Source organism: Amia ocellicauda, chromosome 3 (genome assembly GCF_036373705.1).
Source record: "Amia ocellicauda isolate fAmiCal2 chromosome 3, fAmiCal2.hap1, whole genome shotgun sequence".
NCBI lineage: Eukaryota > Metazoa > Chordata > Actinopteri > Amiiformes > Amiidae > Amia > Amia ocellicauda.
The window spans coordinates 47,941,723-48,012,838 of NC_089852.1; the positions used below are offsets into that span (position 1 = coordinate 47,941,723).

The 71,116-nt window shown below is 40.3% G+C and overlaps 4 protein-coding genes and 1 long non-coding RNA gene across 10 annotated transcripts; 1 reads left to right on the forward strand and 4 right to left on the reverse strand.

Moving 5' to 3' along the window:
• Positions 1-1,230: 1,230 nt before the first annotated feature.
• Positions 1,231-8,682, reverse strand: LOC136746913 (uncharacterized). The gene is made up of 3 exons (XR_010816442.1): positions 2,192-8,682; positions 1,501-1,633; positions 1,231-1,312 (listed from the first exon to the last, which is right to left on the reverse strand). It is a non-coding gene; the product is annotated as an uncharacterized LOC136746913 (long non-coding RNA).
• A 623-nt stretch (positions 8,683-9,305) lies between these two features.
• LOC136747233 (protein diaphanous homolog 1) lies at positions 9,306-24,568 on the reverse strand. The gene is made up of 14 exons (XM_066700183.1): positions 24,423-24,568; positions 23,259-23,310; positions 22,266-22,445; positions 21,015-21,875; positions 20,682-20,796; positions 19,260-19,352; positions 18,959-19,053; positions 16,524-16,625; positions 15,737-15,976; positions 14,919-15,048; positions 14,334-14,460; positions 13,299-13,461; positions 10,937-11,047; positions 9,306-9,960 (listed from the first exon to the last, which is right to left on the reverse strand). Exons 1-14 carry the CDS (start codon positions 24,524-24,526, stop codon positions 9,898-9,900), a joined length of 2,436 nt encoding a protein of 811 aa, XP_066556280.1. The 5' UTR covers positions 24,527-24,568; the 3' UTR covers positions 9,306-9,897.
• A 3,084-nt stretch (positions 24,569-27,652) lies between these two features.
• alg5 (ALG5 dolichyl-phosphate beta-glucosyltransferase) lies at positions 27,653-36,403 on the reverse strand. Its single transcript, XM_066699787.1, has 10 exons — positions 36,148-36,403; positions 35,236-35,407; positions 34,873-34,919; positions 34,214-34,282; positions 33,723-33,815; positions 31,661-31,774; positions 31,197-31,256; positions 30,527-30,678; positions 28,482-28,567; positions 27,653-28,086 (listed from the first exon to the last, which is right to left on the reverse strand). The coding sequence occupies exons 1-10, from the start codon at positions 36,211-36,213 to the stop codon at positions 27,971-27,973; spliced, it is 975 nt and encodes a 324-aa protein (XP_066555884.1). The 5' UTR covers positions 36,214-36,403; the 3' UTR covers positions 27,653-27,970.
• A 95-nt stretch (positions 36,404-36,498) lies between these two features.
• exosc8 (exosome component 8) lies at positions 36,499-40,595 on the forward strand. 2 transcript variants are annotated; one of them, XM_066699789.1, is made up of 11 exons: positions 36,499-36,711; positions 37,054-37,090; positions 37,340-37,403; positions 37,587-37,645; positions 37,897-37,942; positions 38,252-38,357; positions 38,580-38,625; positions 38,825-38,921; positions 39,164-39,284; positions 40,086-40,192; positions 40,361-40,595. In XM_066699789.1, the coding sequence occupies exons 1-11, from the start codon at positions 36,695-36,697 to the stop codon at positions 40,474-40,476; spliced, it is 816 nt and encodes a 271-aa protein (XP_066555886.1). In that variant the 5' UTR covers positions 36,499-36,694; the 3' UTR covers positions 40,477-40,595. The 2 variants fall into 2 exon arrangements, with proteins under 2 accessions (XP_066555886.1, XP_066555885.1); XM_066699788.1 differs by having other exon boundaries at positions 36,500-36,711; positions 37,572-37,645.
• Positions 40,596-41,077: 482 nt separating this feature from the next.
• supt20 (SPT20 homolog, SAGA complex component) lies at positions 41,078-58,621 on the reverse strand. 5 transcript variants are annotated; one of them, XM_066699783.1, is made up of 25 exons: positions 58,488-58,621; positions 57,171-57,263; positions 56,762-56,797; positions 56,181-56,239; positions 56,032-56,098; positions 55,624-55,750; positions 54,916-55,019; positions 54,594-54,710; positions 54,125-54,178; positions 53,456-53,595; positions 52,326-52,482; positions 52,158-52,214; positions 49,387-49,458; positions 48,867-49,036; positions 48,568-48,600; positions 48,320-48,431; positions 48,014-48,119; positions 47,686-47,841; positions 47,095-47,410; positions 46,810-46,964; positions 46,212-46,237; positions 45,631-45,747; positions 44,539-44,644; positions 43,639-43,766; positions 41,078-41,285 (listed from the first exon to the last, which is right to left on the reverse strand). In XM_066699783.1, the coding sequence occupies exons 2-25, from the start codon at positions 57,171-57,173 to the stop codon at positions 41,145-41,147; spliced, it is 2,559 nt and encodes an 852-aa protein (XP_066555880.1). In that variant the 5' UTR covers positions 57,174-57,263; positions 58,488-58,621; the 3' UTR covers positions 41,078-41,144. The 5 variants fall into 5 exon arrangements, with proteins under 5 accessions (XP_066555880.1, XP_066555879.1, XP_066555883.1 ...); XM_066699782.1 differs by having other exon boundaries at positions 48,014-48,122; XM_066699786.1 differs by lacking the exon at positions 43,639-43,766.
• Between the last annotated feature and the right edge of the window lie 12,495 nt (positions 58,622-71,116).

Here is a 71,116-nt window from a genome sequence, read left to right on the forward strand (position 1 = left end):
TATTGTGGTGCAGAACCGGAGCAAGCAGTGTGTGGTTTAATATTCGGCTCATTCACTCGCCTACCTCAGGGATCTTTTCATCTCTGAACACACAGCTTCTTCCTATGCATACTACGGACACTGAAAATAGATGCCTCTCGTCCTCGGTACGACAGATACAATGTTTTAATGAACAGTCTGTGCCGTGGACACGAGCGGTCATTATAGTTAAACTTATGTCAGGAAATGCCATTTCTGAGTGAAGCAAAGTAAGTCTTCTACTCAGGCGGTGCCAAGCACAGCATCCTATATCCTACTGCTTTCGATATACTTAACATTCAAATCCTTGAACTAAGATGAAATGTGAACAATCAGTGGCCAGGATATTGATAAGGAATGATATGTTTCAATATCTGAACTTTGTTTATGAAGAGGAGACCTTTATTCTCACTAGCTCTCTGTTTCAAACGTGATCTATTGTGTATATATATGTTAAAACCTGTTGGTTAATTGAGCTTTACATTGGAACATCTATAGCAGTCATGTCAGTCTAATTCAATTCTAGCATGGAAAAAATACCATTCTTTTGGTCAGTTGGTTTGAAGTTGATTTTGAACATTTTTAATCAAGCCGTTGTCGCAAACTCAGTTTAATTGCACCATATCTTTGTATGCGTTATATATATGTATTTTGTGCACTTGTATGTATGACTATTTGCTGTGGAGTTGGTTATTAGGTTTACTTATTAATAGCACTGTGGTTGTTTTTAAGTTTACTGTTCACAAATTAAATAATCCTTTGCATCTGGATTTCATAGATTTTTGTCCTGAATTTACCACCCGAGACAGACCGTGCTCTGGATTGGTAACCTCTCAACGCAGCCCAGTTATCTACACCTGCTCCCGCTTCTATGTGGACATTTAAGCCCGGCATAGTGGATGTCTCAACCTAGAGCTCCACAGCTACATCAGGCATAACACCTTCTACCTCGGGCAAGTCGGCAGCTCAGTGTTTGTCAGCCGGAGGAGGAGGATCTGCAAGAGACTAATTTGTCCTTGACGCAGCATGGCTCTGTCTAAGCCAAGCCACCAGATGAGCAGCCGCTCCACGAATCCCAGACCTGTTGAAGGCGGATCAGTGCGGCGGTATAGGACGGGGAGTTCCAACCGCAGAGTCCCGGCAGAGATCCAAAGAAAGCATGAGATAAGTGAACCACAGCATTGAACTGTTAACAATAACAGAGTCGCAGGGTACTTGAAAGACTTTATTTATTACTTTGATGAAACATACGAGTGACCCTCGTTCCTTCACCCCAGGCTGAAGCGCTGCTCCCCTGAAAGACATTATTACAGTTATTACTTGATGGTGTTTGTATGGATTTTAGCAATTAATCAGTTGCACTTTTTATTCATATTTGCATTTCCTTTGTGTTGACTGTCTACAGATTATATGCTCTGTTGCTTTGCCTGTGCTTTACTCGGTGCTTACACTGTATAAACAATAAGTCTGTATTCAACTTACCTGGTGTCTTGTTGGTGTCCCAAGATCCAAACGTCCTGTGGGCGAAGGGTGAGGGGAGTTCCCATAGTCTGCCATCCATCCTGAATTATTTCACCCCTTATTTCACATTCCAATTGTTACCATTTTGGTAATACTTGAGTCATCAATAGATATTGAATTAATGTGTTAATTAAATCAATAGATGTTTAATTAACATACTGCACACAGTACAGTATGTTACTACACTTCACAGGTGTTGTACAATTGTCTGTATATTACTGTGCTCTTTACAGTAAAATACCACGTGACCTTTTTAGACTTTAAGTTCAATTGCTCCAGATTTCACTAAATGTTCTATTAAGATAGAGAAAATAAATAAGTGATACATTGAGCTTCCAGTGGGGGACGTGTGTGATTCAAGAAGCACCCAAACTGGTGTGTGTATCTGTACAACACTAATAATTCAGTATCTCTAACCAGATTGTACAACAGTGTGCTGAAATAACACTAAACACATTTTTACTGTAACATCTATGTAACACCCACGTACTTCAATGCTCTATGAACCTTCTATTAACAGGTACATTTAACCACGTACAGATAACACATCAACATTGGAGCAAATGAGAGCGTATTCCACACATGTTTAATGAAAATTGGCCACTTTCAAACAAAACTACACAGATTAGATTTTTATTATTAGATTTCTTACCAACAGGGTGTTCACTTTCAGGCCTCGGCAGTCAAGCCAGGTGTGATCGGCGCGTCTAAGAAGTGGGGTCTTCTTTCTCTGGCACCCTGGGCTGAGACGGACATAAGTGGCGCCTGGCAGCAACCACCGCTGCAATGGCAGTTAGGCCAGCCTTCTCAGCACCCTGAGACCAACTGCTATTACCTTGGGTAGTCGTTGAATCTATACAATCAAATTGCAAGGAAGAGTCAGCTTTCAACCAATCATGCTTTAACAGCCTGCGAGGATCCGCTCCAAATGCCTTGCAGGTTTCAAAGAGTAAAGGAGGGAATTGGGTTTGAAGGAAGCCAGAAGGAAATAACTGTATTAATAGTTATTAGAAAAAAAATGTATGACACAAACTGCATGCATACATAGATCACGTCGTACATGAAAGCACTTCTGGGCATACAATCCACACTTCATGCCTGAACGAGGGTTTTCATTTCATCCCCGAAAGGCAAAGTACAGCTTACTTCTCGTCCACAAAATTGCACGAAAAGCACAGAATAGGTACTCCATGGGCTGAAATGCAAATTGTGTGCAGCACAGAACTGTCACTCTGTGGGACAAAATGTCAATTGTGTGCAGCACAGAACTGTCATTCCGTGGGATAAAATGTCAACTGTGTGAAGCACAGAACTGTCATTCCGTGGGACAAAATGTCAATTGTGTGCAGCACAGAACTGTCATTCCGTGGGATAAAATGTCAACTGTGTGAAGCACAGAACTGTCATTCTGTGGGACAAAATGTCAACTGTGTGCAGCACAGAACTGTCATTCCGTGGGACAAAATGTCAATTGTGTGCAGCACAGAACTGTCATTCTGTGGGACAAAATGTCAACTGTGTGCAGCACAGAACTGTCACTCTGTGGGACAAAATGTCAATTGTGTGAAGCACAGAACTGTCATTCTGTGGGACAAAATGTCAACTGTGTGCAGCACAGAACTGTCACTCTGTGGGACAAAATGTCAATTGTGTGCAGCACAGAACTGTCATTCCGTGGGATAAAATGTCAACTGTGTGAAGCACAGAACTGTCATTCTGTAGGACAAAATGTCAATTGTGTGCAGCAACCAGAACTGTCATTCTGTGGGACAAAATGTCAACTGTGTGCAGCACAGAACTGTCATTCCGTGAGACAAAATGTCAACTGTGTGCAGCACAGAACTGTCATTCCGTGGGACAAAATGTCAATTGTGTGCAGCACAGAACTGTCATTCTGTGGGACAAAATGTCAATTGTGTGCAGAACAGAACTGTCATTCTGTGGGACAAAATGTCAACTGTGTGCAGCACAGAACTGTCATTCCGTGGGATAAAATGTCAACTGTGTGAAGCACAGAACTGTCATTCTGTAGGACAAAATGTCAATTGTGTGCAGCAACCAGAACTGTCATTCTGTGGGACAAAATGTCAACTGTGTGCAGCAAACAGAACTGTCATTCCGTGGGACAAAATGTCAACTGTGTGCAGCACAGAACTATCATTCTGTGGGACAAAATGTCAATTGTGTGCAGCACAGAACTGTCATTCTGTGGGACAAAATGTCAACTGTGTGAAGCACAGAACTGTCACTCTGTGGGACAAAATGTCAATTGTGTGCAGCACAGAACTGTCATTCCGTGGGACAAAATGTCAATTGTGTGCAGCAACCAGAACTGTCATTCTGTGGGACAAAATGTCAACTGTGTGAAGCACAGAACTGTCATTCTGTAGGACAAAATGTCAATTGTGTGCAGCAACCAGAACTGTCATTCTGTGGGACAAAATGTCAACTGTGTGCAGCAAACAGAACTGTCATTCCGTGGGACAAAATGTCAACTGTGTGCAGCACAGAACTATCATTCTGTGGGACAAAATGTCAATTGTGTGCAGCACAGAACTATCATTCTGTGGGACAAAATGTCAACTGTGTGCAGCACAGAACTGTCATTCTGTGGGACAAAATGTCAATTGTGTGCAGCACAGAACTGTCATTCCGTGAGACAAAATGTCAACTGTGTGCAGCACAGAACTGTCATTCCGTGGGACAAAATGTCAACTGTGTGCAGCACAGAACTGTCATTCCGTGGGATAAAATGTCAACTGTGTGCAGCACAGAACTGTCATTCTGTGGGACAAAATGTCAATTGTGTGCAGCACAGAACTGTCATTTCGTGGGACAAAATGTCAATTGTGTGCAGCACAGAACTGTCATTCCGTGGGACAAAATGTCAATTGTGTGCAGCACAGAACTGTCATTCTGTGGGACAAAATGTCAATTGTGTGCAGCACAGAACTGTCATTCTGTGGGACAAAATGTCAATTGTGTGCAGCACAGAACTGTCATTCCGTGGGATAAAATGTCAACTGTGTGAAGCACAGAACTGTCATTCTGTAGGACAAAATGTCAACTGTGTGCAGCAACCAGAACTGTCATTCTGTGGGACAAAATGTCAACTGTGTGCAGCACAGAACTATCATTCTGTGGGACAAAATGTCAACTGTGTGCAGCACAGAACTATCATTCTGTGGGACAAAATGTCAATTGTGTGCAGCACAGAACTGTCATTCTGTGGGACAAAATGTCAATTGTGTGCAGAACAGAACTGTCATTCTGTGGGACAAAATGTCAACTGTGTGCAGCACAGAACTGTCATTCCGTGGGATAAAATGTCAACTGTGTGAAGCACAGAACTGTCATTCTGTAGGACAAAATGTCAATTGTGTGCAGCAACCAGAACTGTCATTCTGTGGGACAAAATGTCAACTGTGTGCAGCAACCAGAACTGTCATTCCGTGGGACAAAATGTCAACTGTGTGCAGCACAGAACTATCATTCTGTGGGACAAAATGTCAATTGTGTGCAGCACAGAACTGTCATTCCGTGGGACAAAATGTCAAATTTGTGTGCAGCACAGAACTGTCATTCTGTGGGACAAAATGTCAATTGTGTGCAGCAGAGAACTGTCATTCCGTGGGACAAAATGTCAATTGTGTGCAGCACAGAACTGTCATTCCGTGGGACAAAATGTCAACTGTGTGCAGCACAGAACTGTCATTCTGTGGGACAAAATGTCAACTGTGTGAAGCACAGAACTGTCATTCCGTGGGACAAAATGTCAATTGTGTGCAGCACAGAACTGTCATTCTGTGGGACAAAATGTCAACTGTATGCAGCACAGAACTGTCATTCCGTGAGACAAAATGTCAATTGTGTGCAGCACAGAACTGTCATTCTGTGGGACAAAATGTCAATTGTGTGCAGCACAGAACTGTCATTCCGTGGGACAAAATGTCAATTGTGTGCAGCACAGAACTGTCATTCCGTGGGACAAAATGTCAACTGTGTGCAGCAAACAGAAATGTCATTCTGTGGGACAAAATGTCAACTGTGTGCAGCACAGAACTGTCATTCCGTGGGACAAAATGTCAACTGTGTGCAGCACAGAACTATCATTCCGTGGGACAAAATGTCAACTGTGTGCAGCACAGAACTATCATTCTGTGGGACAAAATGTCAATTGTGTGCAGCACAGAACTGTCATTCCGTGGGACAAAATGTCAATTGTGTGCAGCACAGAACTGTCATTCCGTAGGACAAAATGTCAATTGTGTGCAGCAACCAGAACTGTCATTCTGTGGGACAAAATGTCAACTGTGTGCAGCACAGAACTATCATTCTGTGGGACAAAATGTCAATTGTGTGCAGCACAGAACTGTCATTCTGTGGGACAAAATGTCAATTGTGTGCAGCACAGAACTGTCATTCTGTGGGACAAAATGTCAACTGTGTGCAGCACAGAACTGTCATTCCGTGGGACAAAATGTCAACTGTGTGCAGCACAGAACTGTCATTCTGTAGGACAAAATGTCAATTGTGTGCAGCAACCAGAACTGTCATTCCGTGGGACAAAATGTCAACTGTGTGCAGCACAGAACTGTCATTCCGTGGGACAAAATGTCAACTGTGTGCAGCACAGAACTGTCATTCCGTGGGACAAAATGTCAACTGTGTGCAGCACAGAACTGTCATTCCGTGGGACAAAATGTCAACTGTGTGCAGCAAACAGAACTGTCATTCCGTGGGACAAAATGTCAACTGTGTGCAGCACAGAACTGTCATTCTGTGGGACAAAATGTCAACTGTGTGCAGCACAGAACTGTCATTCTGTGGGACAAAATGTCAACTGTGTGCAGCACAGAACTGTCATTCTGTGGGACAAAATGTCAATTGTGTGCAGCACAGAACTGTCATTCCGTGGGACAAAATGTCAATTGTGTGCAGCACAGAACTGTCATTCCGTGGGACAAAATGTCAACTGTGTGCAGCACAGAACTGTCATTCCGTGGGACAAAATGTCAATTGTGTGCAGCACAGAACTGTCATTCCGTGGGACAAAATGTCAACTGTGTGCAGCACAGAACTGTCATTCCGTGGGACAAAATGTCAATTGTGTGCAGAACAGAACTGTCATTCCGTGGGACAAAATGTCAACTGTGTGCAGCACAGAACTGTCATTCCGTGGGATAAAATGTCAACTGTGTGAAGCACAGAACTGTCATTCTGTAGGACAAAATGTCAACTGTGTGAAGCACAGAACTGTCATTCTGTAGGACAAAATGTCAATTGTGTGCAGCAACCAGAACTGTCATTCCGTGGGACAAAATGTCAACTGTGTGCAGCACAGAACTATCATTCTGTGGGACAAAATGTCAATTGTGTGCAGCACAGAACTGTCATTCCGTGGGACAAAATGTCAATTGTGTGCAGCACAGAACTGTCATTCCGTGGGTCAAAATGTCAACTGTGTGCAGCACAGAACTGTCATTCTGTGGGACAAAATGTCAATTGTGTGCAGCACAGAACTGTCATTCCGTGGGATAAAATGTCAACTGTGTGAAGCACAGAACTGTCATTCTGTAGGACAAAATGTCAATTGTGTGCAGCACAGAACTGTCATTCCGTGGGATAAAATGTCAACTGTGTGAAGCACAGAACTGTCATTCTGTAGGACAAAATGTCAATTGTGTGCAGCAACCAGAACTGTCATTCTGTGGGACAAAATGTCAACAGTGTGCAGCAAACAGAACTGTCATTCTGTGGGACAAAATGTCAATTGTGTGCAGCACAGAACTGTCATTCCGTGGGACAAAATGTCAATTGTGTGCAGCACAGAACTGTCATTCCGTGGGACAAAATGTCAATTGTGTGCAGCACAGAACTGTCATTCCGTGGGATAAAATGTCAACTGTATGAAGCACAGAATTGTCATTCTGTAGGACAAAATGTCAATTGTGTGCAGCAACCAGAACTGTCATTCTGTGGGACAAAATGTCAACTGTGTGCAGCACAGAACTGTCATTCCGTGGGACAAAATGTCAACTGTGTGCAGCACAGAACTGTCATTCCGTGGGATAAAATGTCAACTGTATGAAGCACAGAACTGTCATTCTGTAGGACAAAATGTCAATTGTGTGCAGCAACCAGAACTGTCATTCTGTGGGACAAAATGTCAACTGTGTGCAGCAAACAGAACTGTCATTCCGTGGGACAAAATGTCAACTGTGTGCAGCACAGAACTATGATTCTGTGGGACAAAATGTCAACTGTGTGCAGCACAGAACTGTCATTCCGTGGGACAAAATGTCAATTGTGTGCAGAACAGAACTGTCATTCTGTGGGACAAAATGTCAACTGTGTGCAGCACAGAACTGTCATTCCGTGGGACAAAATGTCAACTGTGTGCAGCACAGAACTGTCATTCCGTGGGACAAAATGTCAATTGTGTGCAGCACAGAACTGTCATTCCGTGGGACAAAATGTCAATTGTGTGCAGCACAGAACTGTCATTCTGTGGGACAAAATGTCAACTGTGTGCAGCACAGAACTGTCATTCTGTGGGACAAAATGTCAACTGTGTGCAGCACAGAACTGTCATTCTGTGGGACAAAATGTCAATTGTGTGCAGAACAGAACTGTCATTCTGTGGGACAAAATGTCAACTGTGTGCAGCACAGAACTGTCATTCCGTGGGACAAAATGTCAACTGTGTGCAGCACAGAACTGTCATTCCGTGGGACAAAATGTCAATTGTGTGCAGCAACCAGAACTGTCATTCCGTGGGACAAAATGTCAACTGTGTGCAGCACAGAACTGTCATTCCGTGGGACAAAATGTCAACTGTGTGCAGCACAGAACTGTCATTCCGTGGGACAAAATGTCAACTGTGTGCAGCACAGAACTGTCATTCCGTGGGACAAAATGTCAACTGTGTGCAGCAAACAGAACTGTCATTCCGTGGGACAAAATGTCAATTGTGTGCAACAAACAGAACTGTCATTCCGTGGGACAAAATGTCAACAGTGTGCAGCACAGAACTGTCATTCCGTGGGACAAAATGTCAACTGTGTGCAGCACAGAACTGTCATTCCGTGGGACAAAATGTCAACTGTGTGCAGCACAGAACTGTCATTCCGTGGGACAAAATGTCAACTGTGTGCAGCACAGAACTGTCATTCCGTGGGACAAAATGTCAACTGTGTGCAGCACAGAACTGTCATTCCGTGGGACAAAATGTCAACTGTGTGCAGCACAGAACTGTCATTCCGTGGGACAAAATGTCAATTGTGTGCAGCACAGAACTGTCATTCCGTGGGACAAAATGTCAACTGTGTGCAGCACAGAACTGTCATTCCGTGGGACAAAATGTCAACTGTGTGCAGCACAGAACTGTCATTCCGTGGGACAAAATGTCAACTGTGTGCAGCACAGAACTGTCATTCCGTGGGACAAAATGTCAGTTGTGTGCAGCACAGAACTGTCATTCCGTGGGACAAAATGTCAATTGTGTGCAGCAAACAGAACTGTCATTCCGTGGGACAAAATGACAACTGTGTGCAGCACAGAACTGTCATTCCGTGGGACAAAATGTCAACTGTGTGCAGCACAGAACTGTCATTCCGTGGGACAAAATGTCAACTGTGTGCAGCACAGAACTGTCATTCCGTGGGACAAAATGTCAACTGTGTGCAGCACAGAACTGTCATTCCGTGGGACAAAATGTCAACTGTGTGCAGCACAGAACTGTCATTCCGTGGGACAAAATGTCAACTGTGTGCAGCACAGAACTGTCATTCCGTGGGACAAAATGTCAACTGTGTGCAGCACAGAACTGTCATTCCGTGGGACAAAATGTCAACTGTGTGCAGCACAGAACTGTCATTCCGTGGGACAAAATGTCAATTGTGTGCAGCACAGAACTGTCATTCCGTGGGACAAAATGCCAATTGTGTGCTTTCGTCCAAGAAATTATGTATGACACAAACGGTGCCCCATACGTGTCAAACATGGACACTATGATCAGTATTTAAGAAATAATTCAGAAATGTGGTGCTTGAGGTCAAAGCTCATATGGCTCCGCCCACTTGAGTCACGTGAACAACCGATATGGTACACACAAAGTGTTACAGTATTGAAGCAAACCAATATAGTATTTTTTAAATATGAATTATATATCCATTCAATATCTATTGATGACACTATAAGTGTTACCGCTATTTTTAGTCTGAAACTGAGCGTAAGTTTGACTCAAGGGAAATCTGAACAGGGCGTAGGAGAATATGCGACTGAAGGAAGCAACACTGCTTTTGCATGCTGCCTGTTAAGGTACTTATAGGATGTTAGAGGATCCTGTCCCACGCCTCAAGCAAGCACGTGACTGCAAGGCTTTGGACTGGACATCCTTCGGTTTTGTCTCATCACCCTCTGTGGAAAACAAAGTGAATGGAAATACTTTTAGGAAACAAGTCTGAAAACAAAACCGGCACAAAAAAATTAAAAGTATAGAACTATGATGTTTTTCAAAGTGGTTTTCAATACAGTGTTCTCTTCGACGTGTATATTACAGTTTCCAGGACAACTGAGAGAATGTCTCCCTGACTTGTTCTGAACAGCTTTCAGTTTAGTCTCCGTACTGCAGCATCCAAATATCTGACGTGTGCCGCCTGCAGGATGTTTCAAATGGAATTTCAAGTGGTCCTTGCAACTTCTACACTGGATAGAGTTTATAAATTAGTGACCACTCACAATGATTATAAAGAGCTGATTCAGTGCTTTTAGATTAGAGGAAAAATATTTTTAAATCCTGTTGAAACAATACTGACATTGTTGGTTAAGTCTAGGGGACTAGAGATGAATGAATACATTTGAAAATAAGGACAAACATTAAATAAACAGTGCTGAGCTAAGAGCATGCTTGTCTGTGTGTGCATGTGTGTGTATAAAATCCACAGAAAACTTTGCTGCCAAATACAGATCCCAACAAGCCATGATTGTTATGCTGAGAGAGACAGCAGCCCTTTTATCCTGTCAAAATTAAGTGAACACCACAAAACCTTCTAAAGCAATACACTTTCATTTAAACAACCCTGGTGCAAATGATTTCCCTCAGGGGGAAAACTTAAATCTGGGCCATCATTAACTCTGTGAACATTAAGTCTGTGTTTAGTCCTACTGAAGCAGGAAATCATTAAAACAATAACCAGTAGATGCTTAAAAAAACAACAACAAAAAAACAGGAGAAAGCAAGCACTTTCCAAGAATACTCCTTTGCCCACAACATGGGCCTTTACTATCAATAAGAATACATATTATAAACAACTGATTAGGTGGGACAATGTTTTACATGATTCATTCACTGTCCGTCTCCCTCCTCCTTACTTGCACAGACGAGCGGCTTCACCTTTTGCTTTTTCTTGTTCTCCTTCTCCATTTTAGCCTTCTCCTTCACCAGCTGAGCTTTGAGGAGTTTCTCCGCTGCCTCCTTCTTCTTGTGGTTCTCCTCCAGGGCACCCTGTACAACACAAAACAAGACATAAAAAACGGCCCAGCAGTATCTGAGATCTGTAGTATGCCTGGAGAAACTTGTTTTGCGTTGACGGCAGAAAATGAAGAAAATGAGTCGTTCATGTCATAATAGGTTGGCATGTGAGGTTTTGATGATTGAGCTGAGACAAGGGTGTGTGTATTATGAGAAAGTAATCTTTCTGTAGTACATGAATGTAGTTCAAGTATTCAGTCTCCTTTTCTCTCATTTGCTATCATGGGAGGACTGAAACAGTTCTGCTTACTAATTAACTTTCATGTTGAAAGTATTTTATGTTACCAGAGTCAAGGCCATTATTGTTATTTTCATTATAAATGTTGGTGTTTGTGTGGTTATGGCTGAAAACGGCTCAAAGCTGTTCATGAATATGAAATCCATCTAGATTTGGCTGTGAGGAATGATGCTGAACAGAATATTTGAATCTGGAATGCAGCCTTCTGAATGCATTTCCATCATACATTTACAGGTACAGATGTGGACAGAAGCCACATAATTTGGAACTTTCCTGGGAGTGCTCATTTTGTTTTGAAAAATAAATAGCTATTTATCTGTCCATGCTTCTATACACACAGAACAGCCATAACATTATGACCACCTGTCTAATATTGTGCAGGTCCCCCTTTTGCCACCAAAAGAGCCCTGACCCGTCGAGGCATGGACTCTACTAGACCTCTGAAGGTGTGCTGTGGTATCTGGCACCAAGACGTTAGCAGCAGATCCTTTAAGTCCTGTAAGTTGCAAGGTGGGGCCTCCATGGATCGGACTTGTTTGTCCAGCACATCCCACAGATGCTTGATTGGATTGAGATCTGGGGAATTTGGAGGCCAAGTGATTCATCAGACCAGGCCACCTTCTTCCATTGCTCCGTGGTCCAGTTCTGATGCTCACGTGCCCATTGTAGGCGCGTTCGGTAGTGGACAGGGGTCAGCATGGGCACCCTGACTGGTTTGCGGCTACGCAGCCCCATACGCAACAAACTGCAATGCACTGTGTGCTCTGACACCTTTCTATCAGAACCAGCATTCACTTTTTCAGCAATTTGAGCTACAGTAGCTTGTCTGTTGGATCGGACCACATGGGCCAGCCTTCGCTCCCCACGTGGATCAGTGAGCCTTGGACGCCCATGACCCTGTCGCCGGTTCACTGCTTTTCCTTCCTTGGACCACTTTTGATAGGTACTGACCACTGCAGACCGGGAACACCCCACAAGAGCTGCAGTTTTGAAGATGCTCTGACCCAGTCGTCTAGCCTTCACAATTTGGCCCTTGTCAAAGTCGCTCAGATCCTTAAGCTTGCCCATTTTTCCTGCTTCTAACACATCAAGTTTGAGGACCAAATGTTCACTTGCTGCCTAATATATCCCACCCACTGACAGGTGCCATGATACCGAGATTATATCAGTGTTATTCACTTCACCCGTCAGTGGTCATAATGCTATTAAAAGTATAGCAATTCAATAGACTAAGATTGGACTTAAATGATTACAATCTGCCTTGACATTAATTGTTATGCATATTGTAAAAGGTAAATATTTCTAGTAAATCCATTTATACTGCATTCTACAAAAGGCTTCTTGGGTTCTACTAAGAAAAAAAAAAACACAAGCTGACTACATCTCTGATAAAGAGAGTGAGGAATGACTCATGGTGATGCTAATGGGGCTCTCATGCCTTCAGTGAAGTAGGAAACAAAGTGAATGTTAGTGTGCCTAGAACTTTTTTCAGCACAGACCTGCTCACAGCTTTCTGACCTTGTTTTGTTTTTGTTTTTCTTTAACAGTGTCAAAATCTGGTAAATGTAGTGTGAGTAATGAATGTTTGAGGATGACTGGACCTACCCTGAACAAATCTTGTTTGACATATAACTGGCTCTATAGAAGGATGAAGGGACTGGTCAGTTAACATGATTACATTAACAATCATCACAAAAAAAGATTGTTCCCTTCCATTACAGGGAGTACAATGTACTAGTCAATGGACTCCTCTGTGTCTGATGGCTTTATACGGACAGGACGGCTCACAGTGACTGATTTGCAATGCCCTTATCCGTTTTAAACTTTGTGACGACTTATTGTTGAGGGTGCCGTGTCAAATACAAATGGAATTGAATCGACTCCAATAATCTTTGCCAGGTGTGTTGAAGGCTGTAACATTCAGACTGTGTTTGTGAGGTCCAGACACTGACCGGTGAGCTTTAAGGGCTGACGCTGAGCACTCACCCGGAACATGTTCCGGAACTTGTTGAGGTCCCCAAAGTATTCGTCAATGGAGACAGTCTCAGTGCTGAAGATCAAGTGGTCCCCCAGGTCCTTGTACTGCCTCTCCATGTTCTCGTACCTGAGGGCCAGTTTGTCGTACTCCTCTCGCGCAGATGTCACAAAGATGTGCATCCCAAATGTTAAGGAAACTAAGTGGAGGGAAAGGATCAAGAGAAGGGCCTATACAAAGCATATACAAATACTTCCAAATCTATTTATGCTTGATTTCTGCACAAACTTGACAACAGAATAACATGCCTACAGTAATGGTTGCATCCTAACCATGGCTTACACTGAGTAGTCTCTTAAGCTTTTAGAAGAATGCACCCATGTATAATGATAAATGCTGACTCTTCCAGTCACGTCCTGCATTTAACACTTGATGCATGGAATTGGATTTTAATGACATTTCAGTGCGGACACAACATGGCTGAGCTCTGGCGTACACCTCTCTCAGGTGGCAGACCAGTCATGCAGTGTTCAATTCACAAGACCATCTGTTGTGGTTGTGCTCTTGCCAATTGGAAGAAACCAATCCATTCAAGATGGAATTCATTCATGAATTTAAAGGTCTTCATATTAGGTTTTGCCTACAGATTTAGCTGAAATTATGCTGGGTCTGATTCAGTTGTGGATGTTAAAGACTAGGGATCAATTCATCCATATTAAGATAAGGGTTCACTTATGGCAGAATGGAAGCAAATCCCCCTATGTAGAAGTCAGCTGAGCTTTAACTAATGTTTATTACTGCTAGGCAATGGGAATGTGATTTTGTCTTCTAGATTTTCTTCAGTTACTCATTCCTAGTCTAAACTTGCCCTTTCTATATTTCACTTCAAATATGCACCATCATGGCCTTTCAGAAGGTGCCAAGGCAACAGTTGGTGGTAGAATCATTATATTCAGCCACGTCCAACTAGATTTCATCTGCAAAGATGCCTTAAAAATGCTATAAATATGAGCTACAGTAATGATATTCCAATATGTAGAAAGGATATTTTCATTTTCTCCTTGAACTTGTCCATCTCGCTGAAAGGCTTGGGGAATGTTTCAGTCAGTTTCTCCAGACTGGTGATCTCCCTCCCCATGTCACCAAAGGACTGTCGGAGGAATTCACCCGAAACTAGAGAACAGTAAGAGACAAAAATTATCACACAGAATAAGAACTCTATCCATAGATGGAGATGGTCTTTAGTGAGAGAGTGCCGATATTTTACACCTAATTGAAACTAACCATAACCTGTTCATTCTGGAATATACTTCAGTCCTTAAACCTATATCCAATTCAAGACCTAGAATTACATTAAATATTAAGTTTAAAATCAAAAGAGGAATATTAAGTAAAATAGAATTGGCGTGAGGGTGGTGTTGGGGTGAGTAAAGTTACTAACCCCACTTAACACTTGACAACTTCATTTTTCTTTTTTTTTTTTTTAAGTTAAGCGTGTGTAAATCTGATTTCTGTTTACAATTACATTACAGGAACTTTGAAGGACTTCTCATTGATGCACATGTGTAAAGTTATCATACACATTAAAATGATCACATCTTTCATATAACACTTTACCGGTTGTGTCATACCTTTGCTGGCCCTCTCCACAGGCTCCAGATCCTCGATGAGGTGCAGAATTTCTGGGTACTTTTCCTCACAAAGCTGAACCAGGAAGTGGAGGAGGGTCGTTTTCAGATCAGTAGACCTAGTGTTGATGAGCTGCAGAGAAAAAGGATGCAATAAATCACACCAAGACTTATGACAAGACATCTACATCAATCTGAGGGAACTCAAAGGACTTGATTTTCCTTGTTGCTAAAGGGGTTTCCTAATCAGTAACAACAGTATGTGAACTACCTAAATTACAGGAAAATGGAAGTCAGAAGTGTAATGGTTTGAAGACTGCTGTCAAGAAAGCCTACATATCTTTTCCACGGTGTCAAAGAAAATAATTAAAAAAAAGACGTGTTGTAAGATTAATCAATACTGGTTTAAAAAGTGCTAAAAGTGTACTGTGTTGTATGACTGGAAACTAAAACTTAAGCCAACTTTATATCTGTGGGGAAAAACTGGTGTAATGTGGCAATATGATCTGCATCCATCCTTGAATCTTGAAACCTGTTCATGTTCTTTCACCACTCCGTGCTTGTCAATTGAGTTCACATGCAGCCGGCAGACAAAGCTGTCAGGCATTACAGCAGACGCCTCTTAAATCATTTGGATAAGCCCCGCTGTCCTTCAGCACCGAGCCCTTTGCCAAGAAAGACTGTGTGTTGGGGGGTTTAGTGACATGCCCACGGCCACTCAGGGTTTATCTGAGGCTAGCACAGGGTTATTTAGTGTCCATCACCACTTGAAACCGTTCAGTGTCCCCATAGAAATAAACCCTGAGCCCCAGTGCCCTTACTTTGCAGAGGTAGCTCAGCCTGAAGGCAAAGGTTTCTGCATTGTTGGAGTCCGCATTCAAGAAGTTCCCAATCAGCAGGAGCAGCTCCAGCAGCTCGGAGAAGCTTTTGCTCTCTCGCTGCCCCTCGATGGCCGTTGTCACTGCCTCCAGGTCTGACCGAATGTCATCAAACTGCTCTTGGAACTGCAGCTTGAACAGGATGGCGTGGAGCCGAGCCATCAGCCTGGGCACTGAGCTCATCTGTAACGGGGAAGGAGACAGAGGTTTACTTCAGGCTGTGGCTGTCAAAGCCTTGTGAAGGGGGTGAGATGTACACACTGATCACAGGGCTGTGTAGGATGAATCAAGGAATGGACGCATTCACTAGGAGATCATAAGCAGCAGCAGCAAGTGCTAATAAAATTCTTCCAAAGAAAATCTAATTTATTTTTTATTAAACCTTTACATTCAGGCAAAGGCACACATAGACAAAACACATCTGTTACCAAGTAAACTGTATACTTAACAAACCAAGTATTCTCAGTCTACATGCAGTACTGGGGAGTAGTGGTTAGGGCTCTGGACTCATGACTGGAAGGTTCAAATCCCGGGTGGGGCAGTGCTGTTGTACCCTTGAGCAAAGTACTTCACTTAGATTGCTCCAGTAACATGTCCAGCTGTATAAATGTAAGTTGCCCTGGATAAGAACATCAGCTAAATGACAAAAATAATAATAATAAATAGTTTTGTCTCCTGTCAGTTACATACTGCATTACACATGTGTGTTCAGTAGCATAAGGGAACTCACCACAACACCAAACTGCTCCGATGGGTCCAAATCGTCATACTGGTCTTTGAGCTCGGCCAGCTGACTGAGCTCCTCTGCTCTTGGAAGGAGCTTGAGCAGGTTCTGTCCGACACAGGAGACACACACAGGCATAGATGAGCATTTGTGACTGTTAATACAGTGAGGGAAAAAAGTATTTGATCCCCTGCTGATTTTGTACGTTTGCCCACTGACAAAGAAATGATCAGTCTATAATTTTAATGGTAGGTATATTTTAACAGTGAGAGACAGAATAACAACACAAAAATCCAGAAAAACGCATTTCAAAAAAGTTATACATTTATTTGCATGTTAATGAGGGAAATAAGTATTTGATCCCCTATCAATCAGCAAGATTTCTGGCTCCCAGGTGTCTTTTATACAGGTAACGAGCTGAGATTAGGATCACTCTTTTAAAGGGAGTGCTCCTAATCTCAGCTCGTTACCTGTATAAAAGACACCTGTCCACAGAAGCAATCAATCAATCAGATTCCAAACTCTCCACCATGGCCAAGACCAAAGAGCTGTCCAAGGATGTCAGGGACAAGATTGTAGACCTACACAAGGCTGGAATGGTCTACAAGACCATTGCCAAGCAGCTTGGTGAGAAGGTGACAACAGTTGGTGCGATTATTCGCAAATGGAAGAAACACAAAATGACTGTCAGTCTCCCTCAGTCTGGGGCTTCATGCAAGATCTCACCTCGTGGAGTTTCAATGATCATGAGAACGGTGAGGAATCAGCCCAGAACTACACGGGAGGATCTTGTTAATGATCTCAAGGCAGCTGGGACCATAGTCACCAAGAAAACAATTGGTAACACACTACGCCGTGAAGGACTGAAATCCTGCAGCGCCCGCAAGGTCCCCCTGCTCAAGAAAGCACATGTACAGGCCCGTCTGAAGTTTGCCAATGAACATCTGAATGATTCAGAGGAGAACTGGGTGAAAGTGTTGTGGTCAGATGAGACCAAAATCGAGCTCTTTGGCATCGACTCAACTTGTCGTGTTTGGAGGAGGAGGAATGACCCCAAGAACACCATCCCCACCGTCAAACATGGAGGTGGAAACATTATGCTTTGGGGGTGTTTTTCTGCTAAGGGGACAGGACAACTGCACCGCATCAAAGGGACGATGGAGGGGGCCATGTACCGTCAAATCTTGAGTGAGAACCTCCTTCCCTCAGCCAGGGCATTGAAAATGGGTCGTGGATGGGTATTCCAGCATGACAATGACCCAAAACACACAGCCAAGGCAACAAAGGAGTGGCTCAAGAAGAAGCACATTAAGGTCCTGGAGTGGCCTAGCCAGTCTCCAGACCTTAATCCCATAGAAAATCTGTGGAGGGAGCTGAAGGTTCGAGTTGCCAAACGTCAGCCTCGAAACCTTAAAGACTTGGAGAGGATCTGCAAAGAGGAGTGGGACAAAATCCCTCCTGAGATGTGCAAACCTGGTGGCCAACTACAAGAAACTTCTGACCTCTGTGATTGCCAACAAGGGTTTTGCCACCAAGTACTAAGTCGAAGGGGTCAAATACTTATTTCCCTCAATAACATTCAAATCAATTTATAACTTTTTTGAAATGCGTTTTTCTGGATTTTTTTGTTGTTATTTTGCCTCTCACTGTTAAAATACACCTACCATTAAAATTATAGACTGATAATTTCTTTGTCAGTGGGCAAACGTACAAAATCAGCAGGGGATCAAATACTTTTTCCCTCACTGTATATACCGTAAGTAAGCCATAAAATGCTAACATATTGGGGGGGGGGGGGGGGTTACTGTCACTAAACAGCACTCATTTATTTGAATAACAAATACTGGACATCCTTCCAGAAATAATCAGTGAACAATATAAGATGCGTAAACATCTTAAGAGGGGCATTAATAAGATCAGAAGCTTAAAAGTAGTCAGTCTTTTTGCCTAATGCTACATTCATTATAATCTCCAGAATGCAATAGCTGTGTTTTTTAAACGTGTAGGACCCATACTGCAGAAGGGAACAGGACCCATGCATAATGGTTTAGTTCTCTGGGTCGGTGCAGGAAAATACTGCAGCTTCGTTTTTTTGAAGGGGATGCAGCTGGCTTTTACTCAGCAGAGTTACGTTGTGGAATGTACAACAAAGCAAGGCAACTTTGCCAGACATGAAGACATTTTAAGGCCTATAGGTTAGCATGTAGGCCCTTCTTTCAACATATTTCTCATTACTAAAATACATTTTAAAACTACTGACCCCTAATGGAGATTGTTGTACAAATGTTTGTACAAATCAGCAGCATTAAAGCCAAGTATTTTTAGTTCAGTTCAATTCTTGCTAGCCGAGTAGAAAAATAAAAAAGCTTAGCACGTTTGAAAACAAGCATCTTAGTTTGGGTAAAAAGCACAGAAAGTACATTTGACAGGGACGTTCTTACCTCCACTCTGGTTTCAGTGAGGATCTCCTCATTCATTTCCAGAATGGCCTGCTTGATCTTGTCAAACGGTAGTTTGAAATTAGCCAAGACAATGGCTGGAAAGAAAAGATTCAAAGCACTTTATTAGTGTCCGAGAGGTGATCATAGACATTTTTGGGGGACATAGATACACACACATATGTAAAACTTGTGATACAGAGAACAGATGTTACATATTAGGCATCTCATAGGCCTCGACTTACACATGTACTGTAAATCGCCTTGTAATTTAAGTCCGTAAAGAAAAGACATATGGACTTACAGAGATTCTGTGCCTTCCTATTATTCAGCACTCTCAACTCCTTGATCTTTTTCCTTTTAGGTGCTTCCTCCTCTCCATCCTTGTCTGTCTTCACTATGAGACAAAAGACAGACAATATTGTAGTAAGGAAACATTGCTTATGAAATAAAAAATGAACCCCTACTTTAACAAGCAGCTCTATTCACAACTGCACTTTTTAGTTAACTAATACAAAACAATACTGATTTCACAGTTATAAGTGTTATATGAATGTGGGAATGCTTTGGTTTTAATCCAAATAAGATGAATGTAGTTAGGTTGATATATTTGACCATATTAAGGGGTTGAGTATGGGGTTTAAAGTTATTAAGTCAAAATAATATTTCTTGGTCAAGGTATATTCAAGGTCCAGGCATCAGAGGTGGGGGAATCACACCTTCAAATGACCCTTTCCATCACACACACAATTCTGTGAATTAGTAATATACCTAGTTGCTTATATTTAGTACATTCATTTGACAAAGTACAAAAATAAAACCTTTAAATAAATGTAAATATTAGTATTAAAACGGCTTCAGACGACTTTTAATTTTAATTTCTTAAAGATTATTGTAGTCATATACATAAACAATGTAAACTTTCAAGCATTTTGGGTGTTATTAGATTCCAGTCTATATCATTTCCCTTTGTCCCACTGTGCACTACACAAAATTAATGTTGAAAAATGAGGGCAAGGTGGATTGAGTAATTCAGGGCGCGGGGTGTGGGGGTCCCCCAGAAGATTTTGACAGTTGAAGACCTGAAATGCGCGATTCCGAGTCATTTCTAAGTAAAAAAACATAGCTCAAAATCTCTATGAAATCAGGCAGATTTGGACTTAAACATATCATTGCTTCACAACCACATATGACCAGTGCAAAATCACACATCAGCCGACATTGTGCAGCAAACTAGACGCGGTTCTGGTGCTGGTCAATCACAGATCTGTGTCGGTGGGTCTGTGATTCACTAACGGGAACACGGGCTCTATATAGGACATCCCATATTAATACGTCACATCCTATTGGCTAATAACCAGGAAAGGCTACTACTGGGTTCCACACAATAACAAGCACTAAGTGCAACAAACCTCTGTAACATTACATACAAAAAACAAAAAAAAATGATAATAAGTTAATTAAAATTATTCTCGCAGCCCAGTCAAAAGAGTCTGACTACCCCTGGTCTAAGGGTTATGCAATTCCTATGCATTTGAAGAGATTGTTTTTTGTTGTTGTTAAAAGGAAAGATGCTTAGAGAGATACAACCAAGTCATTTCCCAAGCCATTTAAGGGAACTTTCTCTAGATGAGCAAGTTTCCTATTTTTTCCCCCCAGAGTTTCCTGGTGGTGGGAGGCTGGTATATCACAGAAGACTAAAACGACTATGACTGTCAGCACTTACTCGGGGACTTCGCGGCGAAGGACGAGGTGAGTTCGTCAAAGAGCTCCTTGCTCGCAAAGCGATCTTCCTTCAGATTTGCCCAGAAGCAGTCGGGGGTGAGAGTCTGGACATCAATCTGAGGGAATAACAGTGGAAAAGGATGAAGAATGTGCTTCTCGTCTTGAGAGTAGTGATAATGAAATAAATGAAAAAATAACACTGCAGTGAATAGGAGGACAAATATTTAGATCAAAACAAATAAGGTTAATTAAAAGCTCTGTGTTTAACTTATCTTGCTTTGTCCTGCGAAAACAGTCGGGATGTGGAAGTAGGGTCTAATGTAAGCTTCCTTACCGAGTTCCAGTGAAGCTTTCGGAGCTGGACTTTCGGCTTGTACTTCTTCTTGGGAGTCAGGCCAAGAGGGAGAACAGGCGTGGGCATGACCAATTTTCCATTCTCAATAACTAGCGGCGGGGGCGGGGGAGGAAGAGGCATCCCAGGGGCTCCGGGGGGCGGGGGCGGAGGCATTCCCGGGGCTCCGGGGGGCGGGGGTATCCCAGGGGCTCCGGGGGGCAGGGGCATCCCAGGGGCCCTGGGCAGCGGGGGCGGGGGCATCCCAAGGGCTCCGGGGGGCGGGGGGGGGGGCATCCCAGGGGCTCCGGGCGGGGGGGGCGGGGGTGGGGGCATCCCAGGGGCTCTGGGCGGCGGGGGCGGGGGCATCCCAAGGGCTCCGGGGGGCAGGGGAATCCCAGGGGCCCTGGGCAGCGGGGGCGGGGGCATCCCAAGGGCTCCGGGGGGCGGGGGCATCCCAGGGGCTCCGGGGGGCAGGGGAATCCCAGGGGCCCTGGGCAGCGGGGGCGGGGGCATCCCAAGGGCTCCGGGGGGCGGGGGGGGGGGCATCCCAGGGGCTCCGGGCGGCGGGGGCATCCCAGGGGCCCTGGGCAGCGGGGGCATCCCAAGGGCTCCGGGGGGCGGGGGGGGGGGCATCCCAGGGGCTCCGGGCGGCGGGGGCGGGGGTGGGGGCATCCCAGGGGCTCTGGGCGGCGGGGGCGGGGGCATCCCAAGGGCTCCGGGGGGCAGGGGAATCCCAGGGGCTCCGGGTGGCGGGGGCGGGGGCAGTGGCGGAGGCGGAGGAGGGGGCGGGGTCGGAGGCATTGGGACAGGCGCTGTGATCTTCGATTTGGCTTCTTCTAGTTTTTTGAAGAACTTGTCATTCTGTAAAGACACATACAAAAAACAATACTGAATTAGATTTAAACAAATGCAGTAAATCAGGGTTTCATGAAACTAACTGGAATGGTAGACCAGGATGAACATGGATTTGATGACAGATTTCAAGTCATCTTTACAGAGTTTTAACAGGAGCAACAACAATATGGATGCTGGAACAATATGCCACAGGACATAATCCAATCATACACTGGTAGTAATAGGATCAGAACATCACAGGCTTAAGGTGAACATTATGCAGTTTGTTTTGCTTTATTTATGTTATTGAGATATTACACAATCTTCATTATTTTTTAATATCATGATTATTAATAATACCATAATCATATTTGTTACTAGTCATAATAACAATACTACAAGGGGGACACAAGATACCGTCTCTTCAAGAGCACTGATTTTACTCAGCAGTGCCTGGTTTTCACACTCTCTCTTCCGCATCTCAGACGCTAGTCTTTCTTTCACAGCATTCATCTCCTCAGTCTTCTTCCGAAATTCATCCTGCATTTTCTTCATCTCGACCCGAAGCTCATGGCTGGCTGTGAGTTCAGCATCGGGCTAATAAAGAAAATATAAACATTCCTTTGTGATCTGACAGATGTGTTCATTGTGCATCAAACTATTTCCTTGCGCTGCCAAGCCTGATCAACAGTTAGTGTCTTCTTGAGCACAACTCAATAACCTGAATCTCTCTGGTGCACCCGGAAGACTGGACTTGAGAACTTGTGAAATAATTTTGTGGACACAAAACTGTTGTGCATTTCTTACTGGTAACATGGCCATGGTTTATACAGGTTTTATTCAAACTAGACAAGGGATATCTAAATTAGTATAAATATCAAAACCTAATGTAATCATGAATCGAGGATGATCTCTCTATCCTGATCTACACATCCATTTTCAAGTGTTGTGCATCAACACTGCTGTGTAGCTACAGAGTGGACACATAAAACCAAAGTTGAAACAAGGTTTTTGGTTTTGCCATTCGTCTCGGTGCACAATGGCTGAGTGTAAACTTGCTTTGCAATCCACAGATGAGGGTCAACCTCTTTCCTGGGGAGCTATTAAAGGTGGCTGGTCCTGGATATAAAGAAACCCTTGAGTGCTGTCTGCTGGGAATGCATACTACATATTTCCTAATGCATATGTAAGGACATACTACGCTGGTTGATGAGAGAATGAAATTGTGGGTTTGGACATTAGTCACTGTGTAGAACTAAGCCCAAATCTGCTCTGGATTGGGTTTCTGCACACCAACTTGAAACAAATTCTGAAACATTGAACAGTCGTTTATCTTGTGATGTGTGTAAGCTGTTAATGACAAGTGAAGATAAACTAAATAAAGTGTCAATTATTTCTGTAGTTCTGTACCTTCGCCTCAGACCACCTAGAACCAACACAGTCAATGGTGTAGCACTGGGGCCTGAAAGAGAAAGGGAAAGACATTCAGCATATTCTCATTCATCACAATTCAGTTCTTCTGCAACAGATTTATTTGTATTTATTATCTAAGAAAATGGAAAGAAAATGCTAAAGATATTTCTGTTCATTCAGTGATGCACTTCCCCATACTTCATTTACCACCACCCACATTCACATTACGCCACATTCACGAATAAGAATGGATAACAATACAGAAAATTAATTATGTTGCCTCAATGAAAGATAATTGATGTGGTACAATTCTGATGGTATTATGCTAAATAACCCATTTAGAGAAATGTGAGGGCTACCTTTTACTACTCATTGTACTAAGTTGCATTAAGGGTGTCTGCAAGTAAGTAAAAGTAACTGCTCCACTAGTAGATAGGTCACAAGTCATTTCTTTAGTGGACTGGAGCAAAATGAAACCAGCAAAAACTCCTATTTTTCCCTTCATATCCTCAGCCATATTCTGTGCATGTCTTAACTATAATTTAAATATAGCACATACTTTTTAGTCATTATAATTAATTTAAACAAATTCACCAAGGCAGCACTCACTTCATGAGGATGGCTAAAGTATAACCCATACTTTGGGTTACAACAACCCATTATTTCTTTTTTTAATCAGACGTGAAGTAACTCTACTTGGGTTTAATGGATGTAGTCACTACAGCGGTAGTCCTTGTGAAACTTTTTCGCAAAGTTTCTATTTGTATGTATTGGGCTGCATTAGAGATTACTTATTAAAAATGTGTATAAAGAAAAGGTATGCGCATGAAAAACAAACAAATAGTTAATACTTGCAGTGTTAAGGTTACCATAGCCAAATCACCCCCACCTCGCTCGACGATCAGCGACACCCCCCCACCGACAAAAACCCGTCCACACGCCCCTCATCCCTCATGCGTCTTTCTGGGAGGAACCCTCACTTGACACCGTATAACTAAACGCACTAAAACATACTACCAGCAGATCGTGTTGGTTTTATTTAACGGTTTACTTCAATTAAAATATTCAATTGTTACTTATCCACAAGCCACAACTGAATCAGGGCAAAGGACAGCCTGTTAGCTCGGTGTCTGTCTGAAAAGGATGAAAATAATCACTTACAGGTTTTCAGTGAGGGCCATGATATACGCTGGAGTCACGAACTTCACGATGTCCATCATGATGTGACTGAAGTCGGCACTGACGGGATCAGTTCCTACATACATGGATGTAGAAACCGGAAGGAGGAAGAAAGTAAAGTCGGCGTATATATACGAGTCGTTATTGTGATGTCATCGATATATTCTGGAAGTATAATTTGCAGACTGTAACAATGACGTCACAACAGATACTAGTAAATAAATCATACGTACTATGATGCTTTGCGCGCATACGTCAATTTGCGGATTACGTCAAATTACTTACTTGTGCGCATCTGTTGAATATTATGAGACTGTGCAGCAGGGTTGCCAGATTGGGGGAAACTGAAGCCATGGGGGCAAAAGGGGGGCAAATATAGAATGGGGGGGGGGGGGGGGGTATGAAACAGGGGGCAAAAAGTAAAAAACGGGGGATTATTTTCCTCATTGTAATTTCCCCACAGTGCTCTCATGAAGAGTTCACTTCACCAGTACCCCCATCCTAGTCCCCCCCGTCATTGACCTTAATACCCCACCTCCCCCCGGACCTCACTTCATCAGCACCCTCCGCCCCACCAAGACCTCACTTCATCACTTAAATATGTTATCTCGAACACAAAGAAAAGTACAAATAAGCAGCAAACTGCAAAATTATCCACTCGTACAAAGCATTTTCATAATAAACGCAGCTTACCTTTGCTTTTTGGTGATAATTTAGCCACAAATCAACAAATCCCTAACAGCAGGTTTAATTTCACAATATTTCACAATATTTTGCTGTAAAGATTGAGGATAATGAAAGAGATCACGCAGACACATGGCCCACATACATGCTGGCAGGTGGAGATTCACAAGACATTTAAATGATCAATGTAAGCATATACTTTGTTTCATACTTACCATAGCATGTTTATTGCACACTTACAGTAAGCTAATGCCTGCTGACGCGACCGTTGAGAGGTTTTTATTAACTTTATTATATGCAACAACTCTTATTTTAGTACTGCTCATTATACAGATCACATGTTTTGATGTAGATAGTCGGTGTAGTTTAGTATTAAAACATTGCCAGCTTCTGTTAACAAGAGGGGGAATCGATGCTCTGGTTCCTGAGCAATCCTTCGACCCCCTAAAGCTGCTCTCCCCCTCATCTGACCCGGGGAGTCCGACTCCGGTGACTGGACTAAGTACAGGTTTTTGTGTATCAAGCTTAATTTATGTATGATTGCTGCATGGGTTTCTTTGCAGCTCTTTTGGTTGTTATGGAGTTCATTTTTGTGGTATTATGGATTGTATTTTTCTGATGTTTGATGTATTTGGTTGCATTGTTTGATTGCACTGCTGTTTTAAGCCCTTGTTTTCCCTGCAAGTATACTTCCAGGTGCAGGCAACACAGCCCTCAAGTGTCACCCCACACCCAGAGTGCAATTTGTGAAAAAACAGAGGAGGGGATAAATATGGATCCCGGGGAGGGGGTGGAGTTGTTGGGTGATTGCTGACAACAGTATCCAATGCTCTCTGGCCCCACCTTCATGCTTCAAGGCCCAGCAGAGGTGTTTTTGACTTACGTCCCCTATCAGCAAAGCTCTCAGAGTTACAGCTCTTGTCATCACACGATCTTCTCAAAGACATTTCCTCACACTTTCCTTTGATAGGCAGAGATCTGCTGTAGAACTGAAAGTGCTAAAAGAGAAAGCCTAAAACAGTGTCAGTATTTCCCCCCCCAAGAATGAATTTAAAAAATATATATTGTAAATATCAGAATACATAAATACTTCCTATAAATCTCAACTTTTAAAACACAGGAGAGAGGACATTTTGAATAAAAGCAATAGATTCAAATTAATACAAAGACAAATGGAACAATATTAATTTTCGTGAATTACATAGCAAGTGTTTGTTAATAATTTAAACATCTGTAAACAGAATTTAAATGCTCATTTTAATTAGTATAGCGTAGTTTGTAATAGAATGACACAAGTAATGTTTTTCCAATTTTGTTTGTAAGTAAAGGTATTTAGATTTACCTTCATAATTACACAATTATTAGCAATTACCATCTGAGATAATTATGCAACATTATTCATATTTAATTTCCTCCGCTACTCTCTTCCTGTCTCCTATGGCAAGCCAAATTATCATTTAGAGATATCTATAAATGATTTAAAGATATCTGCAAACGATTTACAGATATCTAAATAAGGTGCTTTTTAAAGATATCTCTAAATGATATGCAGATATCGCTAAATGATTTGAAGATATCTTTAAATCATTTAGAGATATCTGCAAATAACATCCTGTTCATTTAGAGATATCTGCAAATCATTTAGATATATCTTCAAATCACTTGTATTTCGGCTGAGATTATCACTTCCTGTTTCCTTATTCAGTTACATAGAAATGAATGAACAAGTTAACCTGAAGTGATAATCTTGGGCTACATACAGGAAGTCATTTGAAGATATCTCTAAATGATTTGCAGATATTTCTAAATGAACAGGAAGTTATCTGAAGATATCGCTAAATGATTTGCTGATATCTCTAAATGAACAGGAAGTCATTTGAAGATATCTCTAAATGTACTTTTAAATGAGATATCTTTAAATGATTTGCAGATATCTTTAAATGATTTAGAGAGATCTTGAAATATTGCAGATATCTTTAAATGATAATTTGGCTTGCCATATGTCCCCTCATATAGAACAATCTAGCAACTGGTCATTGTGACCGAAGACAGGCGGTTTGCTGAAGACCCCTGCATACATTTATGAAGTGAAAGATGGACACTTTCAACCAGTTTGTTCAAAGCAATTATGCCAGATTAGTTTACCATCAATCAAGATATATTCAGCCATTGATGTTACTCTTTTTCCAGCAGTGGTTAACCGCTGATTCATTGACTTCTAAGAAGGCAATATATGATAGACAGAAACACATGAAAATAAAGGGTTATTTAATTTAATTTAGGCATACTACCTCCTTGGAATATACATCAAATCATATACTTAAAGCAGTTTGCTGGAGACTTCAGCAATTGTGAGAAGAGAAACTGAAAGCAGTTAATGATGAGGCCCTGCTCCAATGTGCCCACCTGTGACTGAATGAACAGTGTGGTTTTCTATGTGAGCTGAATGTTTGAGCAAATGCGACAAAGCATTATTCTAAGTAACCTTCGAGAGCAGGCAAGTTGCTTTACAACAAAAATGACACCCATTCTTTTACACGTTTTATTTGGTTCAAGATGTCCAATGTTTTTTCAGTTGCCAAAAGCAGTTCCACCACCAACAACAAAAAAATAAACATACAGCTGAACCCATGTGTAAAATGGCATTTGTGACTCACATGATGAAAATCATAAAATAAAAATGATCCCTTAATAATTACAGTGTCCGTTCTTAACACATCTTTTGCACTCAGTATAAAATGGTAACATACCTTTAACAGAATTAATTACTTGATATCAATTTTGCAGTGCTTCTAGGAGAAACCCAGTTGCATTTCTACATGAATCTACCTTTGTTGAATGTAGCCCTAATCTACTTTTCTCGGTGACTCCAGACTCCAGGCACCTGTGATATATCTTAATCTGATAAAAATGAGGTCCTTGCCCATCTGTAGCCAACTCCAAAAAGGGACCAGTTTAGATCCTGAAATACACAGGGAGAACCACATGAAAACAAATACTGCAGACAAGAGATGACAACAAAGCTGGCAACAGGAACTTCACAGTACCTGCTCCACCCACAAAGCAGAAGACCTCCTTAATATCAAATAGCTTGGCCTGACAATTAGGATATTATACCCAAAAGTTATCTTCTCTGGTCAATTATTTGGAGGTAAATCTGCAAGAGTGTCAATAATTCATTTCAATATCTGAATTACAAACATTAGGGCGGTATCTCACAGTTCAAATATTAGAGATTAGATACATAAACAATGGTTTTAGATTTCCTATACAATTCAGCACTAGACCTCAATTATACAGGCTACATTAAAAACAAAAACAAAAAAACAAGAAAATCTGTTACTACATTGTACCCACCTTCGATTTCTGTCCAGTTCACGGCTACTTCTGCTATAGGTATCTTCAGGCACTGAGCTATGTAGAGCAGTTCTACATCAAAGGCCCTGAAACATAGTTTTCAGTTTGGTATGAAATAAAAACAGTCCACAACAGGCTATTTCAACACTGCATATTGTTCTGTCCCATTTGTGGGGGATTTCCAGTCATATATATTTCTGCACTCCACTGAAAGGCATTTAATCACAAAGGTAATAAACCAAAATAGATGGTACTGGATAAAGGACTGGCTACTTACTAACCTAAGCAGGCCTTCTTGTGTCTTGCTTTGGAAGGGCCAGACTGATTGATAGATATGGATTTCAGTGGACATTAAGTTTCCCTATGAAACTGCTTGCCTGAGACCACGGCAACAGTCAGTGATGCTGACAGGTGGTCCCTCCCACTGGCTCACACATGCCACTGTTTTAGACTCCTGCCCACAGGCAATCCCCGAAAACAGAGACTCCTCCCCATATATTTCAATAACCAATCCTGTGGTCCGTTTAACCTTTGAAGGAGGTCCTCCTCCAGTACTTGGATGTTTAAATATTTATTTTTAGCGTATTCTTCCATCATTTTGTTACAGACCACACACACAGCAAGTTGACACTGTTACGATTTTTGTAATTTTATCCCATGCCTTGTGTTTGGGTGCATTATTGCAAGTTTCAGAAAATTTCCCCCAAAATATTTTTTCGTTTGCATTAGGCTATATTCCAATGACAAGCACGGATTTTCAGTCACTGTGAACTGGGATCATCGCTGTTTTGGAGAAGCATCTGCCGTGTTTTATATTTCTTCAAGTGTTTTAAAATTCCTAGAATGTATTGCCTGATTGACCCAGTAAGACCAGTCTAAGGAAAGACTATTTTACACAATGGCTTTAACTGAGTGTCTATCATTAGTCTAAGTATAATTATAAGTCATACTAAGACTTAGTGTATGCAACCGGCCCCAGCACTGATCTAAACCAAAGCCTAAACTAAAGCGGAGACCCTGTTGAAGTCACACTAATACATGCTCATACCCTGATAAAAATGAAAATAAATTAAGAACAACGAGCCTGCCCCATAGGTGTTCATAGACACCTTTTTGAAAAATTGGGGTTGATTAAAAGTGCATCTACAGTGCACTAGTTCAAAGCCGACTGCTTTCACCATACTGGTCAAAAGAGCATCGGCCGGATGATAAAGTACAAGACGTCTCCTTCAGCTGTAACCCTCCTCAATACAACAAGTGCCTCGTTATTTTGTGGGGAAGCTGTGCTCCTGCTTTAAACTTGAAATAAACCATGTTACAGCTAGCCCTACTCCAAAATGGTTCCCACTGCTGTTTGCATTACTCTTTACAAACTCATTCTCAGCCTCTGAAGAGAGCAATCACCATGCAGAAAATGCACCCAAAGCATTCGAGTTAACTCAGTATATTAGCTGGGCTGCCAATTAGGACTAAATTAAAACTCCTCTGATACTTGATGGGCAATTCTCTTAGGTCCTGTCTATCTGGAAGATGAGGCTCTCTAGGCACACCTCAGGCTCTGCTTAATCAGCATCCTCACTCTCTATTACAAAGACTTCAGAAAAGAGCTGCCCCTTGTGTACCAACAAATAACGGCTGAACGCCATCAGCTCGGTGCAAATCAGGATGGACAGACAGAGAGACAGACAGACTGATTTCATTGGACCAATATAAACTTATGTTGTGGAATCACATACCAGACAATCAAGGATCCTAGTGAGAGGTATTTGTATTGTGCATCTCACACAGAAGCTAATTTCTAACTTCGCTAAAAGCTGGTACTACAAACTATTTGTTTTAGTTGGTTTGAGATATTGAAAATTAAAACATTAATATCTGTTTGCTGACATTCCACTGGTGTTCCATGGTGTTCAAGGCTGAAATGTTTGGTGGAACTCCTCTCATGGCCAGTTGAGACCGTCATCATCCTGAGGTGCTGACTGCGTGTAACAGTCCCCGAAGTTGGGCAGACCTTTGCAGATTTCTGCACTATAAAAAACACATACCACCGCTCCACATGCAGACTGGAGAAAGTCCGTGAGGCTGCCTCTCGGGTGAAAAGCTTGAACCCACACTGTGTGTCCCTGATCCCCTTCACACAGAAGAACCACACCAGGAAGTGGAAGCCATACATCAGGAACGTGCGGAACATAGAACGCTGTGAAGAAGAAAGTTAAAGAGAGAGAGAGAGCGCTTTTGTTTTATAAATTGCAACAAATATCTGGGCATGGAACTGCTCTTCCCAATTATATGCCAAGCAGAACTTGAGGCAAGCAGGAATGTATTAATTACACACTAGCACACAAAAGTAACAGCGTCTATCTGGGGAAATGCAGAGCAGTGCAGCAATAGTTCTCTCAGATCCCTTGCTTACTATATTATTGGAGAAATGTACACTGTTGCAACCTTTGTCTATGCATTTGTTTTAAAAATAAAAACAAAAATTAAACACCCATTCCAATCCAATATGAATTATGCTTTTTCAATTTAAATATGATAAAAGGTATTAACTCAATATGACCAGATACTTTAAATGGGCTTTACAGTTCTATTTTTGTAATCTCAGAATTACAGTGCATCTGTGATTATTTCAAGGTTCTGCATTCACATTGTCTTTTACACACCAAATTAAACCGGTTGTTTGAAGACTGAAGCAGGACTATTGAAGCTGTGTACCTGTGCAACAGAATCCTGTTCCAGATGAGCTCGAGACCCACATGAAATCGCCATGTTCTCCTGCAAAACAACTGGTGTCAGTCTGATGTCAGACTACAGAGCTCTTCCTCTAATCAGGGCCCCAAACACATAAGCTTTTATGGAAACAAATAACAAAATATACATACGAAACAGGGCACCCATTATTCCTTCCTTCCATAGATGCGTCTCATTAGTGTTGCAACTTTAATTCAAATAGAGTCAATTAAAGATGAGAAAAGAAAGGCTATGAAGTATTCTATTCCTCTAGAGGATAACGTTTCTAAACCCCATCACCAACATCAAGCACATTTAGTCTGGCTCTTGAGATGATCATGGGTGACAAAAATAAACAAAACCAGCAGCAACAACAACAAAACCATGCAAGTGCAAGGACTGAAGCTACTGCCACCTGAACATATAGCAGGGACCACGGTGAAACTCACTGGCTTTGGACTGAGAGCTTGCAGGCCTGCTTCCACCTTCTCGATGTCAGCAAACTTGGTAGCTCCATCAGCGTCAGCCATCAGGATGAGCTTCCCTCTGCAGCTCAGGGTGCCCTGAAACAACAAGGCCATTGTCTTGTCAGAGTGAAGTTTCACTCAGCAAGCCAAGGACAACCTGGTCTACAATGAAATGGCACTTCTCCTGTCACATTCTGCTAATAACAATTCTGAATTTAAGTAGATCAGTAGTTCTGATTTACAGCGCCTTGCGAAAGTATTCACCCCCTTGGCATTTTTCCTAATTTGTTGCCTTACAACCTGGAATTAAAATTGATTTTTTGGGGGGTTTGTATCATTTGATTTCCACAACATGATTACCACTTTGAAGATGCAAAATATTTGTAATTATGAAACAAACAAGAAATAAGACACAAAAATAGAAAACTTCAGCGTGCATAACTATTCACCCTGCACTTTGTACAGATGCAAGTCTCTTGGGGTACATCTCTATAAGCTTGGCACATCTAGCCACTGGGATTCGTGTCCATTCTTCAAGGCAAAACTGCTCCAGCTCCTTCAAGTTGGATGGGATCCGCTGGAGTACAGCAATCTTTAAGTCATACCACAGATTCTCAATTGGATTGAGGTCTGTGCTTTGACCAGGCCATTCCAAGACATTTAAATGTTTCCCCTTAAACCACTCGAGTGTTGCTTTAGCAGTATGCTTAGGGTCATTGTCCTGCTGGAAGGTGAACCTCCGTCCCAGTCTCAAATCTCTGGAAGACTGAAACAGATTTTGCTCAAGAATTTCCCTGTATTTAGTGCCATCCATCATTCCTTCAGTTCTGACCAGTTTCCCAGTCCCTGACGATTAAAAATGTTGTTCTCTGGGTGATGAGAGGTGTTGGGTTTGCACCAGACATAGCATTTTCCTTGATGGCAAAAAAGCTAAATTTTAGTCTCTTCTGACCAGAGGACCTTCTTCCATATGTTTGGAGAGCCTCTCACATGCCTTTTGGCGAACAGCAAACATGTTTGCTTATTTTTTTCTTTAAGCAATGGCTTTTTTCCGGCCACTCTTATGTAAAACCCAGCTCCACAATTGTGGAGTGTACAGCTTAAAGTGGTCCTATGGACAGATAGTCCAATCTCTGCTGTGGAGTTTTTCAGCTCCTTCAGGGTTATCTTTGGTCTCTTTGTTGCCTCTCTGATTAATGCCCTCCTTGCCTGGTCCATGAGTTTTGGTGGGTGGCCCTCTCTTGGCAGGTTTGTTGTGGTGTCATATTATTATTATTATTATTATTTCTTGGCAGACGCCCTTATTCAGGACGACTTACAACATAAGTGCAACATATTCTTTCCATTTTTTAATAATGGATTTAATGGTGCTCCGTGGGATGTTCAAAGTTTCGGATATTTTTTTATAACCCAGCCCTGATCTGTACTTCTCCACAACTTTGTCCCTGACCCGTTTGCAGAGCTCCTTGGTCTTCATGGTGCCGCTTGCTTGGTGGTGTTGCAGACTCTGGGGCCTTTCAGAACAGGTGCATATATACTGAGATCATGTGACAGATCACGTGACACAGATTGCACACAGGTGGACTTTAACAAATTATGTGACTTCTGAAGGAAATTGGTTGCACCAGATCTTGTTTAGGGGCTTCATAACAAAGGGGGTGAATACATATGCATGCACCACTTTTCTGTTTTTTATTTTCTAAAACAAGTTATTTATTTTCATTTCACTTCACCCATTTGGACTATTTTGTGCATGTCCATTACATGAAATACAAAAAAAAAAAATTACAGGTTGTAATGCAACAGAATAGGAAAAATGCCAAGGGGGATGAATACACTGTATGTCAGTTAAATACTACACTGAAGAGCCCGAAATCTTCATCAAAACAAACAGAAGTGTTTTTTCAGTTGTTATGGCAAACATCTTGATTTAAAGTAATAGAATAACAGCTTTACCTTGTTATTAAGGAAACACGTGAAACACCACCATAATAGTCTGAAGAAACATGCCCCCAGGAAAGACCAGCCATGCCCACTCACTCACCACCCTCACTGCGCCACCTTTCCCTCGGTTCTTCACAAGTGTCAGGACCCGCACCTTATCAGAGCCGTACTTTCTTGTGTAATTTAAGGCAATCTGATAGAACGAAAAAGTTAAATACAATAAAATGAAATGGGGAAAAATTCAAGTCTTGAAGATTAGTTCCTATACCACTATGTCAGAAAAACAAATGGCCACAGTAGATTTATGGGCCCATAAACAGATGACCACTGCAAAGTCACTATGCTTTTTCAATTAAACAATTAAAAATATAGTTAAAATGAACACTGAACAGAAACCTGATAGATGGGCTTCTTGAGCTTGTGAGGATTATTAGGAGTCGTTTTTCCAAGTTAGTCAGAGCATTATCACACAGTACCGTTCTGTCAAGATCTTTGAATTCCATTCATGCACATTTAAATTACAGCTTGTCCCAAAATGCATTATCTGTTGAATATGCAACAATCATACCAAGGCTTCTAAGATGTACATACCTCTGTTGTTTTATCTGTACTGCCATCATCAACTATTATGACTTCATAAGTAAAGGAAGGCTGCCGTTTCTGGAAAAGGAAAATATTTGACTGTTTCACTCAAAAAAGACAGACAGGCTTGGGAGGAAGTGGAACTTTAATTTTACTGCCACCTAGTGCTCTTATACAGAAATAGAGTGCATAATAGGCAGGATACACTGTTACAAGACTAGTTATTAAACCAGACAACAGTGTTACTGCCAGTATTACGCGCTCAGTTTTTGGCTCGTTCAGTTAAAAAAAAGAATAAAAAAACAGAACAAAAGTGCTCAATTCTTAAAACCACCTTACAAAAAATAGGAAATAAGCAAACAAGGTTTAAATGACTTACTTCTGTATTTCAACTTGTAAAATGCAGTGAAGTGGATACTTTTAGAATTAGAATTTATTTCACCAGAATTTCAAGAAATGTATACATATTGCATCGTTTGCATGCAATATACAAGATATATACACTTCCTATTAATTAACTTTCAGGTAATAAAATAATAAAATATACTGCACATAAATATCAGATGTACCTGTCTTTTCTCCAAATATACAAGATATATACACTTCCTATTAATTAACTTTCAGGTAATAAAATAATAAAATATACTGCACATAAATATCAGACGTACCTGTCTTTTCTCCAAATACTCCATGGCCTCTTCCATCATCACAGGCACTGAAATGACACACAGTTACTGAACTCTCTTGTTTTGAGCAAAAATGTGTTTGTTGCACATTTACATGCTGGCTGGTTTAGAAAACACCACATTGTCTCATTAGCCTCAATGCCTTGATACCATGATACCCTTGCTGTTCCTACAAGATGTGATACTTCCCATGATGTCGATTAGAAATTGATAACTCATTTTTTGATATATTTGATGAAATTCAGACCTGTCAATTGTGAACAGTCAAATAAAGTGAACAAGTATAGATAGAATGAAAATAATGTATGTGCAACACGTGTAGCAAAGTACTAAAGTAAAACTCACATCTCAGCTCTTCGTTGTAGGAGGGGACTACCACTGAGAGCTCCTTGGAATGGGGGTCCTGGAGGGCAGGGAAGGCTTCTTGCTCGCCCTTGGAGGTAAGGAAGGTTTTCTCCTTCTCATGACGTTTTAAATCAACCATTTTAGAAGCACTACAATGTGCTATTAGTAACACCTACAAAGGACAAGAAAAAAAAGGTAACATTCACATATCCAGTCTTTAAACAAATTACATTTCAGATCTAGTTTTTACATCCAAAAGAAAAATGAAATATGCCTAGCTAAGATCATTGCAAATTAACCATACTTCTATAAAACAGTTTGTTATTTGCAGATTAAGATACAAGAAATGTAAAAAAAGGTGTTCACAATATGCAGCTGATTTTACAAGTGGGATGTTAACAAACTGTTTTGATGTTGCAGGAAATGTATGAAAATATAAACACTTTGAAAAGTATAAAGTCGTCTTTGTTGCACCTTAATTGACCCCTGCTGCAAGTTAATAGTGGTGTATATGCACTTTGTATTGCTCTTATAATTTAGCATGCTAATAAATAAATAATTATTATTAATATGCAATTTTCCCAATTAATTATCATAATAAGTGAGGAAGGACTTTTATTAATGCGAGGGTTCGTGCAAAGGCTAACAAAGGCTGTTGCATGAGATAATTTAACGGATGTTACTTTTTATTTAATAAACGAGTTACGTTAGTTATGCACGATACCACCACGGAGCTGGTTGCTTGGATTCATATGTGAAACACACATTGAAGTTTGACAGTAAACACATAGAGGTCCTTTTCTCTCATTTAATTTACCCCATAGCTCGAAACACACAAACAAGAGATACATAAACGCATGCACCCCTCAATAAGGAGACTATACAGAACATATGAAAACATGGATCACTCACCAAAATTAAAGCAATCACCGCTAAGGCGGCCAAAGTTTGAATTATTTCACATAAACCACAATCCATTCTCCATTCCGGGCGCAGGGGGCTAAACTAAACCGTGAGCAACCCGCGGACGAATGGTTTCTTTTTGATGACAGTTTCCCAAACAAATGGTTTGACAATCACCACTGCATTGTGGATAAAACAAATGTCAGTTTCATCATTTCCAACTGCACTGGAATACACCAACGCGGAAGTGCTGTCACGCCGCAGGGAAGAACACATCAGCACAGGCCGCAAGAGGGGCAGTCTGTGCTCTGTGTGCGCATAGACGACGCGTCCGCCCCCTGCTGGCGTGGAGTAATACATCGCCACTATTAACAGCCTAGAATACAAACACGGTGCTTTATTTAAACTCGGGAAACATAAAGCCAAAATATTGTTTCTTGATATTTGTTCGTGACCGGCGAATTGACAGGAAAGAAAGCGAGACTGAAAAACACGAATCAGTGTCGCTCAATGGTGAGCTCGCTGGCGCCTGTTTCACGTGGTGCATCGCAACAGCATGGCGGCTGGATTCAAGTAAGGAATGGGACAGGCGGAGGGCTTTCATACACTTGTAGGGATGGGATATATTTTAAATGCACACGCTGGAGGGTTAAGACACGTAATATCCCTTTTAATAATTTGTTATTGTTGTTCAGTCCCATCTACATTAATTAAATATGCGATCAGAGTTTCATTAGGCTACCTTAAGCTTAGAACCAAAACTACAAGCTCTTTAAAAGGGAGCAGGCATTAACACAGCAATACAAGGAGTAACTTGATGCATTGTGATAAGTGGAAATACTGAATGTTCGTAACGATCAAACATTGTCATGAAAATCTGACACAATTATGACGTGTCTTGTTTTTCTTTCTCAGAACTGCAGAGCCTTTGGAATACCACAGGAGTTTTCTGGTGCGTTTCAAACACGTCACTATCACCATGCGTTTAGTTGAAACAGGGACATCTGTTTTCTGTGCAAATTGTGCCCAGTACAATTATACATATTCATATTAATACCCCAGTAATACAGTTAAAGACACTGGCAGGATATCACATTCACAAGGAAGGTGACTCCTGCTTTGTATAGTTAAATTTGGACTATGCATTAGTCTGTTGATCATAACAATATATGATTTCATGTGTGACTTTGTCCCCCTTTAGAAAGAAAACTGCAGGCCAGATGGAAGGGAGCTTGGTGAATTTCGAACCACTACACTCAATATCGGTAAGCATTTAGGGAGGTATAACCTTATACTCATAGTGATATGATGAGCCCACAAACTTAGGGTTGCTTACTGCACCTCACTGTACATTAACTCACCAAACACCTGTTAAAGCATCCAACAGTTTTTGTCCCCCCAATATATGACATTTGATCTTGACACTTTTTTAGGTTCCATTTCCACAGCTGACGGTTCTGCCTTGGTGAAGATCGGGAATACCACTATAATATGTGGAATCAAAGGGGTAAGTTTGGTGACCACTTTATAACCACACACTAGTAACAAAAGGAAACAAAAGAGAACAGGTTTGTATAAAAAAATTACCAACGTAACATCACTCTTCGGTTAGGAGAGTGTTGTGTATATTGATAGTGTACAAAAGTTTTTACCATATTTATAATATAAGGGATGGTTAGTTAAATTTCACTTTTGTACATTTATTGACAGAACCTACAGACACTATATTATGCTGATGTGTTTTTCCCCATATTGTAGGAACTAACAGCTCCTCCAGTAGACACGCCTAATAAAGGTTATATAGGTAAGTGCCTTGTCTTGTTCTTTAAGCACATCTAGAGAATTTTGTTTCTCCCAGGCAACTTGCTTTAAGCATTTATATTAATTGTAATGCTTTGCCCTGTTTAATCTGGAGATGATTAAATACTGAAAAGAGGCCAATATAACCTCTCTGAACATTCCTCTATAACTAGCACCTCAGTAGCTTCTTTATATGTCTCTGTTAATGTTACAGACTTCTAATGCCCAATCTTGTGGTGATGCAGTTAAACAAACAAACTCGAAAAGCTTTACATGTATATTACATTACATAACTGTCAGATTGTCTCTTAAGTTCCCAATGTAGATTTGCCCCCACTCTGTTCCTCCCGCTTTCGCCCTGGTCCGCCGGGAGAACAGGCACAAGCCGCCAGCCAGTTCATCGCCGACGTCATTGAAAGGTATTCAGTTTTGGCTGCTTTAGCATTAGACTCAAGAGCTTTGGCCTGATTACAAAGCCAATTTGACACTTGTCAGGAAAAGAGCTTTCGTCTTTCTTCTCAAATACATGAACAAATGAAAATCATCTCTTGCATGCTTGTATATTAGCAGTCAAATCATTTCAGATTCCCCTCCCCCATCTATTCATTATTATGAATTCAAATATATTTGTATTTTTAAAGTTCACAGGTGATGCATAGAGAAGACCTCTGCATTGAGAAAGGAAAGGTGAGATTTTGTCATGTTTAATTTGAAGTAAAATATGGCCACTCAGTCCTTTCCCTCATCTTAAACCACAGCCTATGCTTTTTTCTCACCCCCGAGATAATGCAATGGTGATTGTAATACAATAGCATGTTTATGTAAAAGTATATTGTTAGTAAAGATACCGTTTTCTTTTCCTATAATATGATGTTCTGTATTTTAGCTCTGCTGGGTCCTGTACTGCGACATCATGTGTCTCGACTATGATGGCAATATTCTGGATGCCTGCATTATCGCTTTGCTGGCAGCACTTAAAAATGGTAAGTATTAGTCATTATCTTAATGCTCTGAAGTGTCAATTAAAAGAATTTGATTCAATTCTTAAGAGAAGCCTTAGAACCTAAATAAAACCAAAGGTGTAACGCTTTGTTAAATGTACATTATTCACCAATTATTTGATTTGATAATTAGACATTCTCTGATTAAATCACCTCAGAAATATTCTTAAGGATGCTCAAATCTTACTAAACGTGACCTGGATTTAATCCCCACTTCTCCTCAGTCCAGTTACCAGACGTCCACATAAACAAAGAAACAGATCTTGCAGAAGTAAACCCGAAACAGAAGACGCAACTAAATGTCACAAAAAACCCAGTTGGCTCTTCATTTGCCATTTTTGATGAGTAAGTTTTCTTTTAAGTGAATGTTTAAAAGCAGGACTTAATTTTTTAGAAAACAAAAATGAACTCATTCAGGCTTAGCTGCATAGCTTTCTGTCAGTTTAAGGGTTCATATAAATCTCATGCACCTTTATGTGCTTGTCTGGAACTCCCCATTGATTTGTCATTATTCAAAATATTTGTGAGAGTTTCTGTCAAACGTCTTTCTGACTCAAAATACTGGTGCACTTGTTTCACACATTTCTTCAAGACAGTGTACCTTTCCAGGAGAACTCTGATCAGTTTGTCTCAGAATAGGACTTGAGCAGTGGTTCTCAATCCTGGTCCTGGAGCAGCACCTACCCAGCTGGTTCTTGTTCCAACTGAGATCTCAATTACTTAATTTAAGTAATTTCCTAAATCAGAGCCTTTTAATTATTTTTGTAAGAGTAGGGGTTTTAAGTTAAGTATTAAATTGTATAAGGAAATTCTTATTAAGGAACCAACTTTATCACTTACACAATTTAAAGTTAAATGTAATCAAATTATTTCAATTAAGGGTTCAATTAAGTAATTGAGAGCTCAGTTAGAATGAAAACCAGCAGGGCAGGGGCTCCTCCAGTACCAGGGTTGAGAACCACTCATCAAGAATATTAGCTTAACCTGACTGAAACACAGGTTCCTTGAAGGCAACAAATTGAAATTGATTACTTGATCAACCAGAATGGCAAGAATGCTGAAATCAGGACATCTGGACCTCTGATACTTACATGGCTGCATAAAACAAACCCACCTCTATCTAACTCTGTCTTCTCTTGGTGTTAGCACGGTTATAATTGTAGATCCTACGGCAGAAGAAGAGAATCTATCGACAGGCATGATTACAATAGTTACAGATGAGGATGAGAAGCTTTGTGCAGTCCACAAACCAGGTATGCTCAGTGGAAAACCCTCCCTAACACCACAGTATGTTCTTAGGTCAAAGTATAGCAAAAAAAAAAAAGACACCTTGATACATAGCTACATATTGGCTACTACTGTCTTATGAGACTTGCATTCATGTCCACATCAGTAATCAATGGTTTGATCTATTTTCTCAGGAGGAACTGAACTGTCAGGAGAAAAACTTCAAGACTGCATCAGTCGAGCCATGACAAGAAACCGGGAAGTGAGTAAGCTGATAAACGAAGTGATGAACAGTGTAAAATCAAAGTAGAGAATACCCCCAACGCATTTTTTTTCAGTGTATTTTTTTTTTTTTCTAAAAGTTGTATTTTCCACTGTCAATATAATTTTTTTTTTTACGACAATAAAACTTGACAAACATGTACACAATTTTGCATTCTTGACATCTGTTGTCAATATACACACTTCAGGGGAATGCAACCCACACCACATTATGCATTTAAAAAAAGTTGAATACATTGTGCGCACAAATGGTGGCGAGTTGTTCTGGCAAGGGACAGAATAGGTCTTGCTTCTGTTTTCAACTCCCATGGATCAGCTAAAAGGCTCTGCAATCAAGTCCTGTCCAGATTCCAAAAACTCGAGGAAAAAAACAGACTTCATCTTCTCAGACAAAGGAGCAAAACTGTTTCCGTTCTCAACAATACATAATTACAGTATTATTACCATAAATAACCTGTAACACATTTTCACAGAAAAGTCCTTGGCATTCAAATCATTACAAGGAAGAAGTGGGTACAGGTGAACTGTTTCGTGGGCTCTGCAGTTAAAAACTTTTGTTGCCTGAGTAACGTAAGATGGGAAACGTTGATGCCCTTTTTCGATTTCATGGAATACTATTCATCACTAGCTTTAAAAAAAAAAAAAAACAATTAGAAAAAGATTTGGCATGTACACCGGTGAGGATGGCGAGATCCCTCATGATTTGGGTGGGGTCTGAGCGCTGCGTTTCCGTTTATTTTTTGGTTGGCTGCCTGAATGCTGTCGAAGTTGCGCCGCTTGTGTTGCCGCTGCCGCCATAGCCATTTGCTGCTGCATTTGGTGCTGCAAGAATCGCAACTAAATATGAAGAGAAGAAGGGGGGGGGGGGAGAGAGAGACACGTCACAAAGGCCTCACCTCTACAGGAGAACAGGACTCTTAAGGCAGAACAAATCCAAGCGTGATCGCCAACATGGATTAGTAAATGCTCGGATGAAGCTCAAAATTAAACCAAAAAAGTGAAAAAACAAAACCGGTGTTTAGAGAAATAATAAATAAAAAAATCCACACTCTCAGACAATGAACACAGTCAAGCAGCACCAGTGGCACAGAAATCTGCAAAAGGGCATCTGAATGGGCTTTTGCAGTTCCAGCTACGAATGGCAGTATTTGGATACGAATGTTTCATTGCCCATACTTTTTTTGAGTGCAGAGATTGCAGTAAGTCAGCAACTTCAACCAAACATTTGCATTTTTGTCAGTGAGGGGAGGGGGATTGTTTTTGTTTTTTGTTATTGGTTTAATTGTAGCTTAAAAGAGAAATGGCTAACATGAAAAAAAGACACGTCAGCATGCAGACAAGGGAAACCCTGAACATATTACCATCAAAAATACAGCTTGAAACAGGAATGCAGGATTCCTTAGAGCTTTTACTTCCTAGAGTTGGTTCCACCAGCTATCTCACTAAACTAAATCCTAAAGCGTTTTATTTATTCATGGGGGGGTCTACAATTAAATCTAGCGTTGATGTTTAACATATGTGAGAAAATACTCTCACCATACAGTCAAAAGAAAACAAAAAGCATTGCATTCCTTGTTTTAGTTTTTGTTTTAATCTTAAAACTTCTTCCAAAGCGGTCAGTATGCAAACATCGTTGTGCCACAAGCACTCCTTGAATGCTGGTTAAAAGAAAAAAACAACAACAAAGAAATTATGGCATGGCTTGACTGTTCATTGAGGAAAATTCAGTGCTCCAATTTGGTGTGGTCAAGTTTCCCCTTAATATTAAAAGCTTTTTTTTATATATATATATATATATACACTCACCTAAAGGATTATTAGGAACACCATACTAATATTGTGTTTGACCCCCTTTCGCCTTCAGAACTGCCTTAATTCTACGTGGCATTGATTCAACAAGGTGCTGAAAGCATTCTTTAGAAATGTTGGCCCATATTGATAGGATAGCATCTTGCAGTTGATGGAGATTTGTGGGATGCACATCCAGGGCACGAAGCTCCCGTTCCACCACATCCCAAAGATGCTCTATTGGGTTGAGATCTGGTGACTGTGGGGGCCAGTTTAGTACAGTGAACTCATTGTCATGTTCAAGAAACCAATTTGAAATGATTCGACCTTTGTGACATGGTGCATTATCCTGCTGGAAGTAGCCATCAGAGGATGGGTACATGGTGGTCATAAAGGGATGGACATGGTCAGAAACAATGCTCAGGTAGGCCGTGGCATTTAAACGATGCCCAGTTGGCACTAAGGGGCCTAAAGTGTGCCAAGAAAACATCCCCCACACCATTACACCACCACCACCAGCCTGCACAGTGGTAACAAGGCATGATGGATCCATGTTCTCATTCTGTTTACGCCAAATTCTGACTCTACCATCTGAATGTCTCAACAGAAATCGAGACTCATCAGACCAGGCAACATTTTTCCAGTCTTCAACTGTCCAATTTTGGTGAGCTTGTGCAAATTGTAGCCTCTTTTTCCTACTTGTAGTGGAGATGAGTGTTACCCGGTGGGGTCTTCTGCTGTTGTAACCCATCCGCCTCAAGGTTGTACGTGTTGTGGCTTCACAAATGCTTTGCTGCATACCTCGGTTGTAACGAGTGGTTATTTCAGTCAAAGTTGCTCTTCTATCAGCTTGAATCAGTCGGCCCATTCTCCTCTGACCTCTAGCATCAACAAGGCATTTTCGCCCACAGGACAACTGCATACTGGATGTTTTTCCCTTTTCACACCATTCTTTGTAAACCCTAGAAATGGTTGTGCGTGAAAATCCCAGTAACTGAGCAGATTGTGAAATACTCAGACCGGCCCGTCTGGCACCAACAACCATGCCACGCTCAAAATTGCTTAAATCACCTTTCTTTCCCATTCAGACATTCAGTTTGGAGTTCAGGAGATTGTCTTGACCAGGACCACACCCCTAAATGCATTGAAGCAACTGCCATGTGATTGGTTGGTTAGATAATTGCATTAATGAGAAATTGAACAGGTGTTCCTAATAATCCTTTAGGTGAGTGTATATATATATATATATATATATATATATAAAATAAAATAATATACTGGGCAACACCTATTTAAGTTTTGGAGCCTATAAATTCCATTTTTGTTTTGTTTTAGGCCTCTTATATATTTGGAGCCTAGAATTTATAGACTAGATGAAATCATAGCGAAGTTGCTGGATTACTTGTATCTGTTGCTGGTGCTGCTGCTGCAAGGCTTGCTGCTGCTGTTGCAACGCAGAGGAGAGTTGGAGCCTCTGCTGGGGAAGGCTTTGACCAGGTCTGTTCATGGCAGAGCCCAGCTGAGACAGAACTACGAGTAGGGAGAGGATATGGGAGGAAGGCAAAGGGGACAGAATAGGGAGGAACAGGGAGAGTGGGAGTGGGAGTGGGAGTGGGAGTGGGGGGGGGGAGGGTGGCAAGAGTAAAGTAAGGGAGGTAAAATAAATGAAAATAACAAAAGAATAGAGTGTAGTAGAAAGGGGGGAAGTGGAGGTCAGTAGAGTTCACCTAATTGTTTCAAATAATAAAAATAATTAAAAAAAATCTACAGGATTTTTTTTTTGGTTCTCCCCCAAGTTAATAACTAAATCAAATTAGTAAAAGAAACTATGAAACCATGAAGTACCAAGGCAGGAAGTGTATTCATAGCAATAATACAATAAAATATTGCTGTTTTAAGGTGGGAGGAGTTGGAAAGGTGATGTTTTTTGAGGAAAGTGGGTTTCAAATCATGAAATCATGAAGTAGTCTTTTCTTTTAGTTTATGGATTTATTTCAAGTGTGGAGACCTCCTATACGCTCTTAGTACTTCATGGCCAGTGTTGGTTTCTCATGAGAAAGAAATGACAATGATTATATGCATGCATGTGATCTAGGTTGGACAGATCTACGTCAACGCACTGAGGAACTGCAGCAAAAAAGGCTACGGTGCCTGCTTGGACCAGGGTGGAGCGGGGAGAGGGAGGGGGAAGACTTCCAAGCGTCAGAGAGTCATAGACAAAACACAAGTGGCTCCTTTTCATTTTTAAGGGTAGGTAGATGCACACACCAGACAGCCAAAAGGAGAGAAGATTGATTGGTACCTGCAGCCTGGGGGGACATGAAGCCACCCACTCCTGCTAGGTTAATGACAGCAGTCTGCTGGCTGCTGAGACCTTGGTCCTGACTGGAAGCTCCTTGATCAGAAGCCTGAGAGGAATAAAGGCAAGGCTGTAAATGTGATGGTGTGGGAGGATTAGCAAATGCCTTGCTCTGCCTTACGATTGCCCTGGCAATGTCCACTCAAGGAGCAAAATAGCATTCCAAGCAGGAATGGCAGACGTGTTCCATAGATGTTTCTCCACTTTCTACTATATAGAAACAAAATCATGACTGGGGACAAGTGTCATTGATGGTCTAAGATTCGATTGGTCTAGGGCTACCCAATAACTTTTTGTGGGGGTACCAGTTGAACAGTAGAACTGAACTATGGGAAATAAGAGCAAAGAGATCACCATCGACAAAGTCCCTTTCTATGTTTCAAGGCAAGGGATCACATTGTCAAGGATAATTAGTGTCTTTTCAAATTTGCAATTTGACATTACCATTTCAGACAATACTTTTTTAAGCATGGTCTTCCCCAGTCCGTTGTTGCCGTCGTCGAGGCGCTATAATAAATATTGTACCGATGCTCTTACATTTCAAGAATTTGAGCAAATATCGCCATTTTCAGTGTTTACATCAAGATTCCAAGACCCGGGCTGCCATTTTGGTATGTACAAAGGCCATTGTCAAATGAACGCTTGTGATTGGCTGACGAACAAATCGCAATCTCCAATTATACCTGAAGTCACCCCATCCGTCACCCCCCCCACCGCTCTCATACATTTTGTACTTACAGAAAAGCCTGGGGAAGACTCTGTTAATGGATTATTTTTAAATTGATAATTAGAGCAAAATAAAGTATTTATAAAAATGTTATTTATAATTTAAAATATGGTGGCCATTATTATTTTGGGATAAAAAGTACAATCACCAATTATACTGCAAGCCTGTGAAACAGGTGAGTCAAGTTTCTCAAACACCAGTTTACTTGACTTCAGGCTCTCCCACGATGTGAAACAAATGATCCATCTTTCCACCTGATAGATATTTTAGTCCCCCTGAGAGCAGTGTGTGCGGAAGCAAGAGCCCACCTGTTCTCCTGGCTGCTGAGGGCTGGACGTGGCCGACTGACTGGACTGCTGCTGAGGGGAGAACTGGGAGAGCTGCTGCTGCTGCAGGGGGTTGAATATGAGGGGCCCAGCGGGGATCTGGGGGTGGAAAATGACATCAGCACTGACATCTACAGATATATGCAGACACATTAACTGAAATGCAAGCATGGCAACCCAGAAGGGCTGTCTCGTGCTAGATATCACACGGGTTGCATTTATAAACGGAACCCAAATGCTTTTGTTTCCACATTAACCACTTCTACTGATATAGTTGTCTTTTAATTCCAACAAAACTGACTTAGAACAGTTGTTTTCCCCTTACATTACATTAAAAGAGTGTTGCAGAAGCACATTCCATTGTATCTTACTATACATTTTAAAATTTACAACAGAGTATGAGTTGAGTCTAGAAAAACAAAAACAAATAATCCAATATAGGCAGTTATTCGTAACTGATTTTCATTCATAATAGTCACAGATACAACACAGTACATTACAGCAAAACCACTTAACACACAGGTTTTCATTTAATAAAGGTAAGGTTGAGAAGTACATCTTACCTGAAGAAGATTCAGGGGCCGGAGACCTGAGGAGTTTGTTGAAACAAAATGATCTTTTGATTAGAAACAGGGAAAGCAAAGCTACAAAACATCTCACCCTATTGCAGTACATTTGAACCATTTCTAAAATTGAAAGGTTTCTCTTCACATGACCAATTACCTTATTATAAATCACACAAGTAAGGATTAGATACACAAATATCTTTACAGTGAAGAAAATACATTATTTTTGGTTAAATTTAAAAATCAACCACCTTTCTCTCCATCTAGAAATGTTTTTGTCTAGTATCCACTGCAATTGACCTACACTATCCTGTGTTGCAAAGTATTAACAACAAACGTACATCCAGTGAAACGTGTACCAGTCGCATTAAGTGTCCTGAAACATCGCTGATAATTTTATGAACAGGATGTAATTTATACTCAAGATAAGAGACATGGGAATGTTTGGAAATGCTGCTCTGTGATTGGTTGGTTTCTCATGTGTGATTTATAATACACAACCCAGTTGTTGTTTTTTATTAAAGACAACTGCCATACAGAATTAAAGATACTCCTGCAGTAAAGGAGGGCGGTCACAGAAGTTTCGGGTATGTACCTGCTTGGGCTGCAGACTGCATGGTAGCTGGCAGAGAACCTGGCACCAGACCTCCTGGGGGGAGGATCCCACTCAAGTTGATGCCTGCAGAGGTGATGGCGCCAGGGCTGCAGCCCAGCATTGGGTTAGAGCCACTCATCAGAGCTGGAGGACCACTGCAGAAAGACGCCAGGCGACGGGCAAAAACAGACGGGGGGGGGGGTTTATTTGAAATTCAGAGAGAGATGGAAACTTGCTGACCAACTAGCAGATCATTGGTGTTTCAAAAAAGGAATAACATCTCACCACACTGAGCTGACGACATTGATGAAGTTGAGTCCGGCTGGGTTGGTCATCACCTGCGAGCTGGAGGTACCGGTGGTGATGGAGGTGACCATAGTGGAAAGGGGAATGGTCATGACAGGCAGGGCCTGGCTCAGTGCCATCTGCTGCTGGGCAAAAGGGGTGAGCAGGGTGGTCTGGGGGGTCATTGCTGAGTCCTGGGGAGTTGGGGTGGCAGAGGGTGTCACCGTGGGGGTGGAGGTCTGGATGTCCGTAGGGTGGGGGGTGGAACAGGGTGTGTTGGTGGGCGTTGGCGTGGATGGTTTTGGAGTGCCTGATCCTGGAAGATTAGAAACAAAAGTAATATTACTGGAGCTGGAAGTGTGTTATACAGGACTACAGTCACAAACAGGGTTAGGACTCATCAATATATGGAAAGATCTAATCAAAACACAGACACACACGCCACCGTGCAATGTGTCAAAAGTGGTCAATACATTAGGACATTTCAGGCCTCTACTGGAGGGAGGGTGGGAGAGCTCCTCTCTATAGATCCTCTTGTATAGATCAATCCCACTAGCATCACTGAGGGCTGGGCTTGAGGTCTGAACTCACTCTGAGACGAGCCCACCGGGGAGAGGGCGGCGGGAGACAGCAGACTGACTTGGTTCAGCTCCATCGAGTGTTTCCGGGAAAGCGCCGGGGCCTTGGAGGGAGGCGGAGTGGGGGACTTGAGATGCCCACTTGATGGTTGAGAGCTGTAAGGGTTGCCTACACAGACACAGGCACAGAACAGGCTGCAAAACTCACTTGCTCACTTTTAAAACACCAAGGCAAAACACTCAAGCTCCACTACATGGTTTTATATATATGTATTTAGATTTTAATAGGGGATTTCTGTGATCTGTCAGAAGTGTAACCTGAGACAGGGGTCTGTTGTTACCTGAAGAACTGCTGCTTGATCCAGGAGGTAGTTTGATGGGAGGGGGTCTGTGTTTCACACCTTTCCCCAATACAGAGGACTGAACAATTGCAGAAAATCCATCCGTCTGCTTTTATGGGGAAAAAACAAAAAGCGCAGATAAACAAAACAGTAAATTTAATGTCAAATCAAATAAATCGATGGATGGATGGACTTTTGGTATGAAGTACATTTTTAAGCTATTGTATACTTAGTAAGGCTCAATGCTGGTTAACTGTAGTAGAATTATATTATACAATTATAATAAGGATTAAAAAAAAATCTGACCTCCATTTCCTTTCCAGGAGAAAGTTGGCTTCCTGCGCCACCTGAGGTATGAGTCATCTTTACCGCACACTTGACATCTTTCTCATAGACATCTTTGTACTGGTTAATAAACCTGCATTGTGGAAGCATTAGTGTAAATTAATAAAATGAACAAATACACATTGGTTATCCATTGAGCAATGTGAAGAATAAATCCAATTTATTTTAGTAGAGCATATAAGTGCATAAAAAAAATAAAGAAAACTTACTGATCAGCATCTATCTTTGAACCAATTAGGAAGCTAAGGGGGGAAAAAAAGTATAATATGTTAATAAACCAAATGGCCCAACTGTTTTGAAGTGATAAGGCAAGTTGAACATTTACATTATGGTGAGGAATAAACTAATATTTTGGAAGGTCATAGACAAAGGTTAACCACCAAAGGGGTGATGGATGTAGAATACAAGATTAGTTAAATATATTAAAGTGTCCATTAATGTTCAGCTTGGTCTGTCCACATCTCTCTCTCTCTCACACACACCCACGCACACACACACACGCACTTACGGCGAGTGTATGAGATGGAATTCGCCCCCATCATCCTCATTCTTGGGGTCCTTGGTAGTCTGTATTTTCCCATACACCAGAGGGTCGCCCACTGACTGGTAAATAGTGACTTTTGTTTTTTGAACCTGGCTGCCCATTTCACATTCAAAAAGATAATCATCCTTCACCTCCTGAAAAAACAAAGACACGCACTGCATTTCTAGACACACAAAGCCTTACACACAGTTCTTTGTGATCATAAGATCAGTGCTAAACAGGGCAGGAAAGGAACGACTCCACTGGAACACACTGTACTGTATGTTCAAGTCCAAATTAAAACTTCAGGACAACAATCATCAAGATGTTAAATGTGATCTGAAAAGACAGGCTTTTTATACAAGTTATCTAACAAGATTTTCTTCTTCAACAAGGAAGTCTTGGCCTATTCCTTACATTAGTACCGATACTCATTTAAGTTAACAATTCTGCAAACAAAGCCTCCATGAAAACACTATTGAGCAGAAACTGCGCTAATTCTTACGTGTGCTGGCCAGACTGTCGGCTGGGACTCCTCAAGCTTGATCGATTTCTCCACAATGGCATATTTTTCGACCTAAAAAAGGGCCACCAGAAGTATTAAAATAGACATTTAAATTTAAAAGCAGACACTGGCTTGCACTATTAACAAGCAAGCAAAACTCTTTCAGTTCATGAAATGGCTCCGCAGACAAGAAAATGGAACACACAAACAGCTCATTTGATTCCGATATCAGAAGCTCTTCTGATGAAATAAAAGATTAGTTCTCACATCATAAATTATACAATGACATTTTAATATTGAGCATAAAGTACAGGAATTCTATGTACTGCCAAAAAAATCACCAAATCTAGTCAGATTAACAGTGTGCAGAGGTAGGAATTTTCCAGTTGTCATACGTCTCATAAATTTTGTAGCATCGGGTCTAGCCACGTATTATTTACCATGTAAGGGCAAGGAGGGAGCAACGATGTTCACGGAGGTTCGTATCTGCTGATGTGACAGCATGGATCCCTTGACTTACTGTCTTTACATTGAACAATACTGACTGCGAGACAGACATTGAATCTGACCTGATCTTCAATAAACATATTCTGAGAATACAGAAATTGAATTTATTTGCAACCTTAATAAATGTGGCCATCCACCAAACAAAAACAACCTCCAACTTTAGAATCCCATCTTGTCTTAAACAGCAAATTCCCAATTTCGTTTTATGGTGAAACACATTTATACGTTTTTCTATTGATTTATGTTGAAAGTGTAAAATTGATAGACACTTTCAAAATTTTGGGCTTCCCATACCTACCTTTAAAGCTATAATCAGCAATATTAACCCATGTGCTTTTCTCAATTCAATTACAGGTCTATCTGATGATGCTTTTATTCACCTTGGTAAAATGACACTGTTTAAACTGCAATCAGGTGCTACAGAGCAATGCACCCACTGGAGTAATTAACTAGTGACCATACAGTCACATATTTCTACAAGGAAAAAGGCATGTAAATTGAGGCATCTAAGACCTGTTCTCAGACTACTTCCACTTAATTAAGCGACGGCACCCAGACTGACTACTTAATTACTCTGTATGACCTGACTGCAGTGTAAATATTTGTAATATCTATAAGTCCTTATGATAGAGCATTTTGCTTTTATATTGTAAATATAACCCCAGTGTGTCACAAGTGAAGGGTCACAAATAAATCACTTTATTTCAGCACCAATATCGAGGTGAAGTTTGCAAGGAGATGAGTGATTGATTATCTTACTGTACATAGCAGTGGCCGTTTAGCAGCATATGATTGAGACTTAAGGCTGATTTATACTTCTGCGTCTCCGCGTACATGCGCGGGTGTCGTACGCAGATGGTCGCACAGCTGTCTGGCAACATACTTGCACGTAAGGTTGAGGCGTCCATAGGGGGCAGTGTCGCATTAACATCACAATCTACAGAAAACAAAACCCGATTTCTATGGTGAACCTACAATTGAATGGATGTAAATGAACACATACTGTTAATGACATGTTACAGAAACAACACACACACACACACACACACACACACACGAATACAAATTGCCTCCTGTACGTGCAGATCTATATTGTCTTGCTACAGTTGGCTAGAGACTTAACATTGGAATATACATAAACACTTCTCTGCGTATGTGAATTTCTCCTGCATATCCGTTCTTATATGTTACTAAATATTTGAATTAAATACATATATGGCGTTTCAGCTGTTAAACTCCTCAAAATTAATGAGCTACAAATACATTCCTCTCCAACCGCCAGACCCGCAGTTTATGTGATAGGCTTTAGCCTACTGAATATAATAAATATAGCCAACAATTTGTAATCAAATTAGTAATTGTGAAAGATTTATAATCACGTTGATTGGTGAAACACGCAATTTTCTACACATCATATATTAATTATTATCATTATTTATTGTATTATATTTGCACCTGATATAGTGCTCGTCTGATCGGCTCAGCAAGTTTCTAACTTTCCTTTGGAATTAAATCTTGATCATGTTGCAAACCTGGGTCTCTGGATCAATGCCTTGATCAGTCACTGTTTGATCATGATGCTAATTGATCATTCCATCCATGGAAAGCAAAGTACATTTTACCTTTCGTCCAAAATTGCCAAGCACAAAATACGTGGGCATTTTGTGGGATCAAATGTGAATTATTAAGGAAAATGTGCAGTTCGAGGGACAAAATACTCATTATGTGCACAAATGCTTTTCGTGGACGAGGATATGCATTTTAAATACTTTCGTTTGTCACCGCATCGTTTCTCTGACCTGCTGCAGCGTCTACTGCCAGATATCATACACCAGTCGCTCCAGCACTGAGCGATTGGCCGAGGCTCTTAGACTCCCCAGGCTCAACCAATCAGCGCTGGTTTGACGCACAGGATGCAGAGACGCTGTTGAGATTTCGGAGGAGTGCACGTCCTCTGCGGGCTATGCTTACTCAGAAACCCCTGCTCTGCGTCGCTACGCAGAGATGCATACTTGTACCTATGCAGAAGTATAAATCAGCCTTTAGGGCTCGACCAAATCAAAATGTTGACCCACCAATGAATTACAAATTATGAATTTGTACTCTATTGCATTTGGTATTTATAAATAGTCACAAGTTTTGATTTGGTCTATTCCTTAGGCTTAAAATGTGTCCATAAAGGGTATACAAGCTCTGCTGCAGAGGTTTATAATCTTCAAAGCATGGTAACTAAAGGTTAACAAGACTGGCGGGGGGAAACTTACATCAATTTCAGAAGGCGCACTCAGCTGACAGATGCTTTGTTTCCACATGTCCACACACTGCCAAAGGGAAGACAAGATAATGCGGATAAGCTCATCACTACTCAACAGGAACTGGCAACATCATTTTGGCCTGGAACCAATTGTGTGTGTTGGAGTCAAAGCACTCACGTTTCCAGCTTTGGAGATTTTCAGGTCAATAGGGGGCGCTGGCTTCCTTTCCTTCCTCTTCTGCAAATAGTCGAACAGTTTCAGCTGCGGGGGGGTTGGGAAGTGGGCCATTTCTTGCTGTCTGTTCAATGCCGGCCTCGAGTATCTCTTAAAACACCTGGAGGTTCAAAAGTAAGACTCAGTGATTCATTTAGTTCAATTAGATATGTTCATTATACTAGACTTACTTATCAGTGATAGATACATATAGATACATATTTTTAAATACTATTATAGCCTACAGAAAATCAAGGGATTCTGGCTGCCTGAACTGATTTAATTAAGGCAGGGAGTGTGAAAATATTGGAATACCACTTCATTGCAAATTAATTTAGCTTCCAAAAATCTCATGGGTCATAGGAACATTTCTGGTGAAGCAGGGAGAGCCATGCCATGTTCACAGACACACTGCTGAACACAGAATAGCAACATTTCAGCTTGACATCTATTTGAGTCAAGCAGTCTTGTATAAAACATTATGCACCTTTTCTGTGTCGATCCTCTGAAGAAGAATGAATGACAGATCTGAAGAAAAATATACTATTTTGTTGTAGTGCACTGATGTGTCATTATTGTGAGGTTATAAACTGATTCTGAACTGGGTAGCGTTTTTATACCAGGACCATAGGTAATTTTACGTACCAATGGGTGAGACTATCAATATTCAGTTTATAATATTATGCTCTCTATATTGGACAGAAGAGCTCTGTGGCATAAAATGTGCACATTAATATGAATATATGTGTGTATATTCCTATTATTTTCTCTCCACTTAGACCCACAGACAGAGGCTAACAAATACTTCCAAAGGCTTCAGGCTGGAAAGATGACCTGGATAACTTTACCCAGTCTGGGAGGTTAGGTGCTTATCATCTGTCAACACTGATGCAAAGTTACTTTCCTTTATTAAAACAACATAAATAAAGAAAATGGCCAGCAACATAAATCCCACATTCACTGAGCACATTCTGGGAACCATCAAACTCTTTCCATCAGCTCTCTCCAACCTTTAGTTGCTTTGTTGCATTAAAAAACATTTCTGAGAGAAATGAATAGACGAGAGTGTCTAATAATAAGGCTTCCCCTCTGACCGTTTCATTGCACGTGTATTCATTTTCTGCTTGTTGTAGAGGAGCCGGTTTACGGTGCAGGTGACGGAGACGGAGGGGTCTAGGCACAGGGGCTCTGCTGTGGCCAAAATCAGCTGGCTTTCCAGGAGTAGTTTGTCATCCTGAAAACAAGAGAGTTCATTTCTACATAGTCGCCTGGCAAAACTTCAACCCAGTTGGCTGTGTCTGCTACACAGTCACATGTTAGTAATCCAGTCTTCAATGATAAACTTCAACCTGCTGCTGCAAGTCATATTTTGACATGTGTGAGCTGCCTGAATTTAAATGAAGCTGCTGCTTTTAAGATACTGTGAAACCTGTCCAAGAGAGTAGTGGGGGTTTGGAGAGAACAAAAAAAACAAAACAAAAAACACCTCTAGCATTTTCAAGAAAAGTAAAAGAGTCTGAGGTTTTACAAAAAAAAAAAAAAAAAAAAATATATATATATATATATATATTTTTTTTTTTTTAAGAAAAAGTCTATAGTTTGGAAACATATTGGTGTAAAGAAAGCTTGGTTTAAAGAATGTAAAATTACATTTCAGTAAGGACATATCTTGCATTTGTTTCCACGTATCTATATACCATACTATATACCATTTACTGTTGTGGTAAATGCCACAAATTGTGTTTATTAAACCCTTTTCTCACCTGTGTCCATTTGTGGTTGTCACTTGTCATCGCATGAACATCGCAAATCAGGGTCTACAGAGAAAGATACAATGATACAATGATGTGACAACAGCAAAAAGCCCCCAGAGTCACATGACAACTTTGTGGGGCTTGGTAGGAACGTATTACTCAATTTATATTTTTCTCAAGTATAATGGTTCAATAAATGAAATGTAAGTATTCAATGTTCTAAACAGTTCCAAACTGATAATGTATAATTATATATATTGGTTACAGAAATAAATGTATAACCTGGAATATATTAACACAATCTAAAGAACATGTTGGTAGCTGGGCTCTACTAATGACTAAATCAAGTGTCATGTGTAAGGTTTACACACTTTGAAGGTAAATAATTCAGAATTCATGGTTTGGTTACTATAGATTTATAATTTGTCATCTGTGTTCTTTAAACTGAAATGGGACCGGTGTTGCGTTTTTAGCAGACCTGCATTGTTGGTCGTAGCAGAATGTATCGACTTTGACAGGTTGGCATTTTCGTGTGGCCGCACTGGCGATAGTCCCTGATTTCAGCAATGACACACCCGCAGTGGAATATATTGACCTGGGCAAACACAGAAACTTTTGACTGAAGGGAACGTTATACAAACGCGCAATCAGATATAACAAATAACGCACATGGAATATTACTGCAGCTTTACCACTACACTAACCATTTTTGTGCTCTGGTATGAAAAACAATAAATAATAATACAAATATCCTGTGAATACGTTATTCAAACAAATGGAATTCAAAAGCAGCCAACTACCTGGGACTTCTCCAGAAGGTCTACCAGAATCGGAGGCAGTTCCTCTGCATCAAGATACTCCAAGAGTTCCCCTTCCTCGTACGGCAAACGAATGGTTTCTGAATCTTGACACACACACACACAGGTTGGTCATTTAATAAGTATTGACATACCAGCATGTGCTTGGATTGAACCTACACTCTGTCATGCATACCAAATAGTGTGCACATTTGACTTAGGATAAAAAAATAAATAAACGAAACAAAAATTATAAATTCAAATATCAGATTGATCATTGTTTAGATTCATGCAATCCACTAGACTGGGGCCTAGCTATTGACAACAGACACTAAAATATTTTTCCTGAGATTAAACCAATCTGATGAAACGATCTGTTATCGTGGTGGCCGGCAACTTTGAAAGGGATTCGAAAATTCAATAAACCTGATGAGATTAGTGCACGATCACATTTTATGACCATGACTGAGGTTAAGAGACTAAGAGAACCAAGATGGATTAACTGGAAATGATTTGCAAGTGGTAATTAAATGTTTTTATCCTTACTGCATCTCGTGAGTTTTATGGATAATCCAGGATAAAACAACAGAACAGAATGTAGCATGTGGTGCTTAACAGTCATGTCACTGGCATGAGTTTAAGCAAAACTGTGGTTCTTATAATAAAGGATCAGTTTGCACACGTCGAAGCAGAGAGAGTGGGGACTGTTACCTGAGCCATTCTTTCCTCTGAGCATCAATGAGTAGCCATCGTTCCCGGGGTACAGATTGACTACGAGACAGGACACAGACTCTTGCATAACCAGCTTCTCCAGCAGATTGACATTTCTCCTGAGCTTCTGTAAAATAATGAATACATGCAATTTGTACAGAAGCTATTTGTCGAATACATTTTCTAAAGAAATGATTGTGACAAATATCGTCTGCGCCAATAAAAATAAATGGATTGTTGAGTTTCAGTGAAGGGGTGATGGTAAATAAAGAGAATGGCTAAAGCGACAACAGGAAAACCAGTCTCACAGTTTATCTGTAAGATGCCAGACACTTTTCAACAGGGTGAGATCACCCAAAATATTCAGCAGAACGCCACTTCCCTTCCTCCTCCATCCAAAATACCTACCTTGACCTCAGGCTCCTTTTCACATTCCTCAATGTACAGCTCATATAGCTTCTGATTCAAAGATTTCCTGTAACAATAAATGACAAGAAGGTTAGTGTAAGGCTTTTAAAATCATCACAGCAGTATATTCTAGACAGTAGGCACCTCACCTCCCACTCGACGAGCTTCTCCTTTTGGTGGGTCGTTGTCGTGCACTTTCCACAATGTACTGGAATGAAATACAACCAAAGAGGGGTTTTGAACTTTATATGTTAAAAAAATATATACATATTTTCTTAGGACATTATCAATGCGTTAACAATGCTATGAATGTACTGGTTTATGTTGTATGTAACCACAAAGAAGGATGGCAGTCCTGGGAGGCATTTTGGTCTCATTTCACATGTCACTCTGTTTCGAACTCTCTGTTCTGCATCAAACCTTGCTCAGCCGATTGCTGAATAAAAACTCCACTATGTGATCATAGGTGTGTGGCTATGTAAAGAACAATAATGTAATCATAATACACTAGAGATAGCCTTGGGTATCTGTAAGGAACAAGTTGGGCTGCGTCTATATGAACTCCAGAGCTCTGTTATAAATTACTTTTTTTGACATCCTGACTTGGGCCTCTTTTTCTCTGTAATATTTCTGTTCCTTAAAAACACAACTGAAAAATCTCTCTACAATGTTTAGATATCTTCCTTAACTAAGATTTTAAAAAATACATTGCCAAAAAAACAAATCTTACCTCTGCCCGGTCCAATGCATATTCCAAAACTTGTTGCTGAAAGAAACAAATTGAAGTCATTTTAGACCTAAATAGAAGGTTAAAAACTGGTGTTCAAGATAATGCTGTAAATTCGATAGTGAAGTATAATGAAAAACATTTTGAAATACTGCGGCTACAAAACAGGTAACCTGGATTAAGAGTTAAAGAACCAATTAAGAGATTAAATAAATTTTACGGAACATAAATCACTTTCTCCAATAGAAACTTTTCTTAAAACACAGATCTTTATCTTGATCCAGACAAATTTTGGGAACTACAGTTCTATAAATACTAATGTCAAAACAAATGATGGGTAGATCACCAGAGCACACATTAAGCAAATTCAAACAATGGGAAGACAACAAAAACAACAACATTAGCATCTTACCATTGTTGTTTCACAAGAAAGTGTGGTTTATGACAGAAGATGTGTTTGAAATGAGCCCAGCAAGATCATCCTCTTGGGGCTCCTCCTCAGTCTCTGCAGAAGCACAGAATAATGACATCAGAAACACAGTTTAAATGCATATTACTACAATGAAAGTCCCAATGGGAGTAGTTTCATGGGCTTCAGCAAATATTTTCATGACAGTAACATGGAACAGGTCTAATGTCTGGCAAACATGGCCTACAAAAAGTTCAAGAAATTAGTCAATCCATCTCTAGTTGGACATAGTATTTGGCTTGACACAAGCCTGTTATTGTGTTTTACTGCTCTTCGGCGTATTCATTGGAAACAAACGTACAAGGTCAGTATGTATTACAGCCCTTCTGAGGGAGATGAATTGGGTAAATGAACATCTGTCTAATGAAACTCAGCTGTTTGAATTAAACCGAAACCCCACAGTAATGTAGTACTGAGGAGATTATGGCTGAAAATGCAGGAAAAGGGATGAGAAGGGCATTAGGTGTCAATCATTTGATTGTATTCTCATCTGAAACTGTAAAATACAATGGCGAGAGTATGCGACATAGTGTGCAATGACAGACAAATTGTAGTCTGTAGATTAACAACATCTCTTTGACAAGATCAAATAGTTATAGTGTAAACTAAACGGAATGTTGCAAGCGGGAATAATTCATGATATTAATAATACTAAAGCATATTAATGACCACTAAAGCATGCAATCTGGGCATTTTACGAGCATGCACCTTTAAACTAACATTTATAATACAGAAAAAAGGCAAATAAGAAGGATAAGTGCAAGACACACAGCTTTTCTTTCCAGTTGTACCAGATCCTTCCCAGCGCTGTAACTACAGCAATGAAATATTAAGCGACGTCACGCATTACGTCTTTTGCCCCGCCTTGCAAAGAGCATTGAACTAATAGCATTATTATTATTATTATTATTATTATTAACATAAATACATAAACTGACATCAGGTTGAGCAGTTACGTTTTCCGAAAACTTGATGATGAAATATTCGGCTACTGAAACTACAAAAGCCCAGATGTTGCATGGAAATACGGATTTCGTAATGCTGATGCATGCTCATTTAAATGCTTAAATCGATCCGGTGAGAAATAAGATCCATCTTTTGCAAAGAACACCGTGCACAGCAAACTATACTACTGTATTCACGATCTGCAAACTGTTACTGATTGGTGCACACTTCAACCCCCGACGTGAAGCTCAAGTTACAAGTTTCCAGTCCAATGCAACGTGCGAGTAACAGATCTGAACAGACATCATGTCTTGCCTTGTGAGTGTCATCCCGGTGGAGTAGCTCAGCACCATCAGTGACAGCAAACAGGCCGTAGCTCGCATCAGCCCGCTTCTCTACTCAATTCAAAACACCCACAGCAGCCATTTTCTTCTAGTGTAACAACACAAACCGAGCTTCCGGTATGTGGGCAGGACGAAAAGTAGCTGAAAGGCTTTCCCACACTTCTATTGGTCCTTTCATTCAGGATGTCTCCCCCTCCCTGCAGTCCCATGCATTGTATGGATAATGGTTGCAGTTTTGGAAACATGATAATAACAAAGTTGCACTGTAGCCTCACATTTTATTGTTTAATCTTTTTATAGCTAGGTTCTCACCTCTCCCTGACCTTACCCACTGCAGCTTAATTTACTGCCTTTGCTTGGATTTCTCCCTTTAACAAGGCTACTTTGCATTTCGTGCTCAGCTGAACCATTCTTTACTAGAGATTTCAAACACTCTATGCTTAAAAGGAGTCTAGCAAAAATGTATTGCTCAGATGTCTGCGAAGATTTAAATTAAATACAACACCCATCTCTTCAACTGTATTGCACATGGTATAAAATTGCCTATTCTATATTTCACAGTTCTGTAGTTTTAAGTGATTAAACAATTGGTGACATTTTAGTTGTCAGGATTTATTTTATATTATTATTTTTTTCTTAATTTCAATTGCTGCTGTGATTAATAAAAACATTTGCAAGATATGACATTGCAAGGTATCACCACTATGTAAATAATAGTACACGATTACATATCTGCTTACATTTTTCTTATGTTTTAAATTATTGGTATTTCTGGTTCTTTTCAGTGAAATAAAAAGAAAATTCTTGGCTGTTAAGCTAACTAACATATCAAGTGTAGAAAGATGTATTTCACAACACTCTTGGTACAGCTATAATAATACTAGTTGTAAAAGTCAGCTTCTCAGTCCCAGAAGTGTGTTGTAATGGTTTTACACAAAACTCCTTATCCCCACTTTGAGTAACAAGGCCATTGGGAAATACATTTATTTTAAGGAAAGCAAGCCACTTTGGCAGTGATGGATCTATTCTCTAAATATGATATAGCTCATATTATTTTCTTTTCAAAATAGACCCTCTTAAAAGCTTTCTAGTTGAGATTTTATATATATAACACAAATGTAACATTGTTCTAAAAAAAACCTTAATAAGGTCCAGAAAACAAATGACACACAATAACAGCATTAAACTGTAAAAAAAAAACCAATGATGCAGCAAAACAGCAACAAGTAACTATTAAAATACAAAGCACAAGACCAAAATGAAGAATTTAAGATTTTATGTCATGACCACATAAGTGATACACACCAATATCTACAACACAGAAGTTTTTATAAGGTTTACTTCTAGTTCATGTCATGAATCTGGGGTCCAGTAAAGAGAACTGTGGTTTTAACTGCAACCCTATCTGCCAATGCATCTGCTCTGTAGCTGTGATCCATACACATGCCTTATAAAATGACTCAATCAAGACCCAGCTGACTTGAAAACAAGCTTCCCCAGCCACCATCCTCTTGTCTGCTGGGCAGGGAGCTTTAAAGACACTCTTGAGCTATGGCTTTGAATCACTGACAGCCTTCCATCTGGAAATCTCTCATGCAAGCAACTGAGATTCCACATCCATCACATATCCAGAAGTTAGGAGAGATCTGAAGTGGGAGTACTGATTCTTCCCATCTTAGCATTTCTAAGGACCTAACATCTATTTTTCAAATAAATACAAATGTCTCAGTTGTATTTTTAATGGTTGTTTAACTACTGGAGATGATCAATTTATTGCACAAAAACAAGAACAAAAAAAGTGTGTTGTTTTTTATCCTACAGTGTATGCTGTTTTGAAATGCAACTCTAAAGGAACTGACAGTTACTCTACCTATAGTTTACCCATACACCTGGAGTATATAGAGAAAATAAGAAATATATGTATACAAACAAGAAGGAACTTAAGAAGACTAATTTTGGCAGGGTATTAAGCAACATCAGAAATATTATTTAGTAGCGTTCTGCAGTAAAACAAAATCTACGCTTTTTTCAAGATCACCTGACTGGCCAAAAAAAAGATTAAAATTAAGTTTACTTTTGATTTACACTTTTTGTCTTCTTGCTGGTTGTCTGAGGTGCAATGGGTGGTGGTGGTGGGGGGGGGTCAGTCTTCCAGGTGAACTTTCAGCTTCACTGATCCTGTTTTAGGACTTTGCTGTGTGAAAAAGAACAGCTTGTAGGGGGATATTTTACTTTTATGTTTTTCTTCATATTCTCTATATTGTTAATGGTTTCATGTTGAGGTGGCCAAATTACATATCACGTGACCCAACAATACTTTGTGGGATTTGTAGTTTGGAGAAACAGGAGAAGTCTGGAAAGCTGAAAATGTTGGGTTTTCTTGCATTACAATGTAAATGTATAAATATATGGTATTGCTCTGAACAGTTTAATACTTAATTCTAATATAATGCATACTACTACTACTAATAACCTTAATAATACATTGATATAGGAATAATTAATTTACTTATATTTACAACATGTATGCTATTTGAAAAATAGATATAAATTGAGAAACGCATGGGTTCTGTTTTTGCACTTAATTTCCATGTTTATGTTACATGGCAGAGTCATTCTTGTATCCTTACTAGTTGTTTTGGTGTAGAGTTTTGTTTTATTTTGATTGAAGAAGTTTAGACCCTTTAGGACATATATTATGGTTTATACTTCTCTTAAGTGCTGGTAATATGTTTTGACCATAAAACAAGGACACAGTACCCACAGGTTTTAGGTAACCAATGCTGAACACTTCAAAAGCCATGTGGCTGCTCTGGGCATCCAATTACCAGTGGATAGTGATGAGGAAAACAGGCAGGAAAGTCCAAGAGAGTATGGGACATGCAAGTCAAAACAAAGAGGAGAGTGCTAACAGATCGTTAGAGGCTGCTCCATTCAGAATAAGAAGGCGTCCCACTAGCAGGACAAGAGGATTACCTGACAGTGAACTGCCCTCAATTTCTATAGACACTCCTGCTCCATATCTCTTAGACCTGTTCACACCTGAAGTCCAAAGAGAAGGGGTTAGATTGGCCTTGTTTGCATTTCATTGTCTGGAGTTTCAGCTGAATGAGGTGACATTACATGAGGTGATCACTCAAAAGTCGTTATTTGATCATGTAAATGACTCCAGCAGCCAGTGTTGTATCAAATAGCCCCAGCCAAAAGAGGGTAATAGCCAATCTTAGAACAATGATCACTCATATCCTATCTCTGCTAGTACCTGAACATTTCTACCTTAAATGAACAAGGTTTTAACTTATTTTTATTTACCTCTTTATATAACACCATACCTTAAATGTGTATAGACAATGTAACTAAATGTTCCTTACATTTGTCTGCAACAGAGTTAGGAATCCTATGCAGAAGTGTGGGCCAGTGGGATGGATGTAGTGATTCAGGTCCCTATCTAGCTGAAATACAGAGGTAGGAGAGAGCTTACGGCTTAGATGACAAGAACTGCTGTCAAATCATAATGTTAACTATGCCCACTGTTTTATTAGAATCACTTCCTGGGAGTATGAAGCTAGGAGATAATGATGTTTGGGCTGATGCCCCGCAGAGGGAAACAGCATTGCTTAATATGATAGGAAAATCACAACCCAACTGGGGCTGGATACAAGATACTCAGCCAGAGAAAGGGGAGAACCCTGCAGCATCTGTAAATCACTTATTTAATTCCTACAGCTGTACAGAATTGTCAGCGTAATGATCTGGCTTTCCTTGACCCAATAGTAAATGAAGCCACAAAAATGGCAATGAACCTTAGACAGAGACAGGATAACATGACTTTGGTAGATCTATGTAGCATCCTGGGTACAAAAACACACGAAGAAACAGAATCTGTTATCAGCAATAGTGTAGGTGTAAGTTTATAACAGCATCAACATATTGTATTGCCACAACTGTGGCAGGCTCGGTCACAAGAAAAAAGATTGCTGGTCAAAGGGGAAGGTTCAGAAGGGCAGAGATATTCAGAAGGACAAAATATTGTCAGACCCTGGAACTAACAGGAGCTGGACATCTCATCAGCCTAACCCTTTCCTTTGGATGAAGTAAATAGGATGTTGCAAAGAATACATACAATCATAGGGTTGCCATGAAGGACAGCAGTCTTAAAGATGAGGAACATATGTTTTTAAAGGAATAGAATGGTCAGGCCTCTATAACTAGGGTCTGTGATTTAAAAATAGACATTGGGAAAATTTAACTTGGTTTTGTTAGTAGATGCAGATTTTGTAATCACCCAGCCCATCTTTACTTTAGCATTTAAGGTAAAAGATAAAGTTAAAAGTACAGAAGGAGTAGCTTAATACCTGCCATGAGGTCACTGCTTATAACACTACGCATGATGGAATCAGGATTAATACTAACTCCTAAGTGAGTACAGTTATTAGCACCATAATTCATGATAGTTTGGGTACTGATAAGTGACGGGGTTACAAAATCCACAAGATAAATCCTAGACTAAGTCTCATGTAGCTCCTTGTGACAGTACAGAGGGACATAAATCAAGAAGTATATGACCATTGTGTAGTATATGTGCAAATTAACTCGAGTCCACAAAAATGTAAAGCATTGTTGAGACTACCCTTAGCGGCCAAAGGGCAATGGAAAAGCCTTCAAACTGATTATGTGGGACCATTGTTACTGGGTTAAGGGGGGTACCACTTCCTTCTGGCAGTGGAATATGTTCACAAAATGTGTAGACAAGTAAAAAAGTAAAACAGTGGAATTCTGTTGGGTGGATAATTGAATAAATTAAGTAACATGCATACATTCTATCATGATAACCAATGTAAGCTGTATCAATCATACATACAGTAGCTACAGAATCAAGCAAAATCATCAACAGTATCTGCAATATACACCACAGCTCATACAGAGCTGTTATTACAGAGCATTGTAGTTTTATAGTTCGTTACTTTGGTTTTTCTATCCAGTTATCCAGTTATCAGCAAAAAAAAAAAAAAAAAAGGCCAATGATTATTCTGTCGTGGTATCCTTTCCAGGATTGGGAATCATTGTGGTATCAAGTATTGTGATACTAAACCTGGTATCAGTATCAAGTCAAAATTCTGGTATTTTGACAGCACTAGTAGAGGCCAATTATTCAAAAACATTTGGGGGAGACACTTGAGTTACAGGTGATTGCACATTCAGAAGATGCGAACCACAGTGCTTCACCTGTAAGGAATAAAACATAAACTGGGTAAATTTCACCCTGGTAATATTCCACAGTCCCCTAAATGTTCTTAAGAGGTATGCAGATTCACAACAATGGGTACAGCTGTCTGAGGGCAGGGGGTCTCATGTACCAATAGTCTACCAGTCTTGTATCAATAGCATATCAAAAGCTATTGATAAAGATGAGATGAGGAGACAGCCTGTGTAATTGTTGGGAGGGGTGAGTTAATCAGCTGTTACCCTGGAATGTGGGAGAGGGGGTGAGGGCTCCACTGTCACCTTGTATGCTAATAGGCAGCTGCCATTGGCTACTCTGGTGGGTGGGATGGTCACTCTGGAAGGCAGGGTTCAACTCATAAAAGATGGACTTGTTCATCAAGCCTTTGTATCAGTTTTGCCTTGCTGTAACCAGTAGACCTGTATATGGTGCTCTATATTCTTGACTCTAGACTTGACCTTATATAATTGGTGAACCAGTGGTGGACAAAAAGGGCGGACGGCTGGAACTTAATTTCTCTGGAGTTGAAGCTACAAGACGAGAAGCTATTCCAGGAACAATATCCTGTAAGTATACCAATTACATTTGTAAGTAGGGAAAGAATTATAGGAAGTACCTGAACTCAGCATTGGAAGCACTAAGGTCTTTCAACGATTTAAAAAATATCAAATTTAACCTGAATTGTCCTAGTTCAAGTCACTTTTACAGGAGGCTCCATTTCTTATACAGCCACAGCATATTGGAGATCCAGTTTCTCTGTTTGTGCAGAAGCCTCAGCAAGATTGGGACACCCACCTGTAGATGCTACGAATGGCCTACCAGAGTGCAGTGCACCAGACAACAGGATGTACACCTCCTTCCATAATGTCTGGACTGGAGCTCTGCATGACTACTGAACTGCTGAATGGGACGCCTCCAGGGGACAAAAACACAGAGGGCACAGGGGCGGAATATGTCCACCAGCTCCAGGATCGTTTGGATGTAGTGCACCAGTTTGCCCAGGAACACAATTTGAAGGAATCGGACAGACAGAAACGTCAGTACGATGTCCGAGCCCACAAGAAGCATTATCAGCCAGGGTGTAAGGTCTGGATTTACGTTACCTGCAGACAACGCGGGAACTGCCCAGAATTGATAAGAGCATGGGAGGGCCCCTGCACAGTCCTACAGGCCCTCTCCAATGTTGTCTACAGAGTTCAGAGGGCAGGTCGCTGTGGGAAGGTAGTCCTCCACCAGGACAGGATGACACCTTACCGGGAGGGGGAGCCAGAAAGCATTGGCGAACTGGAAGATGAAGCTGAGGAGGCCAGACATCCGGTGGTGACAGATACACCATCAACAGAGTTGCCCCAGGCTGCCACTGAGGTGAGTGATGTGCTCAGAAGGTCCCAGAGGGTATCCAAACCGATCAAACGTTGTCCATGTTGCCGACTACAGAGGGGGGAGCTCTGGGCTGTGAAGGAGGTTTGCTAAGGGCAGCGTTTTATGTCCCGTTTCCACTGGCCACGTTTAGGTGTACCTCAGCTTGGCCGTTTGAGTCCAAGGCATTTCCATTGTGGCTCAGGCGCACCACCGCCTGTGCCCAGACTAGTTTCAGGAGGTACGGTTCTGTAGATTGTACCAGATGAGTCCAGAGTACCAGAATTGGTCTAGGGCACATATTGTTATGTCCCCTTATGTAGCCAGACACAACAGCACTGCATTTTGAAATTGTAACTACAATAATCAATGCGAGAGATGCGGTAGAAACTTTTCCCAAAAAAGATTATGTGTGTTTACCTTGGGAAGATGATTCAATTTGAGCTAATATTAATGTATGGTTGGAAAGTGCTACACAGGAGAAAAAGCTTGTAGGCATTTAAAAGTGTTTGAATTGATTGTGAAAATCCTGCTGGAGTAAGCACTGCAAAACATTGTGCCGTGACAAAATAATTTTTGTTGTATAAATACATGCAAACATGCAGACAGATTTAGCCTAAACAATACAAACGTGCACTTTATTTAATAATACAAAACAGTTTAATCTCCCGCAGAGACATAATAAGAGAAAACAGCGTGGATACTTAAGTCATATTGTCCATGTTAATTGGATCATAATACAGGGAGAAGTCATACACTTTATTTATTTATTTTGTAAATGTGCTGTTCAAACAAATTTAACTAGATGAAACGGGAGCAGATAGGTGGAAATTAACACTTTTTTTCTAACAAATCCAATATTTTTAATTGATGTAATTTGATATATATAAAGGTTTTCAATATTTCCCAGTTTCTTCTTTTTTTGTTTATTGCACTTTAATGCTTGAGGTATTTTTGAACACTGAATCCCAGATTGCATTTTGACCTTTTGTGTCTCTCATTCACTTCCTAGGGCAGCTGTACCTAACGGAAATGAATGGAAACACAGGCAGCAAAGTTCAGTTGTACAGTTAGGTGCATCTAAATGTGGCCAGTGGAAATTGGGGTACGTTCTAGTGTCCCTTTTGTTTCCACAGGTCCAAAGATGCCACCTGCTGTGTCCCAGCCTGTCCAGAGACTCTACTGTATAAATAGTTAGTTGGGGCTTTGCAGATAAGGACTAAGTTATTATATTCAGTGACGAATGCATCTAAAAGGGGGGGCAGTGTAGTGTGTCATAGAGTTATGAGGATTACTTGGGGAGAGAGAGTTAGGTGGGTGTTCAAGGTTGGGGGTTTTAGAGTTCATTCCTGACTGACACTATGCTATTAGAGCGGGTCATTCTTCTGTACACAATTTAAGGGAAATAAAAACTACAGTCTACTCAAAAGTAATGTGGTCTTGATCTTGTTATAACCTAGATGACCAGGATGCTTCAATATATATATATACTGGTGGGGCTGTCCCTGAATCGCTAACCATGTCCACTTTGGAATTCAGGCAAGCGAAGAGTCGCCTGAGACTGAGTTTAATGCTATAAGAGAATAGACAGTAAACAGCCTACTGGAGACCATTGCAGCTAGCAGCTAGCAGCCCACAAAAAGCAGTGTCCCCGACAAAAAAATGAAGAGAATAAACTAAAGTCTAGAAAAAGCCTACTCCAAAAGTTGTAGTGGATATGTGACAATATGTCTCTCTCATTTGCTAGGAAAATATTTTTCCTCATTTATTTCACATTAATTATTTCTTTTCCTTTTGTAATTTACACCAGATATAAACAATTCAACCACCACTATCCAATTAGCACCATAAACCTGTTACATCTATTAAATGTATAGTTTACATTAAATAAATGGAAAGACATTGCTTACATGTGATTGCATGTGAGTAACAAAACACCCTCCAAGGGCGTAAGAAATTGCAATAATTTGGAAGAACATATGTTCAAGTTAAATTGGCATTATGTGTTACAAAAGTCATTTTAAATGCTTATTAAAATCATTTTTTAAATAGTATCCACCTAAGATACATATCAAGAAGAGAATACAACAAGCACATGATTGTCGAACCTTTGTGTTTCTTGTTTATTTTGTATTTACTCCTTTCTGGGGGCAATTTAATGATTAGTTTCTTGGAGTTGTATACAAATATTGTCTTTAGGTTATTCATTCAACTACTATCTTTAGCAATAAGTTAAAAAAGTATAAAAATTGTGTGTTTTTGCGGCATGAGAACTTTGGGTTGACCTGTAAAAATGTTTTTTTTTTAAATATGTTACTTCTTCATCGGTGTATCCAGAGAATTTCCTAAACCACTACAATCTTATCTCTAACAGTCTATTGGAGTGTCCTATACCACATGCACAAAGGGTTGACTGTGTGAGATACAGAGAGTAAAAACAGTTGATTCTAGATTGGCAAATAATTGACTGCTGTGATATTGAAATGGCTTTACAGGCAGCTATTGCCTTCTCAGTGTTGTGGCATCCGAAACCTAAAACATGTTTATTATTTACCACAAATACTGAATCAAATCAGAGAGGTGCTTCCCCACTATTGCCAACAGAGGTCACTGTGGAACCAAGATAGGCAGAAAAATGAAAGACCCCTTGTGCAAGTCCAAGTTCTAACATCCTTAGCAATGTACAGATACATGTAATAATGTCTCCAGCATTATTGCTAATAATTATGTTTAAATAACAAGACAATCATGTTATCTTATTCTGGCCACTGTGTTACTGGCTCCTAACAATTTCATTTTTTGCAATACTGAAAAAGGAAATATTTGTCATAGAAATAAGATGAAAACACCATGAGAAAGAAACAGGAATACAATTGACCTCATTATGGGAATTATTGCTATGACTATATTGTCCCCAAGAGTCTGTGCTCTGCCAGTGATTGCTCTGAAATATAGTTTTCCTGTATAGAACCAGACAGTACTGTTAAATTGAAAAGGAAACTTTTTTGCAAAATGCAGTAGCTTTTTCTTCATTTTAAATTTGTTGTCATAAACTGGCAGAGTAATTGGGTACAATATTCTTCTTCTTCTTTGGTAATTGAATCATAATTATACAAATACAATATTAATAATTTTCTAATTAATGCGTTAGTCATAGGCTTTTTTAGTAGCCAAGATGTACAATATTTGAAGCTTCACATAATGCTACTATATTAAGTTACAAGGGATCACAGGACATTGCAAACTTAGAATATCATGTTAATGTATTTAAATAGGGAACCCTTTTAAACGTCGATCAGAATCCTTTTATCCCGGACTGCAACTAATTGAATATGAATGATAAATTCAATAGACAACAGCACATAACAAATAATTCATACTTAAGCCATCTCTCTTTGTTGAAATATTCTGTATTTCCTGCATTATAAAAGTACACAGTGATTAATAAAGATAATACAAGCACCGAAACAATACAACAAACAAAAAAGCAACAGACATAACCTTAATCAACAGGAAGAATGTTTCATTTTTTTAAAGGAATTGGATTCTCTTTTCTGATGTTTTTGTATGATGTAACACAGCCAGAGTTCAACCTCCTAAAATGATGTATCACAGAATGGCCCACTGACACCTGCAGCCCTTGGAGCACATTAACATTGGACATAGACTCATATGCATGTCTTCAAAACAGAGACGGCTCAAGATGAACCTGTCAGTGGTGGGGCAGATCTGAGAAAATGTATGGGTTTTGCACTAATGCCAAGCAGGTGGGCCTTAAATTATATCTACAGTGTGACCCCATCAAGGAGTGGCAAGCATCCAACAGACTTAGGGGATTTTCTGAACAAAGCCACGTGGATATCTTCCACCCTTTTAGTTTCTGGTACTGAAGCCTGCCAGAACACTTTCCACATAAAAATAATTCTTGATTTGTTTCCGTTATAAATGTTTATGATCATTTAGAGCCAGAAAATGCTAGTGAAGCTCAATGTTAAATGGGGTTGAGCATGCAGAAACTGGAATATGGAAACCCTGTAGGCCACTGAACAATGGCTTAGAAATGTCACTATTTTAGATAAATGTCATCTGGTTGAGAAATATATTTGCTCTGCACTTAAGTTCTCCTACACTATGAAGGAGTAGAAGTAGTTTTAAACTCTGTATAAGGAAAACTTGTTATCTTTTCTTACATCAATGTGGTGCAATCCATCATCATTGCGCTGGACACAAGCCTCCGCCATCTTCTGTGTGTACATTTTTGGTGGGGGGGAATATGTCCAAAGACTTGACAGAAGTATTCTTCACCTTCATATTTAACAAAAAGAAGAAAATAAAAGGAATTTCACTAGGGGGGAGCACACCTGTTGAAACGTATGACTAGGTAAGTTCCAAGACAGGAGCAAAACAAACAAACCTAATCGAAGAACAGAGTGTTGAGCTTCTGAAAAAAATATAGAAACATATCTCTTAATGATAATTTGTCTTGCCATAATACTAGGGAATTTATATCCCTTCTGTATTTAATGAATGTCTTGCTCCTACGGTTAGGTTTCAGGGTTCCCCCCCCCCACCAGATTATATTCATTTAGAACATGTTTCCTTATTCACTTTTTGGATGGATTTCTTAAGAGAAACGGGAGGAAATGACTCTGTTAAGGATTCTGGTAGACTTAGTCTGCTGTTTGACTAGTTCAATTCCAGACAATAACTCACAAGTAAAATATTGCAGGAAAAGCAAAAGGAAAATTAAAAAAACTCAACCCAGTCTCCCTTTATGTGTAGAAAGTATTTTATATTCTGTGTTTTTGTTTCTGTTATTTCGTTTCCTATTGTTTTATTTCATTTTAAACATGTAAATATGTTTATTGCTTTTGTTAAGATAGTGCTTGTGGTGCATGAAAGGATTCATAAAGAAAACCCTTGCGAATACATCTGATATTGGATTTGCCAAAACAGTCTTGATATATTTACACTAAAATTATATATACCATCACTTTTTAAAAGAAGCCTAAAACCATAATATCATTTATTGACTTACCTTTAAGATTAATAAAATAATAATAATAATAATAATAAGATAATCAAAATGAATTATATAATAGAATAAATACCCAATTACATTTTACACAAAAACACAACCTACCAAAAAAGTCTTTGAACTCTTTTAAGTTTTTATTTTCAAGAACTTTTTGATAGCAACTCAGTGGAAACATTTGTGTTACTCCTATTAATGTCTCTGTCTTTACTGCCTGGTTTCCATAAGAAGTATAGAAAGATGTGTTTTTGTGTTATTTCCAAGTTCCATTTTCCTTTATAATTAAAGATTCAACCAAAGACCCGTCAAGCACCAGTCGCTGCTCTTACACTGGCTGAGGAATGAAAAGCAGAATCAGCACTTATTTCACCTATAGCTCCCTCTTGTCAATGCTTTCTTATGTTTCCACAGTCTCTGTGGACCCATTCGGGAGTTTTTAAGGATCCATTAGCACTGGCAGTCATTATTTTTGTCAACATAGAATCCAGTCTCCAAGCCATGTTTAGAGCTCTGTGAAAACTAACTTGACTGATTGACTGCTCTTATCTGCTACTCTTTAACAGCTAGTACTGTGGTTCCAGTTCTGGGCTTGAGTGTAGGTGAGAACACATACAACAAACAGCAAAATGATAATAAGACTGAAAACATTCAACTAATCTCACTATGAGCAGACTAATATGTGTCATGTTCACTACATTCAAATAAAAATATGTGGATCGCATGAATCTAATATCTTCATGTGCACTGAAACAGCACATCATTTTTTCTCATCTGAATTTAGAAAACCATGTGTGCCTTGGCGATTAATCTTGCCAGGGAAGTTCAGGATGTTGGGTCATGATCTTTTTAATACTGTGTGCGTCAAACTTTAGATTCTCTTAAAATAAACATATTTGAAACTAACAACTGACGAGCTTTGAAATATAAGGGCAACAATTAAATACGACCTAGATAGCTTTAAGAAACCACTAACCTATTAGCA

What these genes read in the sequence shown, in the direction of transcription:
- alg5 (XM_066699787.1), bottom strand. Translation starts at nt 36,213, where the DNA reads ATGGATTGTGGTTTATGTGAAATAATTCAAACTTTGGCCGCCTTAGCG. An exon ending in CGGTGATTGCTTTAATTTTG is followed by an intron (nt 35,408 to 36,147) that starts GTGAGTGATCCA and finishes TGTCCTTTGTAG; the next exon opens with GTGTTACTAATAGCACATTG. An exon ending in GAACTGGACAGAAATCGAAG is followed by an intron (nt 28,087 to 28,481) that starts GTGGGTACAATG and finishes TGTGTATTTCAG; the next exon opens with GATCTAAACTGGTCCCTTTT.
- supt20 (XM_066699782.1), bottom strand. An exon ending in GTGCGCCTTCTGAAATTGAT is followed by an intron (nt 49,459 to 52,157) that starts GTAAGTTTCCCC and finishes GCCCTTTTTTAG; the next exon opens with GTCGAAAAATATGCCATTGT. An exon ending in TTCCATCTCATACACTCGCC is followed by an intron (nt 48,601 to 48,866) that starts GTAAGTGCGTGT and finishes TTCCCCCCTTAG; the next exon opens with CTTCCTAATTGGTTCAAAGA.
- LOC136747233 (XM_066700183.1), bottom strand. Translation starts at nt 24,526, where the DNA reads ATGTATGTAGGAACTGATCCCGTCAGTGCCGACTTCAGTCACATCATG. An exon ending in CTAGGTGGTCTGAGGCGAAG is followed by an intron (nt 22,446 to 23,258) that starts GTACAGAACTAC and finishes TTTCTTTATTAG; the next exon opens with CCCGATGCTGAACTCACAGC. An exon ending in TTCAAGGAGAAAATGAAAAT is followed by an intron (nt 13,462 to 14,333) that starts ATCCTTTCTACA and finishes TGGGATGCACAT; the next exon opens with CTTTGTGACATCTGCGCGAG.
- exosc8 (XM_066699788.1), top strand. An exon ending in AATACCACAGGAGTTTTCTG is followed by an intron (nt 37,091 to 37,339) that starts GTGCGTTTCAAA and finishes GTCCCCCTTTAG; the next exon opens with AAAGAAAACTGCAGGCCAGA. An exon ending in TCATTTGCCATTTTTGATGA is followed by an intron (nt 39,285 to 40,085) that starts GTAAGTTTTCTT and finishes TCTTGGTGTTAG; the next exon opens with CACGGTTATAATTGTAGATC.